Consider the following 70981-nt stretch of genomic DNA (forward strand, 5'->3'; position numbering starts at 1 on the left):
TAGAATCCTTACTATGGAACCTTTACTCAACCATATCTGGTTTGAATCTTATACTCTCCTGAAAGGAATCTATCATAATTCTGTACTTGTTCAGCATATTAATATCAATAATGCAGTCAAATCAGAAATACAAGTACATCATAATCTAACTCGACCTCATTCTCATCTTACTGTAGTATACAATATTTCACAGAAATCTCTGATATCAATCTTTCTTTCCTACAAAATAAGGGAATCAATACTACAGTAAATACAGACCCAACAGGTACAACATACATTAATACAACTCAGTCAAAGATAATCATAGGGAATGCATTAGTATATATCAATACCTATGCAATATAATTATAAAAGAACAATACCTGCCACTTTAATCATCAGGTGTGTCATATGTCTGTTCCTCGGTCTTCTGCTCCCTAAAATCTTCGGGAACTTCTCTGAGGACAAACTCTAGCAAAGTGTCCCGGCTGTCTACAAATATGGCAACTACTAGTCACTCCCTGGCATTGCTCTGTGGAATGTCTCCCTCCGCAAATTCTGCCATACACTCCAGTATAACTTGGGCTGGAACCACTGGAGCTAGTTGAACCGCTCAGTCCGCTCCCTAACTTCTTGAATGGTTTCTTTCGAGCTTTCAGCAAATCTTGCTTTCCACTCGTGCTGCCGCGATCAAATCGGAGAGGGGATTGCTGTACCTGGGGTTGCATCGCACACACCCTTTTTAGTTGTCTAATCAGACTCGCCTCCGCTCTCTTCGCTCTACTCAAGGCATCAACAAAATGGTAAGGTCGCTGCATATTCATCAATGCAACTATCTCCGAGTTCAATCCTCTGATGAACTGATCCGCTACAGCTTCATCATTCCCAATTATATTAGGAGCAAAACGCAGTAGAGTAGAGAATTTAGCAACATATTCTTCAATATTCAGTTGACCTTGTCTCAAATTCTCAAACTCTGCTTTCTTGTCCTCTCGGTATGAAACTGAGAAAAATCTTCGATAAAATTCAGTTCTGAATATTTCCCACGAAATCACTGTACCTCTCTGTTCTAGCATTCTTTTACTTGTAATCCACCAACTTCTGGCCGTCTCTCGTAACTGGTGGAATATCAGTTTAATTCTCTGCTCATCTGAATAATCAAGTAAATCAAACAGTATTTCTATGTCATCAAACCAGTTCTCACAATCTTCAGATGTCTCGGTACCACTCAGGATCGGCGGCTGAAATACCTGAAATTCTTTCAACTGTATTTCCATCTGAGTTTCTGATACATCTATCTGTTCAGTCGAAGTACTACCCCTTTCTGGAATTCTCCGTGGAGGTATATCTGTTTATCAAAACATTAGTACTCAAATACTACAAATCTGTTCCAAATCTTTCTCTGATCATCTTACTGCTGCTCATGAATCAGATCTGATTCATACTCAATAATACATATTACCAACTCAAATCAGATAATCAGGTAACCATGTATTTCAAAGCAGTAAAGCATAATGTCATGCTAGCATACGCAATGTCGTTCAACATTAAAATAATTCTCATGCTAGCAATCGCATGCAAGGAAAGAAAACTCAATCTACCCCGCTCATTCTCTTCTATCTCAGTCTAAAGGATCTATCGCTCTGATACCACCTGTTGTGGGGACCCGGACGCTAATCATCATCTTAATCATCTTTGGGATTTAATTATCAATTAAGATAAACAGGGTCTAAAAATTTTTCTTTTTAAAATATAAGTGCGGAACCTAATGGAATTTAACTAATATACATCTCAGTATAGAAGTACAATAATGTACAACAATTATTCAAACTAGTCTAAGGTTCCCTATTAAATTTCAAGTATTAAACCAAGTCTACAATAAGTCCGGAATCACCACTCTAAACTCGTCTTCTCTCATCATCTTCTTGACCCCGATCTTGCCACACCTGTTGTCATGCACACATACAAACAAGACAACAGCCGGATACTCCGGTGAGAATAAATCCCAGTATAAATAATGTATACATGCAGTTAACTGAATTAACATAAAAGCATGAATTATATCTTATCACATGTAGTATAATCAAACAACATGTATCAATACCAATCTGTAAATAATATCTGAATCGTAATCTACGAAACATAAATCAATACAATTCTGTAAATCAAGTTCTAGTCTCGATATCTAAGACTCGACTCATCTCTCATTCTAATCTAGGGATCCTGATCTAATTTAGATTTTGGTATGTTGTATCGAATGTCTACAATAGACGTCGATCTACATCTAAGCTCATCGATACACCGTAAGTCTAGAGTCTACGCGGTTCTGACAAAGACTCGGCGGTTCTGCCCTAGCTAGGCTGATCTGCCCTAAACTCAAACTCTGGCTCTGCTATAATTCAATAGACTAAACATATCAATCTGATAATCTGCAAATATCAATGCAATAAAGTAAAGTATGTGATTTTGGGAAACTCAAGTCAAACCAAACTCGAGTTGTGCAATCCCGAATCAACATTTATTTATACCTTTCTCTTCCCGATATGATGAAGACGAAGTATTGAAGTCAGCTCTGTCCATATCCAATCTGATAATTACAATCATATAAATACCATATCAGTATATAACTCAGTTCAAGACCCGTTCTGATCAATACTCAAATCGGTATATAGTCTGATCCATATCTGAACAAGGTACAATCTAATTCATATCAATGATATCACGATACAATCGAAATCATTACTGAATCTGATCAATCTCAATCAATACTGAATCTGATCAATATCAATCTACTGATGTTTCGACGGCATAACAATACAGTCACGATAACCCCGTCTATCTCAACATCACAGATATAATACCAGAATTCATAACCAGTATCGGTACAACTCATAATCTGAATAATAACACAATTCTGATATAGAATCTCAACTAAATCAACTCTGAAATTCACAACAATTTCATAAACAGTCTATTCTTTAATCTGACTTTGATTCTATGATGTCTAACATGTCAAGAACATCCTATATGAATTCCATTTAATTCTGACAACATCATAATTTCAAAACATGTCAAAACGTAGTAAAACTTACTTCCAGTTATAGCCTGCGTCGATAGGAACACAGTACCGAAGTCGAATTTAAAATCTAACGGACGGATTTTACACAATCGCGATTCTAAGCTTCCAGGAAAATTTTGATAGCGTTTCTCTCGATTTCCCGTTTCTGAAGGATTATAACGTTTGTATACATATATATATATATATATATATATATATATATATATATAGATATACACGTTCATGCAATAAGCCAAGTGGCAATCTTACGTTTTGCATGCCACGCGCATATGCGCGCCCAAAATCCGCGCATATGCGCCGGAAGCACTGTCCGGCTCCTGGACTACTCGCGCATATGCGCGCACTAATATTATTTTTTTTTTAATTTCAATACACATTTTTTTTTATTTCAACCATTCAAATATCAATTTAGTCCATATATATATATATATATATATATATATCGTGTGGTTAATGTTCTCGAAAATTATATATTTCCCAAAAAAAAATTTGGTTCAAAATTTATAAAGATCGAACTATTAACACTTTGGTTTTTTAAATAAATATTATCATTTTAAAATAAAAATAAACAAATATAACACAAACTAAAATTTTAATCCTGCATTTTCTTACTACGAATACCACCGCTATGCTAACCTGTACACGCTGAACAAGGTTTGAGTATAGTTCACCTCTTGTGGTTTGCAAGGATTCCATAAATTTATCTACATCTGATGTATGCGTATGCTTTGGTGATTATGGTGGTGAAGGGTGTCTTTTTTAAAACCTATAATGCCATCATTGTCTGTAGCATTTATGTTATGAACCATCCATCGATTCTGAATTATGAATTTTGTTTACTTTTAATTGGAGAATTCAGCTTCGTGAATCCAAGGGTATGACAATAACAACTCTTCATTCCTAGACTATCATCGCAATCCGTTTCCCGTGTTTTTATGCGTCGCTCTCAACTGATGATCCACTACGAATCCACTTAACAAAAGAGCCCTTGGTGGAAGAATATAGTATTGCTGCTTCAGTAAGTATATAGAATCTCGTTTTCCCTTGAATTTGTGTTTTATTGTTGAATAAATTTCATGGACTATTTATTTACCATGTAATTACAGGTATGGAAGCTAAGTTCTTGTGATTTATGTGATATAGCCTATAACTCAGTCTATCAGTCTGGTTTTTCGCAAGCCTTAAAAGGTGTTGAGTTTCTCCAGGAATTATTAGGATTGGGTTCAGTGTATATGAATTCTCGGTCTCGCTGGATTGGAAAGGGGTAGGGGTACTTCAAGCGAGAGCCAGATGGTAATAACATTCGTCGGACCAACGTCCCTCATATAAGGCTTCAATTTCGAGACATGGTATGTGCTTGAAATTTTATACTGGTTCTACAGCCTATTTCCTTTCGAAAAAGTCTGAGCTCGTAAAATTTCACAACCAATTATGCAGATATGGAGGAGGAAAAGCAACTGGTATTTCACTATCTTGAACCGATCTACGAATCTGAATATGTTTAAGGAATCTATCTCGAAATGGCTTTCACTATTCAAGCTAAGCACACCTTGCTCGAAAAGTTGAAAAGTGAATATATGCGACAATATCAAACCAAACTGCTGAAGTTCAAATTATTATCTTATTCTTAACTGATAAAAACTTACTCAAGATTGATTGCCATAAAATGGCCTTTAAACCACAACTTGCTGGTAGTCACTGAACTGGAAGCTCCAAGCAGCTGTCCCTTATCAACCATACAGGATATATTGGCTTTAGTGCAAAACAGGCATGCTAGAAACCTGGAGAAAGATGTACTATCTAGCTAGAGATTTTGTTTTCAGTCACGGGTTGCTCTAAGAAGGGTTAACCGAGTTACAATTGAGTTCATGGAAGACATTAACTTCTTATACGGAGTATGCAAAAGGTGTCGATTTTTTTCCTGATATGGCAGAGTTAAATAATCATCATGAACAACTCAACACATTCTAAGAAGGTTTAACCGAGTTAGAATTGAGTTCATGGAAGACATTAACTTCTTCTACAGAGTATGCAAAAGGTGTAGATTTTTTTCCTGATATGGCAGAGTTAAATAATCATCATGAACAACTCAACTCCGACATTCTTTCACAAGTATTTATGCTGTTTTACCTCTTGAAATTCTTCCATGGGCAAGCAATGTAGCATCTAAAATCTTCCCGACAAAAAACATAAAGTGTATAATCAAGTGACATTTAATATTGCTGTATATTTATCAACCGGTTTACATATAGGATATGTTCGGAATTCAAGACTTGGGATGACTTAACTGTGAACAAATACGCGAGACCACCTCTGTGAAACAACGCGGCATATGTAGTGTCATTTGCACATATAGTGTCATTTATTTATATTATCATAAAAATTTGATAAAGGCAGTTCAATCTTCAAGATCGAATTATTTCAAACACCACAACACCTTATAATTGTATGCTACTGCGATACACCCCCTCTTCAAAGCAGGTTTGGTGGGAGCTTCATCAAGATCTATACACATCGAACATATACTCTCCGGCAAAGTACTGCTACTACTGCTACTGCTACTGTGTACCGGTAGGAGAACATCAACAAGCATCACGAGTTCTTAAATGACTGCATAAAGGTAGAGGCATCCCTCCATCAAACATTTAACACATAAATCCTACATAAACATCAGGGGAAAAAACAATCATTGTACTCTGAACAGGATACCTCAAAGTTCTTTGTTACGTCCTTCATGTGCTCAGCTAGTTCTTTCTTCTTTTGAGCGGCTGCCCAAAGCAAAACACAATTTGGTAACAGAGGAATCAGCATTAGAAACCCAAAATATTCAATCAAAAGCAACATAAAATATGAAACAATCAAATATCTAGATACCAATATCGGAAAATTCCTCTATCCGCCTTGACGTCCTCACCGCAAACCTCTGGAAACTAGGACTGAGGAAAAATAGGATAGCAAATTTCAGAACAATTCACTCGAATATCAATATCATCCGATTTATAGAACAGATGCAAGGATCTTTGTCGTTAATTTTGTGTTTTTACGGCGGGGTACATCACTGACCTCAAATGAGAGTATCTGACAAAAACAATCACTTCGATCAAATTCTAAAAAGCGGATGCTTAATTAATCGCATCAAAGCATGGACGAAAATATGTGCCGCTTAGACGAGTTTTTAGAAACACTTGTGTGTGTGTGTGTGTGTGTGTAAACACAAAAATGAGCCTCAGACTAATAAAATTTAACGACATATAGCTGTCATTTGTATCACGGAAATCATTACAAGCCTACGGAAGTCATCATCGGCAAACACTGCTCAGGAAACCTACATAATTCTGAAGAAAATTGCATCTCCCCATTTTCACAATTAAAGATCAAAAGAAAAGAGCTACAAAACCCAACAAGGTAAAATATTTACGCAAAAATCAAATACCTGTTGGCGAGCCCATTGACAATGAGCTCATTCGCCACATAAGATATGACTCTGTGAATGAAATTTCCACCCCCAGCCATTCTTCAAATCTGAAAACAAAAACGAATCATGAAAAATAACAGCTTAACATTTTCAAGACCACACGATTCAAGAAAATAGCGAGACACAGAGCAGGAGTATACAATCATGAAAATACATCGAGATTCCAATACCTGAACCCGATTCGGAAAAAGAAACCCTAAACCCACCCTGATTCAGGAATCGGGTGACTGTCAGTCAATTGCTATGTCCTGTCGACGGCCTTTTTCCTGGCTTAAAAATGGTCGTGCCCTAATTCTTCCATTTCTTGTGTATATATTCCAACTATTTTTCTCTTGAAATATAAAATCATCCTAAATATATTTTACGTGAAAAACTTTTTTAAAAATAATTTTAGGATAGCTTGTAATTTTAAAATATTAAGTAACTGTGCGTGATTTTTATTGTACATATAACATTTCCCCAATTTTTATTTAATAAATTATATTAGAAATCTCGAAAAAAAAACATAAAATCCTCAGTATTAATTGTTATTATTATTTCATCTCATCCATACGATGTACAGAATATTAAAATTAATAAGTATGAACGTCTAAATAATGACTTAAAATTATTGATATATTAAATATATATATTTAATTACTATGTCAAAAAATTTATACCATTTCAAATCATATTCAAATAAAATTAACAATTCTTCTGTCCAATTGAATTATTTACTATTACATTCGATATACTGATTGAATATAAATATTACTATAAAAAATATAAAAAGATATTATTTATCTATCACATATTTTTTTATCTATCAAAATGTTAAAGATTACATATTTTTAAAAAAAAAATCATTTATCAGATAAAACTTTTGATTATAAATTTTAATTATTTTTTAACCATTTTAAAAATTATTTATACTAAATTTCTAATTAAATAATAATAACAGTAATAATAATAATTTCATCGATGCTTGTACAGTTAATTTACCAATATCATCGACGTTTGTACATTTAATAAAGATCTTGTGCAGGGGATGAAGGCCTGTTAAGTGCAGCTTATGCAGAAGAAATGCAAAAGCTTGCTAATGTAAGGTGGGCTGGAAACATGACAATCTTTATTTATTTATTTTTTTTGAAAAAAATATATTTATTTCATTGTCAATTACGAGTATGATATTACACTATTGATATTTCATTCAAATTTGGTAGCTCACAAGTGAATTATATTTGTTGGATTAAGATATGAGCTTTTAGGATTATGAGCTTTCCATGTGAGTGAATGAAAATTTGGAAAGGTGGTTTGTCCCCCATCGAAAAAATAAAGTGGCATAGTTAATTTTATATTGTGTTACACTTTATGGAGGTGTAACAATGATTGGTCAAGAAGCTCTCTCTCGCGCACGCCGACGCAGGGGGTGCAAATCATGGGCCTGATTTGTAGTGGAAAAAGGCTTGACTTGTGTGCAAGCGTACGAGCGCGACCTGGGTTCGTCGAACGTCGGATCGATCAAGGCAAAAATCGCCTAGCAATCTATGCCATCTTTTGTAAATTTTTTTTTCGGTTGAGACCTTTCACATGCCCTTGAGTCCTTTTACATGGCCTGGCTATTGGTGCTTCATCTCCCCAACTCTTGGTGTTTCATCTACCATCGTTAAGGCAACCTTTGGCCTTTCGTATGGATGGTATTGACATGTATAAATAGGGGACGTGCCTAGCCTAGAAATATATACCGAAATCCACTTTCTCCTCGTACTGCTTCTGCTCGTTCTGCTAAACTACTACTTCCGCTCGCTCTGCGTTCTGCTGACCTTCTGCTTTTGCTTCCTCCACTTATAAAGTTTAGGTACTGCTTTTGTTCACTAGCATAGTGTTTTGTGCTGCAACTCTGCTAGTCTACCGTTGTATCCTAAGAAATTTTTAAGGAAACTGTACAAGCTACCGGCTTCGCTTTGGATTTCGTTTCTTTTACACGATACTCCTGCTGTAAACAACACGCTTGTTTCTGTTTCTACTTTATCTTTACGAGTTCAATTTTACGGTATTGTTGTTAGCATATTCATTCCAACAATATTTACAAACTGTTTCTCCAGATATGTTTCATTTGACTTCCACCAAACTTGTGGCAATGGGAGGTTCGATAATATACAACTTCTGTATGACGAAATTTTGGAAGACTTTGAGAACCAAGGGTGAGAACTGGCTTTGTTTAACATGGTACTTTTTCCTTTTTCGGAAATGGTGCTCATTAGTTTTATCATTTTGATTCTTCTTAGTACTCTTTTAATAATATTTGTTCCAGCTGAGCAGATACTTCCTTCTAGATTCTGAAGGGAAGATTCTGGCAGAACAAGGGGGAGTAATTAGGTCTAACTGCATTGATTGCCTTGACAGAACAAATCATCGACAGAATTAGTCAACAATTGACAGACAAAACACGTGGGTGAATTTCAGAGGAGAAAACGCGTTTTTATACGCGTTTTCATACGGACAAGGGGCTCTATAAATAGAGCTCCCCCCTTCATTCTGAAATCATCACTTCTTCGAGTTTTCTCTCATCTTATATGCATTTGAGTGCTTAGTTCTATAATATTTGTGAGGTGTTTTGTTCTCCTGTATTAAGAGAGTGTGTGTTCTCTTTGGAAATACAGTGAGTGAGTTATACACCACAAAATATTATAGTGGAATTCTTTTCATCTTGCCCGTGGTTTTTACACTAATAATTTTTAGAGGTTTTTCCACGTAAATCTCGGTGTCCAGTTTATTCTTTATTTTCGGGTTTTATTATCTCAAATTCCGCATGTGGGACCAACAAGTGATATCAGAGCCTTGGTTTAAAATTTCTTAAAATTCTGAGTATGCTCTGTGGTTGCAGCCTAGACTGATCTTCCACATCAGAAAAGATTTTTTGAGATTTTTTATTTAAGGCAGGATTATTTCGTCCAGTCTACTAAAATTGTAATAGACATAATGGCGGGAAGGTACGAGATAACAAAGTTCAACGGAAGCAATTTTATGCGGTGGAAAATAAAGATACAAGCAGTTTTAAGAAAGGAGAATTGCTTGGCGGCTATTGGAGATAGACCGGTGGAGATTACGGATGATGGAAAGTGGAATGAGATGAATGATAATGTTGTTGCCAATTTACACTTGGCTATAGCTGACGAAGTATTGTCAAGTATCTCTGAGATAAAAACAACAAAAATTATCTGGGATACTCTGACAAAGATGTACGAGGTCAAATCGCTACACAACATGATTTTCCTAAAGAGAAGGCTTTATACTCTTCGGATGGCGGAATCCTCATCGATGACCGACCATATCAACGCTCTAAATACTCTATTTGCCCAACTCACTTCCATGGGGCATAAAATAGGGGAAAATGAACGTGCGGATCTTCTGCTTCAAAGTCTACCTGATTCATATGATCAACTTATCATCAACATTACCAATAATATTCTTATGGGCTTTCTAAGATTCGACGATGTCTTAACTGCGGTTCTCGGAGAAGAAAGCCGGCGTAAGAATAAGGAAGATAGATGGATAACATCGAAGCAAGCAGAGGCTTTGCTGATGATAAGAGGAAGATTTATGGACCGTGATTCCAGTGGGAGTCAAAGACGAGGTAGATCAAAGTCGAGAAGTAAGAAAAAAATATTTACTGCTTTAAATGTGGTGATAAAGGGCACTTCAAGAAAGAGTGTACGAGTATCGATAAAAGCTCTCAAGGAAATGTGGTCAGTACTTCAGGCAGTGGTGAAATATTATTCAACGAAGCAGCAACAGTTGCAGAAGACGGACACAAATTTTGTGACACATGGATAATGGATTCAGGAGCGATGTGGCACATGACGTCTCGGAGAGAATGGTTTGATCATTATGAACCAGTCTCAGGAGGATCTGTATTCATGGGAAATGATCATGCCTTGGAAATTGCTGGGGTCGGTACTGTCAAAATTAAAATGTTTGATGGCACCATTCGCACCATACAGGAGGTACGACATGTGAAAGGACTGACGAAAAATCTTTTGTCCTTGGGGCAATTGGATGAAATCGGGTGCAAAACTCGTATCGAGAATGAGATCATGAAAATTGTGAAAGGTGCGCTTGTGGTTATGAAGGCTGGAAAAATTTGCTGCAAATCTGTATGTACTTTGGGAGAAACACACAAATAGGCAGAACTAGCTGTTGCATCAATTGGTTCAGGAGAAGAATTAACTGTGTTATGGTATAGAAAGCTCGGGCATATGTCAGAACGAGGAATTGAAAATTCTCTCAAAATGGAAGCTACTGCCGGGACTTACAAAAGTGTCACTACCCTTTTGTGAGCACTGTGTTACCAGTAAACAACACAGATTAAAGTTTGGCACTTCTACTGCCAGGAGCAAAAGCATATTGGAGCTGATTCATTCGGATGTTTGACAAGCACCGGTTGTATCCCTAGGAGGAGCGAGATACTTTGTCTCGTTTATTGATGATTTCTCTAGGAGAAGTTGGGTGTATCCAATCAAGAAGAAATCAGATGTTTTCCAGATCTTCAAAGAATTCAAAGCGCGAGTTGAACTTGATTCTGAAAAGAAAATCAAGTGTTTGAGGACTGACAATGGAGGAGAATATACCAGTGACGAGTTTGATGCATATTGTCAACATGAGGGCATCAAGAGACAATTCACAACGGCTTACACACCTCAACAGAATGGAGTGGCGGAGCGGATGAACAGAACCTTGTTGGACAGAACAAGAGCTATGTTGAAGACTGCAGGTCTAGAAAAGTCATTTTGGGCGGAAGCAGTCAAAATCGCTTGTTATATTGTCAATCGTTCTCCTTCAGTGGCGATTGATCTGAAGACTCCGATGGAGATGTGGACTGGGAAGCCGACAAATTATTCTCATTTGCATACATTTGGAAGTCCAGTGTACGTTCTGTACAATGAGCAAGAAAGATCAAAGTTTGATTCGAAATCCAGAAAATGTATCTTCTTGAGTTATGCTGATGGAGTAAAGGGGTTTCGCTTGTGTGATCCTACTGTTCACAAGCTTGTCATCAGCAGGGATGTTATCTTCGAGGAAGATAAAATAAAGGGAGACAAAGGCACATTGAATTCAGAAACTACTATATTTCAGGTGGAAAATAAGACAGACGAATGTCAGGTTTCTTGTGAAGCAGTAACAGAGCACGAAGAACAAGAACATGTTGAGTCTGAGGTTTCCAATGTGAGGCAGTCAACTCGAGACAGAAGACCACCAGGTTGGCTTTCAGATTATGTCACTGAAAGCAACATTGCATATTGTCTATTATCAGAGGATGGTGAGCCATTGAGTTTCCACGAGGCTACTCAAAGCTCGGATGTATCCTTGTGGATGATAGCAATGCAAGAAGAGTTGGAGGCATTAGACAAGAATAAAACTTGGGATCTTGTTACACTACCACGAGGAAGGAAAACCATTGGAAACAGATGGATCTATAAGATTAAGCGTGATGACAATAATCAAGTGGAACGGTATCGTGCTAGATTGGTGGTAAAAGAGTATGCTCAGAAAGAAGGCTGACTTCAATGAAATATTTTCTCCTGTGGTTCGGCTTACAACAGTCAGAGTGGTGCTGACATTATGTGCGGTGTTTGACCTACATCTAGAACAGCTAGATGTAAAAACAGCATTTCTTCATGGAGATCTTGAAGAAAAAATCTATATGCTCCAGCCAGAAGGTTTTGCGAAAATAGGCAAAGAGAACTTGGTTTGCAGGTTGAAGAAATCTCTGTACGGTCTCAAACAGGCGCCGAGGTGTTGGTACAAGAGATTTGATTCCTATATCATGAGCCTTGGATACAACAGACTGAGTGCAGACCCTTGTACATATATCAAGAGGTCCGGTGATGATTATATCATTTTGTTGTTGTATGTGGATGACATGTTGGTAGCAGGCCCCAATAAAGATCAGGTTCAAGGATTGAAGGCACAGTTGGCTAGGAAATTTGATATGAAGGACTTGGGACCAGCAAACAAGATTTTAGGGATGCAAGTTCACCGAGACAGAAGTAACAGAAAGATTTGGCTTTCCCAGAAAAATTATTTGAAGAAAGTCTTGCAACGCTTCAATATGCAAGACAGTAAGCCAATATCGACCCCTCTTCCTGTTAACTTCAAGTTATCCTCCGAGATGTGTCCTAGCAGTGAAGCAGAGAGGATGGAGATGTCTCGAGTATCATATGCATCAGCAGTGGGAAGTTTGATGTTCGCTATGATATGTACAAGACCGGACATTGCTCAAGCAGTGGGAGCAGTTAATCGGTATATGGCGAATCCTAGACGAGAGCATTGGAGCACTGTCAAGAGGATCTTTAGATACATTAAGGGTACCTCGAATGCTGCATTATGTTATGGAGGATCAGATTTTACACTCAGGGGCTATGTTGATTCAGATTATGCAGGTGATCCTGATAAGAGGAAATCTACTACTGGTTTTGTGTTTACACTTGGAGGGGGAGCTGTAAGCTGGATTTCAAAATTGCAGACAGTTGTGGTGTTATCTACAACAGAGGCGGAATATATGGCAGCTACTCAAGCTTGTAAGGAGGCAATATGGATTAAAAGGTTATTGGAGGAGATCGGACACTAACAAGAGAATGTTCCTTTGTTTTGTGACAGTCAGAGTGCCTTGCACATCGCAGGGAATCCAGCCTTTCATTCCAGGACTAAACACATTGGAGTACAATTTCACTTTGTGCGGGAAGTAGTAGAAGAAGGAAGCGTGGATATGCAGAAGATCCATACGAAGGATAACATAGCTGATTTTCTGACCAAACCAGTAAACACTGATAAGTTTGAGTGGTGTAGATCCTCAAGTGGTCTAGCAGAAACGTAAACAGCAGGGAATGACAAGATTGAAAGGATGTGTGGAGATGTGTTTGATTCTCAATCAAATCTCCAAGTGGGAGAAATGTCGGCAGAATTAGTCAACAATTGACAGACAAAACACGTGGGTTGGCAATCCGTAGGAATTTCAGAGGAGAAAATGCGTTTTTATACGCGTTTTCACACGGATAAGGGGCTCTATAAATAGAGCTCCCCCCTTCATTCTGAAATCATTCCTTCTTCGAGTTTTCTCTGATCTTATAAGCATTTGAGTGCTTAGTTCTATAATATTTGTGAGGTGTTTTGTTCTCTTGTATTAAGATAGCGTGTGTTTTCTTTGGAAACACAGTGAGTGAGTTGTACACCACAAAATATTATAGTGGAATTCTTTTCATCTTGCCCGTGGTTTTTACCATAATAATTTTTAGGGGTTTTTCCACGTAAATCTCGGTGTCTAGTTTATTCTTTATTTTCGGGTTTTATTATCACAAGTTCCGCACGTGGGACCAACACAAATGTTAAACAGGTCAACTCGTCAGTTTCTTTTTTTGTCGATTGCGAGTGATCAAGCGTCTTTCCCAGTATTTGCAAATGATATGTTTGATTTTCGCTTGCAGAGCTACATTGCTCGGAAGTCTTTAAATTTTCAACTGCAGTGAGTTGGTTCACTATCCTCAACTGTGTGTGTTTCAATATTTACCGAAGATTTTGAACTCTTCAAAACTTGTATGGACTACGGATAATCAACACTAACATGATTAATTATGAGTAGAATTTGTTTTTTCTTGTGCTTAACCTTGTGTTTTTCGTAACAGTATGGGTGGACCAAGGAGATGAGATAAGCCTAGAGTACTCTGGTACTAATGCAATGAAACGCGACCTTGTGAGGTAACAATTGAAAATTGTTACTTTTGCAGTGCTGTGTCATGTTTATCAAGCGAGCGAATATAGTCGGTCTAGAGCCTTGTTTTATTCTTGAAAGCAGACAATGGCAGGTATCATCAAAGATGGGATGAGTGCCATCTCAAGATATTATTTATACAATTTTCAAGATGGAGTTCGACAGGCAAGCCAACTGAAACGTTTTTCAACCATCAGCTATTCCATTTACTTGCCAAAAGGTTCAAGTATTTAAATCTAGATTAGATTTTAGCAAAAAAACATAATGTACAACACATGATGCGATAGATTTTATCAGTGGCCGCTACACTGTGAACAGAAATGGTCGCTCCCCTTTCCGGCATAAAGGATTTGATTCCCTCTCGGTAAGACAACACATCTTCTGCAAATTACCTTCAACTGAGGTTTCATGGAACGGCATATGAATCGCACGAGTAAAATGTGCATGTTATGTTTCAATGGTGCATGTTACTCACAATTGTCCCCCTTTCTCGTGTCTTGCTTATTGTTCTTTCAACCTTGTTGATGGTGTCCTTTACTTCCCTCCATTGAAAACTCGGAGGATTGACGGCGACATCAATCACATTAAATCAAGGTATTCAACGTATTTTTAATCATATGTGTAATGATAGCTACAACCGTAATGTTGTTTTAGCGGTCTTGCCATGTTTACTTTTTTGCAGCGGGACGAAATGCACAACACATTCTATCTTCAATTATCTGTGCTGGTTTAACTGCTGGATTGATAGCAATAATTAAATCAAATGGAAGACAAATTAGTTCAAAGCTACGCTTGTGCAGTCTCTTGAAATTACTTCACATTGTATAATTTGTGACGCGCAATCCAGGATAAATTTATTTTTTAAAAAATAAAAATACGTGCATATGTAAGCTTCTAAAATATTAATTATTCATCAAACTTGTCAGCAAAAATTTATGGAGAACAAAAGTTAAAAAACAAAGCTAGTTTATAGATTATGGCCCCCAGAATTTCCACACTTGAAATACAATTCGATGAAAAAAAGGACTTCTATAAATAGTGTGACGCATCAACTTAGTTTGTATAAGACAGAAACTTTAACGTAGAATGTTGTAATTGCAGTTGTTTGTTCTGTGAACAAGTTAACCACAACTCACACAGATGAGACTTCAAGAAGAAACAAAATCATAGCTTCTAAAGGAACTGTATTTTCTTTTTGGTTGACTGCGCTTTTAAATCCGAAAGCATGCTACCTCTGACTCCAATCTTCTAGGACTATCGCCCTCGTTAAAGTCCCCCCATTACTCTCAAATTTGCAATCCTTCTGCTGACAAGATCTTTCAGCTCAATTTCACCAGGGAACCTGCTCTCCTTTATCTTTGAGAACACCTGCATTGAGTGAGATGATGAGAAGAAGACATAAGAAAGAATTCATTTATCTACTCAGTACTCGGCATGAAATCAAAATAGAAACTGTACTCCATGTGTTCATCCATCAGAACCGAACAGATCACAGCATTAGAGATATCATGGGAGCCTCGAATAGTAACTAAGTGAATGGGAACTTTTTAAGCCACTTGTACTCACCACATGAGTGTTGCACTTCTTAAATAATTCGTCATTGACATGCTAATGAACAGAGCAAAAAGAAGCCATTAAACTGTAAATTGGATATGTATTGAACTATAAAAGAACATAACCCGGAGTTTCCTCTGTACAGGTGTTCTCTCCACCTTACCCTAGCTAAGCTAGTAAACACTTAAGTAAACAAATTAACCAAATGCCTCTAACGAGCTACGACTCCACATTTTATTCCCCTTCCCTCACACATCTAGATTCTTCCACGGGCTTGAGACTACTGGGCCTATGGTCCATAGTAATAAAGTCAGGTAACAATGAGGCTTAGCATGTTTACATTTGAATGCATTCAAAACATGGAAGCAAAGTATCAATGAGGAATGTACCTACAATAAAAATGATAAGCATTACCATGCCAATTACCAAAAAAAGAGCATTTGAGGCATTAAACGGACAGACTGGCCCAATGCCCCACACTCAAAATTTATAGTCAAAGCATTAGATGTTTGGGCGCCCGGCACAGCAATTTATGATTTATCTAGTCGCAAGGCACAGTAAACGGACTCATACAGACGAGAATGAGTGCTACTATTTATCTACTCAGCTATGAACTGCAAACAATCTGCAACTACTGTGCTCTCAGTGCAAGCAAGAACTACTGCGACTACTGAACTCTAGATACATGCAAGAATAAAGAGCACTTAAATAAAAAAAATCACCTTTTTCTAAGCTAAAAGAATCACTCGAAAGATGATAGTTCAGTGCACGAAGACATTGGAATGCAACGATCTATTTTTTAAGCTTAAAGAAATCACTTGTATTATCTTAGTGCATTGCACGACGAGATTGGAACAGAACATATATCTGCCAGCATTAACACGGGCAACATTTAATAGAACCAACATCTTAAATGTTATTTTTTCCGGTAAGAACACACTTGACCCTTTAGTCATACAAACTGACATCAAGCACAGCTGTAGAGAAGATGATCCATATTCTAATCTTAATTCACCTGTCATAATCAAATATCCTAATCTTAATTCACCTGTCATATTCAAAGCACACGCGGTAAAACACATTTGAACCTTTCAGTCATACAAATGTGTTCTTGAAAAACCTCCATACATTAATTTTAACTCAAGCATCAGATGCAACAACATGCAAAGCTACACAAGCAGCGAGAAAATGAAGTTGAAAGCAAAAGGTTGACACAAGTATATATAAAAAGAGAGAAGAATAGTACCAGTTCACCATTACAATACACTTCAAAAGCCCCTGAACTCTGCAGGAAGGATTGAAGGAAGTTTCCAAGTAGCCAAATGCTTGCCATACTTCCAAATCTATTTGCTCGCATGGAATAGTACCATTGAGGGGGTGCAGCAAATCCAAGACGAGGGAATATATGCTCTCCAGCCACTATAATTCCAATTGCACCAAATTGAACGACTGGTACAACTTTGCTCAACAACTGTTTCGGTAGAGGAGGCGGGTAATTGGCAAGAACAACGTGCATTCCAGGAAACTGACTTTCCAACATGTTCTTCATTGTCACTGCTGTCCCTCTGAGAAAACAGAAGTAGCATACATGTAACTCTATACTACCGTAAAAGCATGTTACATTTGCCTTTTGAACTTATCAAACAAAGCACACTTTCTATTTCTTAAAATACTTAAAAAAGCATTTTCAATTCACATTCCAAATAATAATCCCAGTCACAATATAGAATGCAAAAAGTGAGAAAAAGCATACTTCTAGTCTGCAGGCTTGTTTATACAATTATACGTGAATAGAGAAAGAAGTAAAGAAGAAATTGCTTTAGTCATTAGTGCGCAAGATTGTTCTAAATGTGATACAATCACATTGTGCACACATTGCAGGTAGTAGAATGATACTGGATTCTCTCTCCTTTCTTTTCTCTGTGTTCTTACCCAGTTCCCTTTCAGTTTTCAATTCCCCTTCTTCAATTTGAAGGAGCAAACAGAGTGAATTTTATCAATCAATCCGATTTTGACTGAGAAGGAACATATCATATATAGACTCAATACATTTAAGATGGACAAAAACTTTTTTTTTAATGAAAAAAATACATTAAAAAATCAAAAATTTCCCTGTTGAGGCACTGTCCAGCCCTATTTACTTACATAAGAAGCACTTAATCGTCTTTAACTTTACTGCACAAAACTGAGTGTCACCACAAAAATCCTCAACAAATGCTTGTGGTCAAATACACAAAAGCCTCAATTTTTCAAAGAAAACATGTCTCACAACAACAAAAGAATCAATAAATTTACGAAAAGAGTATAAGCGAAGTCAAAGAACTATTCATTTAATTAACATAACAATCAATCCCCATGATAAGAAAAGGAAACCAAATACCTATAGGAGCAAGAAGAACAAAAGTCGATGCTTACAGTATTCCCATGGCCAATCCCACTATCTTTCTGCCAAAATAAAACATTAATTAAAAATTCATTTCTTATAATCTAGCAAAGATTACAACTTTCTCAACAAACGCTTAAATAATCGAAGAAATTCAGGAAAATATAGGTCTTTCAACCTGGGTAGGGAACTTTAGGGGTGGTGGTTGCTGTCGGATCAGAGGCTGTAAATCGGAGGGGTGGTGGTGGTGGTGGTGGGCGGCGGGTTTAGGGGGCTGCGGAGAGAAGAGTTGGATAATGTCGGAGCAGAAGAGGAAGAGGGGCAGACCCACCAGAAGAAGTTGTGTTCGATCCATGTTTTCGCCGGAGCTCTGATCGATCGACAACAATGAAAACAAGAATATCTAAATAATCCAAAAAAGTAAAAAGTTTTACCAAATTATCGAATATGTTGCAATATTATGGAGAGAATAAAAAATTGAGTAACATTGTTGAGAATCGTGATCATATCAATTCATTTTGATATCATAATGATAAAATTTTGTGATACAGATATCTTATTTGTGTCATTTATGAAAAAATATTACTTTTTATGATAAGAGTATTACTTTTTATTATAAATATCGGTAAGGTTGACCCATCTCACAGATAAAGATTCATGTGACCGTATCATAAGAGACCTACTCTATCATAATTACTTCTTTTTAAGGATTTCTTATACCTATAAATATGTCATTCCTCTAACATTTTTGATATATTGAATTTGCTTGTTTGCTCTATGATTAGTATTTTATATTTATTTATAATACGTTATCAACATGATTGCACAAATATAGATGCTACTCATTTTTAATTCTTAAATTTATTAATTCGTGGCATCTTATATACACGTTAATTATTTTGTTTTCTTTCTTTGACCCATATCGATGCATTACCATCTCATAATACATTTGCAATTCAGGTAATATATTTTAAATTTTGTGTGTTTATTTATTCGATTGTTTTTCTATGGATATCATACAATTTGTTAACTTATAAATTGTTTTATATAGATATAGATTTGATTATGTCAAATATTTTGAAGCTTGAACATGCTGCTCTTGATATATCCAGCAACAATTATCTCTTTTGGATAATAGATGCTAAAATACATCTAGATAGACATTGGAAATATCATCAAAGAGAAAAATAGTGATCACCAAAAAATCACGCGAAGACTATGATATTCTTTGTCACCATCTTCATGATGGTTTGAAGAGTGAATATTTGATGATAAAAGATCTAGTCGATCTTTGGCAAACTTTGAAAGAATGATGTAGCCATCAAAAGATGGCGATTCTCCCAAAAGCACGTTATGATTGGATACACTTACGCTTACAAGACTTTATATTTGCAAGTGAATATAATTCTACATTATTTCGCATAAGTTCATAATTGAAATTGTGTAGAGAAAAAATAACTGATGATGATTTGTTGGATAAAAACATGCTCTACTTTTCATGCATCTAATGTGCTTCTGCAGCAGTAAGATCGAAAGAGAGGTTTCAAAAAATATTCTGAATTGATTTCATGTTTGCTTGTTGCTGAGAAAAATAATGAGTTATTGATGAAACATTATGAAATCCGTCTCACTGGTGCCAAGCCTTTGCCTGAAGTGAATATGACAATGCATGATGAAAAGGGAAAACAAAATAAGATTGAATATGGTGATGATCGTGGACGTGGTCGTGAGCGTCGTGGAGTACATTTTCATCCATATGGTCTTGTGCATGGAAAACTACGTAACCACAATGATCGCTATAATTAAAGCAATCAAAAGAATACGAACTGCCAAAACTGGGATAATGACCAAGAGAAGAAAGTTGAAAGGGTCGAAATAATAATCCATTGAAATCAGGAAATGAGTATTATAAGTGTAAAGCGTTCTGGCGCGACCGTTTACGTAAATTATGGATAAAACAGTCGAAAATAATTTTTTTTAATGAGTTAACCGTCTCCGGAGTAATCTGCGTCAAACCCTTCCACACAGAACCGGCTCACGACAACAAAAATTGCTAAATGTTCCCAGAAAATAGAAAAAAATAAGAAGAAGAAAATAGCGAATGTAAAGTTATTATTATGCTTGGGATACGATAAAATGGAACCGGAATCGAATTTCGAACTTTCTAAGCGGATTTCTCGAGGAAACCGAAGCTTAACTGAAGCGGAAAATCGCAAATTAGAGGGTCTTAGAGAAGGAATTCGGCTAAAATCTCACCAGCTCATTGCGGAGGAATGAGTCTCGTTCGTTTGCCCGTTTACAATCAAATTAGGCTACAATTTTGTCCAAATCCGGCAGTGCTCGAGCTACGTTAATTTCAAATGTCTTATCTGGTCCCGATCGAGATTCGGATGATTTGAGCCGAAAATCGTATGTCAACAAGTAATCAAAAATAGAAAAACACGAAAAGGGGTGCAACACGAGGACTTCCTAGGGGGTCAACCATCCTGGTATTGCTCTCGCCCAAGCACGCTTAACTTCGGAGTTCTGATGGGATCCGGTGCATTAGTGCTGGTATGATCGCACCCGACATTGAGTGGGATGTTTATTCTTATATCCCTCGTGTACGTGTGGAGCAGGCGGCGATGGACAACACGCGGCACTGCTCTATCCCAATCAGAACCATGAAGTTAATCGTTCTGGCGCGATGGCAGAGTTAGGATGGGTGACCTCTCTGGGAAGTCCTGCGTGGCGAGACGGTTTACATAAATTATGGTTAAAACAGTCGAAATAATTGTTTTAAATGAGTTAACCATCTCGGGAGTAATCGGCGTAATGCCCTTCCGCACAGAACCGGCTCACGACAACAAAAATCGCTAAATGTTCCCAGAAAATAGAAAAATAATAATAATAAGAAAATAGCGAATGTAAAGCTATTATTATGCCTAGGATACGATAAAATGGAACCGGAATCGAATTTCAGACTTCCTAAGCGGATTTCTCGAGGAAACCGAAGCTTAACAGAAGCGAAAAATCGCAAATTAGAGGGTCTTAGAGAAGGAATTCGGCTAAAATCTCGCCAGCTCATTGCGGAGTAATGAGTCTCGTTTGTTTGTCCGTTTACAATCAAATTAGGCTACAATTTTTTCCAAATCCGGCAGTGCCCGAGATACGTTGATTTCACATGTCTTATCTGGTCCCGATCAAGATTCAGATGACTTGAGCCAAAAACCGTCTGTCAACAAGTAATCAAAAATAGAAAAACACGAAAAAGGGTGCAACACGAGGAATTCTCAAGGGGGTCACCCATCCTAGTACTGATCTCGCCCAAGCACAGCTTAACTTCGGAGTTCTGATGGATCCGGTGCATTATTGCTGGTATGATCGCCCCCGACATTGAGTGGGATGTTTATTCTTATATCCCTCGAGTACGTGTGGAGCGGGCGGCAATGGACAACACGCGACACTGCTCTCGCCCAATCAGAACCATGAAGTTAAGCGTTCTGGCGCGATGGTAGAGCTAGGATGGGTGACCTCCCTGGGAAGTCCTCGTGTCGCGACCGTTTACGTAATCTATGGCTAAAACATCCAAAATAATTGTTTTTAATGAATTAGCCGTCTCCGGAGTAATCAGCGTCATACCCTTCCGCACAGAACCGGCTCACGACAAAAAAAATCGCTAAATGTTCCCAGAAAATAGAAAAAAAATAAGAATAAGAAAATAGCGAATGTAAAGCTATTATTATGCCTGGAATACGATAAAATGGAACCGGAATTGAATTTCGGACTTCCTAAGCGGATTTCTCGAGGAAACAGAAGCTTAACAGAAGGAAAAATCGCAAATTAAAGGGCCTTAGAGAAGGAATTCGGCTAAAATCTCGCCAGCTCATTGCGGAGTAATGAGTCTCGTTGGTTTGCTCGTTTACAATCAAATTAGGCTACAATTTTGTCCAAATCCGGCAGTGCCCGAGCTACTTTGATTTCACATGTCTTATCTGGTCCCGATCGAGATTCGGATGATTTGAGCCGAAAATTGTCTTTCAACAAGTAATCAAAAATAGAAAAACACGAAAAGGGGTGCAACACGAGGACTTCCCAGGGGTCACTCATCCTAGTACTGCTCTCGCCCAAGCACACATAACTTCGGAGTTCTGATGGGATCCGGTGCATTAGTGCTGGTATGATCGCACCCGACATTGAGTGGGATGTTTATTCTTATATCTCTCGAGTACGTGTGGAGCGGGCGGCGATGGACAACACGCGAAAGTGCTCTCGCCCAATCAAAACGATGAAGTTAAGCGTTCTGGCGCGATGGAAGAGCTAGGGTGGGTGATCTCCCTAGGAAGTCCTCGTGTCGCGATCGTTTATGTAAATTATAGCTAAAACAGTCGAAATAATTGTTTTTAATGAGTTAACCGTCTCCAGATTAATTTGCGTCATATCCATTTCCGCACAGAACCGGCTTACGACAACAAAAATCGCTAAATGTTACCAAAAAATAGAAAAAAAATAAGAAGAAGAAAATAGCGAATGTAAAGCTATTATTATGCCTGAGATACGATAAAATGGACCCAGAATCGAATTTCGGACTTCCTAAGCGGATTTCATCGAGGAAACGGAAGCTTAACAGAAGCGGAAAATCGCAAATTAGAGGGTCTTACAGAAGGAATTCGGCTAAGATCTCGCCAGCTCATTGCATAGCAATGAGTCTCGTTCGTTTGCCCATTTACAATCAAATTAGCCTACAATTTTGTCCAAAATCCGGTTGTGCCCGAGCTACGTTGATTTTACATGTCTTATCTGGTCCCGATCGAGATTCAGATGATTTGAACCGAAAATCGTTTGTCAATAAGTAATCAAAAATAGAAAAACACGAAAAAAGGGGTGGAATACGAGGACTTCCCAGGGGGTCACCTATCCTAAGTACTGTTCTCAGCCCAAGCACGCTTAACTTCGGAGTTCTGATAAGATCCGGTGCATTAGTGCTGGTATGATCGCACCGGACATTGAGTGGGATGTTTATTTTTATATCTCTCGAGTACGTGTGGAGCGGGCGACGATGGACAACACGCGGCACTGCTCTCGCCCAATCAGAACCATGAAGTTAAGCGTTCTGGCGCGATGGCAAAGCTAGGATGGGTGACCTTCCTGGAAAGTCCTCGTGTCGCGACCGTTTACGTAAGTTATGGCTAAAACAGTCGAAATAATTGTTTTTAATGAGTTAACCGTCTCCGGAGTAATCTGCGTCATACCCTTCCGCACAGAACCGGCTCACGGCAATAAAAATCGCTAAATGTTCACAGAAAATAGAAAAAAAAAATAAGAAGAAGAAAATAGCGAATTTAAACTATTATTATGCCTAAGATACGATAAAATGGAACATGAATCGAATTTCGAAGTTCCTAAACGGATTTCTCGATGAAATGGAAGCTTAACAGAAGCGGAAAATCGCAAATTAGAGGGTCTTAGAGAAGGAATTAGGCTAAAATCTCGCCAGCTCATTGTAGAGTAATGAGACTCGTTCGTTTGCCCGTTTACAATCAAACTAGGCTACAATTTTGTCTAAATCCGGCAGTGCCCTAGCTACGTTGATTTCACATGTCTTATCTGGTCCCGATCGAGATTCAGATGATTTGAGCCGAAAATCGTCTGTCAACAAGTAATCAAAAATAGAAAAACACGAAAAGGGGTGGATTACGTGGACTTCCCAGGGGGTCACTTATCCTAGTACCGTTCTCGCCCAAGCACGCTTAACTTCGGAGTTCTGATAAGATCCGGTGCATTGGTGCTGGTATGATCGCACCGGACATTGAGTGGGATGTTTATTTTTATATCTCTCGAGTACGTGTGGAGCGGGCGACGATGGACAACACGCAGCACTGCTTTTGCCCAATCAGAACCATGAAGTTAAGCGTTCTGGCGCGATGGCAGAGCTAGGAGGGGTGACCTTCCTGGCAAGTCCTCGTGTCGCGATCGTTTACGTAAATTATGGCTAAAACAAGCGAAATAATTGTTTTTAATGAGTTAACTGTCTTCGGAGTAATCTGCGTCATACCCTTCCGCACAGAACCGGCTCACGGCAACAAAAATCGCTAATTGTTCCCAGAAAATAGGAAAACAATAAGAAGAAGAAAATAGCGAATGTAAAGCTATTATTATGCCTGAGATACGATAAAATGGAACAGGAATCGAATTTCGAACTTCCTAAGCGGATTTCTCGAGGAAACGGAAGCTTAACAGAAACGAAAAATCGCAAATTAGAGGGTTTTAGAAAAGGAATTCGGCTAAAATCTTGCCAGCTCATTGCAAGGTAATGAGTCTCGTTCGTTTTCCCGTTTACAATCAAATTAGCCTTCAATTTTGTCCAAATCCGGCAGTGCCCGAGCTACGTTGATTTCACATGTATTATCTGATCCCGATCTAGATTCAGATGATTTGAGCCAAAAATCGTCTGTCAACAAGTAATCAAAAATAGAAAATACGAAAAGGGGCGCAACACGAGGACTTACCAGGTGGTCACCCATCCTGGTATTGCTTTTGCCCAAGCACGCTTAACTTCGGAGTTCTGATGGGATCCGGTTCATTAGTGCTGGTATGATCGCACCCGACATTTAGTGGTATGTTTATTCTTATATCCCTCGTGTACGTGTGGAGCAGGCGGCGATGGACAACACGCGGCACTGCTCTATCCCAATCAGAACCATGAAGTTAATCGTTCTGGCGCGATGGCAGAGCTAGGATGGGTGACCTCCCTCGGAATTCCTCGTGTCGAGACGGTTTACATAAATTATGGCTAAAACTGTCGAAATAAATGTTTTAAATGAGTTAACCATCTCCGGAGTAATCGGCGTCATGCCCTTACGCACTGAACCGGCTCACGACAACAAAAATCGCTAAATATTCCCAGAAAATAGAAAAAAAAATAATAATAAGAAAATAGCGAATGTAAAGCTATTATTATGCCTGGGATACGATAAAATGGAACCGGAATCGAATTTCGGACTTCCTAAGCGGATTTCTCGAGGAAACGGAAGCTTAGCAGAAGCGGAAAATCGCAAATTAGAGGGTCTTAGAGAAGGAATTCGGCTAAAATCTCGCTAGCTCATTGCAGAATAATGAGGCTCGTTCGTTTGTCCGTTTACAATCAAATTAAGCTACAATTTTGTCCAAATCCAGCAGTGCCCGAGATCCGTTGATTTCACATGTCTTATCTAGTCCCGATCGAGATTCAGATGATTTGAGCCAAAAACCGTCTGTCAACAAGAAATCAAAAATAGAAAAACACGAAAAGGGGTGTAACACGAGGAATTCCCAGGGGGTCACCCATCCTAATATTGCTCTCGCCCAAGGACGCTTAACTTCGGAGTTCTGATGGGATCCGGTGCATTGGTGCTGGTATGATCGCACCCAAAATTTAGTGGGATGTTTATTCTTATATCCCTCGAGTACGTGTGGAGCGGGCGGCGATGGACTAGAGCTAGGATGGCTGCTCTCGCCCAATCAGAACCATGAAGTTAAGCGTTCTGGCGCGATGGTAGAGCTAGGATGGGTGACCTCCCTGGGAAGTCCTCGTGTCGCGACCGTTTACGTAATCTATGGCTAAAACATCCAAAATAATTGTTTTTAATGAATTAGCCGTCTCCGGAGTAATCGGCGTCATACCCTTCCGCACAGAACCGGCTCACGACAAAAAAAATCGCTAAATGTTCCAGAAAATAGAAAAAAAATAAGAATAAGAAAATAGCGAATGTAAAGCTATTATTATGCCTGGAATACGATAAAATGGAACCGGAATTGAATTTCGGACTTCCTAAGCGGATTTCTCGAGGAAACAGAAGCTTAACAGAAGGAAAAATCGCAAATTAAAGGGCCTTAGAGAAGGAATTCGGCTAAAATCTCGCCAGCTCATTGCGGAGTAATGAGTCTCGTTGGTTTGCCCGTTTACAATCAAATTATGCTATAATTTTGTCCAAATTCCGGCAGTGCCCGAGCTACTTTGATTTCACATGTCTTATCTAGGCCCCGATAGAGATTCGGATGATTTGAGCCGAAAATCGTCTTTCAACAAGTAATCAAAAATAGAAAAAACACGAAAAGGGGTGCAACACGAAGACTTCCCAGGGGTCACTTATCCTAGTACTGCTCTCGCCCAAGCACACATAACTTCGGAGTTCTGATGGATCCGGTGCATTAGTGCTGGAATGATCGCAGCCGATATTGAGTGGGATGTTTATTTTTATATCGCTCGAGTACGTGATGAGCGGGTGAACTTCCTGGCAAGTCCTCGTGTCGCGACCGTTTACGTAAATTATGGCTAAAACAGTCGAAATAATTGTTTTTAATGAGTTAACCGTCTCCGGACTAATTTGCGTGATACCCTTCCGCACATAACCGGCTGACGGCAACAAAAATCGCTAAATGTTCCCAGAAAATAGAAAAAAAATAAGAAGAAGAAAATTGCGAATTAAAGCTATTATTATGCCTTTGATACGATAAAATGGAACCGGAATCGAATTTCGAACTTCCTAAGCGGATTTCTCGAGGAAATGGAATCTTAACAGAAGCGGAAAATCGCAAATTAGAGGGTCTTAGAGAAGGAATTCGGCTAAAATCTCGCCAGCTCATTGCGGAGTAATGAGTCTCGTTCGTTTGCCCGTTTACAATCAAATTAGGCTACAATTTTGTCCAAATCTGGCGGTGCCCGAGCTACGTTGATTTCACATGTCTTATCTGGTCCCGATTGAGATTCAGATGATTTGAGGCAAAAATCGCCTGTCAACAAGTAATCAAAAATAGAAAAATACGAAAAGGGTTGCAACACGAGGACTTTCCAGGGGGTCACCCATCCTAGTACTGTCTCGCCCAAGCACGCTTAACTTCGGAGTTCTGATGGGATCCGGTGCATTAGTGCTGGTATGATCGCACTCGACATTGAGTGGGATTTTTATTCTTATATCTCTCGAGCACGTATGGAGCGGGCGACGATGGACAACACGCGGTAGTGCTCTCGCCCAATCAGAACGATGAAGTTAAGCGTTCTGGCGCGATGGAAGAGCGAGGATGGGTGACCTTTTGGGAAGTCCTCGTGTCGCGAATGTATACGTAAATTATGGCTAAAACAGTCGAAATAATTGTTTTAATGAGTTAACTGTCTCCGTAGTAATATGCGACATATCCTTCCGCACAGAACAAGCTCACGGCAACAAAAATCGCTAAATGTTACCAGAAAATAGAAAAAAAAATAAGAAGAAGAAAATAGCGAATGTAAAGCTATTATTATGCCTGAGATATGATAAAATGTAACAGGAATCAAATTTCGAACTTCCTAAGCGGATTTCTCGATGAAACGGAAGCTTAACAGAAGCGGAAAATCGCAAATTAGAGGGTCTTAGAGAAGGAATTCAGCTAAAATCTCGCAAGCTCATTGCGGATTAATGAGTCTCCTTCGTTTGCCCGTTTACAATCAAATTAGCCTACAATTTTGTCCAAATCCGGCTGTGCCCAAGCTACGTTGATTTCACATGTCTTATCTGGCCCTGATCGAGATTCAGATGATTTGAGCCGAAAATCGTCTGTCAACAAGTAATCAAAAATAGAAAAACAAGAAAAGAGGTGGATTACGTGGACTTCCCAGGGGGTCACCCATCCTAGTATCGTTCTCGCCCAAGCACGCTTAACTTCGGAGTTCTGATAAGATCTGGTGCATTAGTGCTGGTATGATTGCACCGGACATTGAGTGGGATGTTTATTTTTATATCTCTCGAGTACGTGTGGAGCGGGCGACGATGGACAACACGCAGCACTGCTCTCGCCCAATAAAAACCATGAAGTTAAGCGTTCTGGCGCGATGGCAGAGCTAGGAGGGGTGACCTTCCTGGCAAGTCCTCGTGTCGCGACCGTTTACGTAAATTATGGCTAAAACAGTCGAAATAATTGTTTTTAATGAGTTAACCGTCTTCGGAGTAATCTGCATCATATCCTTCCGCACAGAACCGGCTCACGACAACAAAAATCGCTAAATGTTCCCAGAAAATAGAAAAAAAGATAAGAAGAAGAAAATAGCGAATGTAAAGCTATTATTATTCCTGAGATACGGTAAAATGGAACAGGAATCGAATTTCGAACTTCCTAAGCTGATTTTTTGATGAAACGGAAGCTTAACAGAAGCGAAAAATCGCAAATTAGAGGGCCTTACAGAAGGAATTCGGCTAAAATCTCGCCAGCTTATTGCGGAGTAATGACTCTTGTTTGTTTGCCTGTTTACAATAAAATTAGGCTACAATTTTGTCCAAATCCGGCAGTGCCCGAGCTACGTTGATTTCACATGTCTTATCTGGTCCCGATCTAGATTCAGATGATTTGAGCCGAAAATCGTCTTTCAACAAGTAATAAAAAATAGAAAAACAAGAAAAGGGGTGCAACACGAGGACTTCCTCGGGGGTCACCCATCCTAGTACTGCTCTCGCCCAAGCACACTTAACTTCGGAGTTCTGATGGGATCCGGTGCATTAGTGTTGGTATGATCGCACCTGACATTGAGTAGGATGTTTATTCTTATATCCCTCGAGTACGTGTGAAGCACGCGGCGATGGACAACACGCGGCACTGCTCTCGCCCAATCAGAACCATGAAGTTAGCGTTCAGGCGCGATGGGAGAGCTATGATGGGTGACCTCCCTTGGAAGTCCACAAGTCGTGACCGTTCACATAAATTATGGCTAAAACAGTCGAAATAATTGTTTTTAATGAGTTAACCGTCTCCAGAGTAATCTGCGTCATGCCCTTCCGCACAGAACCGGCTCACGACAACAAAAATCGCTAAATTTTCCCAGAAAATAGAAAAAAAGATAAGAAGAAGAAAATAGCGAATGTAAAGATATTATTATGCCTGAGATACGGTAAAATGGAACAGGAATCGAATTTCGAACTTCCTAAAAGGATTTCTCGAGGAAACGGAAGCTTAACAGAAGCGAAAAATCGCAAATTAGAGGGCCTTAGAGAAATAATTCGGCTAAAATCTCGCCAGCTCATTCCGGAGTAATGAGTCTCGTTCGTTTGCCCGTTTACAATCAAATTAGGCTACAATTTTGTCCAAATCCGGCAGTGCCCGAGCTACGTTGATTTCACATGTCTTATCTGGCCCTGATCGAGATTCAGATGATTTGAGCCGAAAATCGTCTGTCAACAAGTAATCAAAAATAGAAAAACACGAAAAGGGGTGGATTACGTGGACTTCCCAGGGGGTCACCCATCCTAGTATCGTTCTCGCCCAAGCACGCTTAACTTCGGAGTTCTGATAAGATCTGGTGCATTAGTGCTGGTATGATCGCACCGAACATTGAGTGGGATGTTTATTTTTATATCTCTCGAGTACGTGTGGAGCGGGCGACGATGGACAACACGCAGCACTGCTCTCGCCCAATAAAAACCATGAAGTTAAGCGTTCTGGCGCGATGGCAGAGCTAGGAGTGGTGACCTTCCTGGCAAGTCCTCGTGTCGCGACCGTTTACGTAAATTATGGCTAAAACAGTCGAAATAATGGTTTTTAATGAGTTAACCGTCTTCGGAGTAATCTGCGTCATACCCTTCCGCACAGAACCGGCTCACGACAACAAAAATCGCTAAATGTTCCCAGAAAATAGAAAAAAAGATAAGAAGAAGAAAATAGCGAATGTAAAGCTATTATTATTCCTGAGATACGGTAAAATGGAACAGGAATCGAATTTCGAACTTCCTAAGCTGATTTTTCGATGAAACGGAAGCTTAACAGAAGCGGAAAATCGCAAATTAGAGGGCCTTACAGAAGGAATTCGGCTAAAATCTCGCCAGCTCATTGCGGAGTAATGACTCTTGTTTGTTTGCCTGTTTACAATAAAATTAGGCTACAATTTTGTCCAAATCCGGCAGTGCCCGAGCTACGTTGATTTCACATGTCTTATCTGGTCCCGATCTAGATTCAGATGATTTGAGCCGAAAATCGTCTTTCAACAAGTAATAAAAAATAGAAAAACAAGAAAAGGGGTGCAACACGAGGACTTCCTCGGGGGTCACCCATCCTAGTACTGCTCTCGCCCAAGCACGCTTAACTTCGGAGTTCTGATGGGATCAGGTGCATTAGTGCTGGTATGATCACACCCGACATTGAGTGAGATTTTTATTCTTATATCTCTCGAGTACGTCTGGAGCGGGCGACGATGGACAACACGCGGCACTGCTCTCGCCCAATCAGAACCATGAAGTTAAGCGTTCTGACGTGATGGCAAAGCTAGGATGGGTGACCTTTCTGGGAAGTCCTCGTGTCGCGAATGTATACGTAAATTATGGCTAAAACAGTCGAAATAATTGTTTTAATGAGTTAACTTCTCCGTAGTAATATGCGACATATCCTTCCGCACAGAACAAGCTCACGGCAACAAAAATCGCTAAATGTTCCCAGAAAATAGAAAAAAAATAATAAGAAGAAAATAGCGAATGTAAAGCTATTATTATGCCTAGGATACGATAAAATGGAACAGGAATCGAATTTCGAACTTCCTAAGCGGATTTCTAGATGAAACGGAAGCTTAACTGAAGCGGAAAATTGCAAATTAGAGGGCTTTAGAGAAATAATTCGGCTAAAATCTCGCCAGCTCATTGCGGAGTAATGACTCTCGTTTGTTTGCCCGTTTACAATCAAATTAGGCTACAATTTCGTCCAAATCCGGCATGCCCGAGCTACGTTGATTTCACATGTCTTATCTAGTCCCGATCGAGATTCAGATGATTTGAGCCGAAAATCGTCTGTCAACAAGTAATCAAAAATAGAAAAACACCAAAAGAGGTCCAACACGAGGACTTCCCAGGGGGTCACCCATCCTAGTACTGCTCTCGCCCAAGCACGCTTAACTTCGGAGTTCTGATGGGATGCGATGCATTAGTGCTGGTATGATTGCACCAAACATTGAGTGGGATTTTTATTCTTATATCCCTTGAGTACGTCTGGAGCGGGCGACGATGGACAACACGCGGCACTGCTCTCGCCCAATCAGAACCATGAAGTTAAGCGTTCTGACGCGATGGCAAAGCTAGGATGGGTGACCTTTCTGGGAAGTCCTCGTGTCACGACCGTATACGTAAATTATGGCTAAAACAGTCGAAATAATTGTTTTAATGAGTTAACCGTCTTCGGAGTAATCTGCGTCATACCCTTCCGCACAGAACCGGCTCACGGCAACAAAAATCGCTAAATGTTCCCAGAAAATAGAAAAAAAAATAAGAAGAAGAAAATAACGAATGTAAAACTATTATTATGCCTGAGATACGATAAAATGGAACAGGAATCGAATTTCGAACTTCTTATGCGGATTTCTCGAGGAAACGAAAGCTTAACAGAAGCGGAAAATCGCAAATTAGAGGGTTTTAGAGAAGGAATTCGGCTTAATTCTCGCCAGCTCATTGCGGAGTAATGAGCCTCGTTCGTTTGCCCATTTACAATCAAATTAGCTTACAATTTTGTCCAAATCCGGTAGTGCCCGAGCTACGTTGATTTCACATGTCTCATCTGGTCCCGATCGAGATTCAGATGATTTGAGCCGAAAATCGTCTGTCAACAAGTAATCAAAAATAGAAAAACACGAAAAGGAATGCAACACGAGGACTTCCCAGGGGGTCATCCATCCTAGTACTGCTCTCACCCAAGCATGTTTAACTTCGGAGTTCTGATGGGATACGGTGCATTAGTGCTGGTATGATCGCACCCGACATTGAGTGGGATGTTTATTCTTATATCCCTCGAGTACGTGTGGAGCAGGCGGCAATGGTCAACACGCGGCACTGCTCTCGCCCAATCAGAACCATGAAGTTAGCGTTCTGGCGCGATGGCAGAGCTAGGATGGGTGACCTCCCTTGAAAGTCCTCGTGTCGCGACCGTTTACGTAAATTATAGCTAAAACAGTCGAAATAATTGTTTTTAATGAGTTAACCGTCTCCGGAGTAATCTGCGTCATACCCTTCCGCACAGAACCGGCTCACGACAACAAAAATCGCTAAATGTTCCCAGAAAATAGAAAAAAAGATAAGAAGAAGAAAATAGCGAATGTAAAGCTATTATTATTCCTGAGATACGGTAAAATGGAATAGGAATCGAATTTCGAACTTCCTAAGAGGATTTCTCGAGGAAACGGAAGCTTAACAGAAGCGAAAAATCGCAAATTAGAGGGCCTTAGAGAAATAATTCGGCTAAATTCTCGCCAGCTCATTGCGGAGTAATGAGCCTCGTTCGTTTGCCCATTTACAATCAAATTAGGCTACAATTTTGTTCAAATCCGGCAGTGCCCGAGCTACGTTGATTTCACATGTCTCATCTGGTCTCGATCGAGATTCAGATGATTTGAGCCGAAAATCAACTGTCAACAAATAATCATAAATAGAAAAACACCAAAAGGGTGCAACACGAGGACTTCCAAGGGGTCACCCATCCTAGTACTGCACTCGCCCAAGCACGCTTAACTTCGGAGTTATGATGGGATCCGGTGCATTAGTGTTGGTATGATCGCACCTGACATTGAGTAGGATGTTTATTCTTATATCCCTCGAGTACGAGTGAAGCACGCGGCGATGGACAACACGCGGCACTGCTCTCGCCCAATCAGAACCATGAAGTTAGCGTTCAGGCGCGATGGGAGAGCTATGATGGGTGACCTCCCTGGGAAGTCCACAAGTCCTGACCGTTCACATAAATTATGGCTAAAACAGTCGAAATAATTGTTTTTAATGAGTTAACCGTCTCCAGAGTAATCTGCGTCATGCCCTTCCGCACAGAACCGGCTCACGACAACAAAAATCGCTAAATTTTCCCAGAAAATAGAAAAAAAGATAAGAAGAAGAAAATAGCGAATGTAAAGATATTATTATGCCTGAGATACGGTAAAATGGAACAGGAATCGAATTTCGAACTTCCTAAAAGGATTTCTCGAGGAAACGGAAGCTTAACAGAAGCGAAAAATCGCAAATTAGAGGGCCTTAGAGAAATAATTCGGCTAAAATCTCGCCAGCTCATTCCGGAGTAATGAGTCTCGTTCGTTTGCCCGTTTACAATCAAATTAGGCTACAATTTTGTCCAAATCCGGCAGTGCCCGAGCTACGTTGATTTCACATGTCTTATCTGGTCTCGATCGAGATTCAGATGATTTGAGCCGAAAATCAACTGTCAACAAATAATCATAAATAGAAAAACACCAAAAGGGTGCAACACGAGGACTTCCAAAGGGTCACCCATCCTAGTACTACACTCGCCCAAGCACGCTTAACTTCGGAGTTCTGATGGGATCCGGTGCATTAGTGCTGGTATGATCGCACCTGACATTGAGTAGGATGTTTATTCTTATATCCCTCGAGTACGTGTGAAGCACGCGGCGATGGACAACACGCGGCACTGCTCTCACCCAATCAGAACCATGAAGTTAGCGTTCAGGCGCGATGGGATAGCTAGGATGGGTGACCTCCCTGGGAAGTCCACAAGTCGTGACCGTTTACGTAAATTATGGATGAAACAGTCGAAATAATTGTTTTTAATGAGTTAACCGTCTCAAGAGTAATCTGCGTCATGCCCTTCCGCACAGAACCGGCTCACGACAACAAAAATCGCAAAATGTTCCCCAGAAAATAGAAAAAAAAATAATAAGAAGAAAATAGCGAATGTAAAGCTATTATTATGCCTGGGATATGCTAAAATGGAACCGAAATCGAATTTCGAACTTCCTAAGCGGATTTCATCGAGGAAACGGAAGCTTAACAGAAGCGGAAAATCGCAAATTAGAGGGCCTTATAGAAGGAGTTCGGCTAAAATCTTGCCAGCTCATTGCGGAGTAATGACTCTCGTTTGTTTGCCCATTTACAATCAAATTAGGCTGCAATTTTGTCCAAATCCGGCTGTGCCCGAGCTACGTTGATTTCACATGTCTTATCTGGTCCCGATCGAGATTCAGATGATTTGAGTCAAAAATCGTCTGTCAACAAGTAATCAAAAATAGAATAACACGAAAAGGGCTGCAATATGAGGACTTCCCAGGGGGTCATCCATCCTAGTACTGCTCTAGCCCAAGCACGCTTGACTTCGGAGTTCTGATGGGATCCGGTGGATTAGTGCTGGTATGATCGCACCCGACATTGAGTGAGATTTTTATTCTTATATCCCTCGAGTACGTGTGGAGCGGGCGGCGTTGGACAACACGCGGCACTGCTCTCTCCAAATCAGAACCATGAAGTTAAGCGTTCTAGCGCGATGGCAGAGCTATAATGGGTGACCTCCCTGGGAAGTCCTCGTGTAACGACCGTTTACATAAATTATAGATAAAACAGACGAAATAATTGTTTTTAATGAGTTAACCGAATCCGGAGTAATCTACGTCATACCCTGCCACACAGAACCTGCTCAAGACAACAAAAATCGCAAAATGTTCCCAGAAAATAGAAAAAAAAATAAGAAGAAGAAAATAGTGAATGTAAAGCTATTATTATGCCTGGGATATGATAAAATGGAACCGAAATCGAATTTCGAACTTCCTAAGCGGATTTCATCGAGGAAACGGAAGCTTAACAGAAGCGGAAAATCGCAAATTAGAGGGTCTTATAGAAGGAGTTCGGCTAAAATCTCGTCAGCTCATTGCGGAGTAATGAGACTCGTTTCTTTGCCCATATACAATCAAATTAGGCTACAATTTTGTCAAACTCTGGCAGTTCCTGAGCTACGTTGATTTCACATGTCTTATCTGGTCCCGATCGAGATTCAGATTATTTGAGCCGAATATCGTCTGTCAACAAGTAATCAAAAATAGAAAAATACGAAAAGGGGTGCAACACGAGGACTTTCCAGGGGGTCACCCATCCTAATACTGCTCTCGCCCAAGCACACTTAACTTCGGAGTTCTGAATGGGATCTGGTGCATTAGTGCTGGTATGATCGCACCCGACATTGAGTGGGATGTTAATTCTTATATCCCTCGAGTACTTGTGGAGCGAGCGGCGATGGACAACACGCAGCACTGCTCTTGCCCAATCAGAACCATGAAGTTAAGCGTTCTAGCGCGATGGCAGAGATAGGATGGGTGACCAGCCTGGGAAGTCCTCGTGTCGCGACCGTTTACGTAAATTATAGCTAAAACAGTCGAAATAATTGTTTTTTAGGAGTTAACCGTCTCCGGAGTAATCTGCGTCATACCCTTCCGCACAGAACCGGCTCACGACAACAAAAATCGATAAATGTTCCCAAAAAATAGAAAAAAATAAGAAGAAGAAAATAGCGAATGTAAAGCTTTTATTATGCCTGGGATACGATAAAATGGAACCGGAATTGAATTTCGAACTACCAAAGCAGATTTCTCGAGGAAACGGAAGCTTAACAGAAGTGGAAAATCGAAAATTAGAGGGTCTTAGAGAAGGAATTCGGCTAAAATCTCGTTAGCTCATTGCGGAGTAATGAGTCTCGTTCGTTTGCCCGTTTACAATCAAATTGGGCTACAATTTTGTCCAAATCCGGCAGTGCCCGAGCTACGTTGATTTCACAAGTCTTATATGGTCCGATCGAGATTCAGATAATTTGAGCCGAAAATCGTCTGTCAACAAGTAATCAAAAATAGAAAAACACGAAAAGGGGTGCAACACAAGGACTTTCCAGGGGGTCACCCATCCTAGTACTGCTCTCGCCCAAGCACGCTTAACTTCGGAGTTTTGATGCGTCCGGTGCATTATTGCTGGTATGATCGCCCCCGACATTGATTGGGATTTTTACTCTTATATCCCACGAGTACGTGTGGAACGGGCGGCGATGGACAAAATGCGGCATTGCTCTCGCCCAATCAGAACCATGAAGTTAAGCTCGAAATAAATTTTTTTAATGAGTTAACCGTCTCCGGAGTAATCTGCGTCATACCTTTCCGCACAAAACTGGCTCACGACAACAAAAATCGCTAAAAGTTCCTAAAAAATAGAAAAAAAAATAAAAAGAAGAAAATAACAAATGTAAAGCTATTAAAGGCACTGATATCATATTTGTTGTATGCCCAAACACCTTGTTGATCTCTATCATGCATCAAAAGAGAAAACAAAGAATGTTGAGACTAATTGTATTCATTAAAGTGAAGATTCAAACCAAGTCCCACCTCTTTCAGCATATTTTGATATTTCTGATTTCTTTGAAAATCCGGAAGGGAAAATCGGTCATTTGATTTGAGATGGAAGCTTGCAAAATTATTGAATATTTATTTATTTGTGACTTATTTAGATTATTTGTTTAGGACGTGATTTTATTCAAATTTTCATTCTATTTTGATTTGGTTTATTATTTATGATGAATAAAAGTTATTATTTAGTTTTGTTATTAATAAATCATTTATTCTTATTAATTTTATTATTTTAAATAGAATCTGGATTTTGGACATGAATTCAATTATGAAGATTTATTTATTGTTGATAACGAGACGACACATTCCATATTTAAAAGGAATCAATATTTATGATATTTGGAAATGAAAAAAAGTAAGTGTGAACACAATTTCTGGTATTATAAAAATTATCGAGGCTTTGGAAGAGCAAATATTAAATTATATGGAATGACAAATTTTATAATCAATAATGCTTTCTTCTCTCCTAAGTCTCCAAGAAATTTATTAAGTTTTCAAGTTATTCGTCGAAATAAATATCATATTGAGACTGTTAGCCAAGAAGATAGAGAATATTTTTTTACTATAATAAAAGTGTCGGGAAATAAATATATTATTGAAAAATTACAGACATTTGCTTCTGGCTTATACTACAAAAAAATAAATATAGTGGAGATGAAATGTTCTCTACTTTTTAACTTTAAAATCCTACCAAATTTTCTTTTTATACATACATACTCTCGAATTTCACCATTTAAAATAACTTACCATTTTCATAAATCAAAATATTTAACATTTAAAATCTCAAGTACATAAAAATCTCTAAATCATCAATTAACAAAATTCAACTCTAACCTTTAACATGATCACCCTAACTCCAAAATAAAGCATAAAAATCTCTAATAAAATCATTAACATAATCTTTAAACTTTTAACTATCAAGTTAATGCGGAAATAAAGTCCCCCGACAGTGTACTGTCGAACTCGATCCACCCAAGCGTCAGCGTCTCCCTCAATATCATCATCACATGTAGCATTCAAACCTAGTGAATCTAATGACTCAGCACGTTCTAAACATGAGTAGAAAATAATACATATACAAGAATATGCATTGAAAATCATACTTTTATTCAAAATAAATTTGTAAGTATAATTTAATCTTAAATCCTCAAATCGTAAAACTTTCAATCATTTGTCATTTTGGGTGAATTTTGATCCTTGAAAGTGACTAGCCTTTATTCTCTGGTCGACTGATCAGTCTTAGCTCACCATTGCGCATGGGGACGGGCACTAGGCACCGACGTAAAATGAAAATACAATCGTTGGGCTCTTTCTAGGCCATATCCCGTAAATAGACTCCTTCTAGGGCCTCCTCCCTCACGATATTCCCAAAAATCTTATATCATTTCCTTTTGTCACAGTCAATTCACATCTTTCAAAATATTTTTCTTTTTTTTTAATCATAAAATATCGTATCATTTCCACATTTGAAAAATAGCATTTTAACAGTAAAAATTACACACTTTTACCATAAACTATAAAATCTCATATTTTCATCATAAACGTTATAAAAATATCATTTATCTTGCTTTATGGTCCCTCGAGACACTGTCAACCCTTTCAGCACTACCTATGTGTGAAATGACCATTTTACCCTTGCACCCTAAATTCTTTATTTTGACTTTTTTTATCACTTTTATTGACTCGAGACTATCCAAAATAATTATATAAGCTTAAATTAAATTTCTAATATTTTTATTTAACGTGAACTCGAGGATTTCGATTTAATTCCTTAATCACTAATTCGTGAAGCGTTTTAATTCCTAATTAATCCCACTTTACTATTGTCTTCCCAAACTTTAAACATAAAAATTTTACACCTAAACTACCCTTGTGAACCATGAATCGACCCCCGACAACCACGGTTCGAACCCTTTCCTCCTAAACCCTAAGTTCTAACCCTAGCCATTTTCCCTTGAGCCACGGCCCTAAGTTCATTGAGCGCCGAGCCACCTTGAACCATACCCTGGCCACACCCCCTAGGAACCCTAAAAAACCCTCTTGGACTAGCACCGAGCCCCCAAGCCCTAAACCAAGCCGCACGCACCCATGCACGCACGCCCTAGGTCGCGGCCTTTCTTCCTTTTTTCCCTTCGAGCCACCGTGAACCAGCAGCCCAGGCACCTAACTAGGACTCTCCTGGACCCTACTAACCAACCCTATCCAGCCCCCAACCGAGCCATGAGTCACCCTAGCCGCAGTTCCCCAACCGTGCGTGAGGAAGAGTCCTAGTTCATGAGGACTCTCACCTAGATGCTGTACTCGAGTCTTGGCCATGCTAGGACTCTTCATAACCCTTGACCACATCTAGCCCAGCCCCTAGCCAAGCCCTGGCCGAGCCACTCGTAGCCATGCACCGAGCCGCACGCTTTAATCACGTGGGCACCATTCGAAAACCCTAGGACAACTCTCCCTATCCAAGCTTGACTCTCGCCATCGTTTCCACCTTAAATCGTTCATGTTCCACTCATTAAACATCCTATGTTGGCAGCCAATCCCTCGGAATTCATAGCGTTTATCGAACATGCGTAAAATCATCAAAACTTTGAAAATAATCGTCAAAACATTAAGCAATTTGAACTCCAATATTTTTCATGCAAGAATACATAAAACATGCATAATATGATTTGAATGTTGCGTCAAAGAAGTTTAGAGACGTGCCTTTGCGTTTAAAATGCTCGAATATTCGATCGTTGGCGTGTGGCGCGAAGAAGAACGAATGAGCGACAAAGACTCCTTGTTTTCACCCCTAGAAATTTTTGAAAATATGTGTGTGTTGTGTGTGTGAATTTCGGCTGCTAAAGGTGTCCAAATAAGCTAAGATGGCTTTTATAAATTTTCGAAATTTGATGCTCAACGGGTTGGGTTTTTTGGGCTTTTTGTTTAGGGATAATTGAGCCTTCTAATATTAGATAATTTAGGCCCAATAATGCCTAATTAATTGTAAAATAAAAGTTTATAAAATTTATTTTTCAAAAATAATACTTTTGATATTTTAAAAGTACCCTTGTTTTTTCAAAATCGGTTTCCCGGATAAAATCAAGATCGTCTCGTAAATTAATTTGAACTCTATCATTTTTAGAAAAATTTAATCGTATTAATAAAACTTGAAAATATTTTTTAAAAAATATTTATTTTATCTTGGTCGTTTCTGGTCTCATTTCCCAGCCTATTATCGAATATTCGAGTAAAATCTACATTTTTCACCAAGTCATGAAATTAGACTTTTAATCATATAACATGCATCATGAAGCATTTAAAAGTAATTAAATAAAATAATTAAGCAATTTAGTTCATTTGCATGCATGTGGTTTACGTAAGTTGGCTTTTGGACTTACAAGAGACCAAATGCAACAATTGACTATAAATTCATTGACATGGATAATTTTAAGACTTGGCATAACCGATTGGGACATCCAGTTCTAAAATGATACGAAAAATTATCGATAATTCGCATGTGCATCAATTAAAGGACAAGAAAATTCTTAATTTTATTGAATTTTCATGTGATGCTTGTTCTCAAGGCAAATTAATTATAAGGCCTTCACCAGTCAAGATTGGTATTGAATTACCTGCATTTTTAGAAAGAATATAAGATGATATTTGTGGACCCATTCACCCATCATGTTGATCATTTAAACGTTTTATAGTTTTGATTGATGCATCTAGAAGATCGTCGTATGTATGTTTACTATCAACTCACAATTTGGATTTTGCAAGACTATTGGCTAAAATAACTAGATTAAGAGCACAATTTCTAGAATATCCTATCAAGAGGATTCGTCTTGATAATGCTGGTGAATTTACATCCCAAAATTTCAATGAATATTGTATGTCAGTTGTGATAATTGTTGAACATTCTGTTGCTCATGTTCATACACAAAATAGTTTAGCAGTCTTTGATTAAACGTCTCCAATTAATAGCTAGACCATTAATTATGAAAGAAAAACTCCCCATATATGTTTGGGGACATGCTATTTTACATGCAACATCACTTACACGTATCAGACCGACCAGTTACAATGAATTCCATCCTTTACAATTAGCTTTTGGCCAAGAGCCTAATATTTCCAATAAAAGAATTTTTGGATGTGTGACGTATGTTCCAATTAGTCCACCACAACGCACTAAAATGGGTCCACAAAAGAGATTAGGAATATATGTTGGATATGATTCTCCTTAAATTATTAAATATTTAGAACCAACTACATGTGATATTTTCATGGTATGATTTTCCGATTGTCATTTTGATGAAACTAGATTTCCAATATTAGGGGAGAAAATTTAAACTCATCAAGGGAATTGACTTGGAATGCATCACTACATCAATTTGATCATCGAACAAATGAATGTGAATTTAAAGTTCAAAGAATAATCCATTTGTAAAATATTGCAAATAAATTACATGATGCATTTAATGATGTAAAAAGAGTAACTAAGTTATACCTATCGGCTGCTAATGCTCCAGCACATATTGATGTTCCCAAAGAACCGTCAAACAACGAGTCAACTGCTCGACTCAAACGTGGCAGACCAATTGGGTCCAAGGACAAAAATCCACGGAGAAGAAATGAGCAAATAATACAGACATTGAGATACATGATTCATTTATTGATGACTCTAAAAAGGTTGACGATAAAAACCCCGGAGAGGTTCAAGTACTTGACAATGAATAGATCTCAATAAATTATGTCAAAAAGCGAAAAGATTAAACCAAACAGAAATTATTGTCGACAATAAGTTTAACTATAATGTGGCATTTGATTTTGTTAATGAAAATGATGATCTAGATCCTAAATCTATTGATGAATGTTGTAATAGACATGATTGGCCAAGTTGGAAAAGCGCAATACAAAAAGAGTTAAACTCATTAGCAAAACGTGAGGTGTTGGGACCCGTGGTCCAAACACCAAGAGGAATAATTCCTATTGGTTACAAATGGTTATTTCTACAAAAAAGAAAATGAAAAATGAAGTGACTCGATATAAAGCTCGATGCTAGCACAATGTTTTTCTCAAAGACCCGGTATAGATTATGAAAAGACATACTCTCTAGTGATGGATGCAATTACGTTTCGGTATATTATCTTCATGGTTGTACAAGAAAAACTTGAAATGCGTCTTATGGATGTTTTTACTGCATATTTATACGAAAAACTTGATAATGATATTTACGTGAAAATCCCTGAAGGGTTTAAGATGCCGGAAGCATTTGGTTCAAATTGTAAAAGTATTTATTCCCTTAAAATGCAAAGATCATTGTATGGATTAAAGCAATCTGGATGCATGTGGTATAAGCGACTTAGCGACTATTTGTTGCAAGAAGGCTACAAAAATGATCCAATATGTCCATGTGTTTTTATTCAAATGAATGGATCAAAATTTGTTATTATTGTTTTATATGTTGATGATGTAAATATCATTGGAAGTCCAGAAGAACTTGAAAAGGTAGTTGATATCTTGAAAAGTTAATTTGTGATGAAATATTTAGGACAAACAAAATTTTGTCTTGGCTTTCAAATTGAGCATTTTGTAAATAGAATTTTTGTCCATCAATCGACTTACACAGAAAAATTATTAAAACGATTTTACATGGATTAAGCTGATCCATTAAGTTCGCTCATGGTTGTTTGATCCCTTGATGTGGTAAAGGTTATTTTTCGACCTTGTGAGGAGCAAGAAGAATTGCTTGGTCCAGAAGTACCATATCTTAGTGTAATTGGTGCATTGATATACCTCGCAAATAACACGAGACCGGAAATAGCATTTGCTTTAAATTTTTTGGCGAGATACAGTTTTTATCCAACACATAGGCATTGGAATGAAGTTAAACATATATTTAGATATCTTCAAGGCACCCATGATTTGGGTTTATTTTACTCTAATGATTGTGATTTGCAGTTGATTGGTTATGCAGATGCTGGCTACCTATCTAATCCACACAAAGGAAGATCACAAACTGGGTATCTATTTACTTATGGTGGAACAACTATATCTTGGAAATATACAAAACAAACTCTTGCCGCCACTTCACCTAATCATGCAGAAATTATTGCAATCCATGAAGCTAGTCGAGAATGTTTATGGTTGAGATCGGTGATTCATCACATAAAAGAGCAATGTGGCTTGTCTTCAAGTAAACAAACAGCGACAACTATCTACGAAGACAACATGGCATGTATCACACAATTAAAAGATGGATACATAAAAGGTGATAGAACGAAGCATAATTCTCCGAAGTTCTGTTTCACTCATTATTTGCAGAAAATAGGTGATATCAAAATTCAACAAATTTTTTCGAGTGATAATCTGGCTGATATTTTCATGAAATCATTGCCCATATTAACTTTTGAGAAATTGGTATAAAATATTTGGATGCGGCGGCTTAAAGATATCAAGTGAAATTTGCAACAGGGGGAGTTAATCCAAATTGTACAATTTTTCATTTGTCCATGTTTTTTCCCACGTGGTTTTTCATGATAAGGTTTTTAATGAGATAGTTAACCACACACGAAGAATGTTGTACTCTTTTCCCTTCACCAGGTTTTTATCCCATTGGGTTTTTCTGGTATGGTTTTAATAAGACACATTCATCGAAGGACATCCAAGGGGGAGTGTTGCAATATTATGGATGTCAAGATAATCAAATATTGGATAATCTTATCTTTTGGAGATTGTAGAGAATCATAATCATATCAATTTATTTTGATATCATAATTACCTTATCTAAGGATTTCTCGTACCTATAAATACTTGATTCATGTAACCCTTTTGATATATTGAATTTGCTTGTTTTGCTTGCTTTTGCTTTGTATCCTCTATGGTTAATATTTGCATTCATTTATAACAACATAATATTTTTTTAATAAAAAAATCTTTTATTAAGGAGCCGGAGTTTTGAATCTTGGCACCTCTTCTTAATTTCTCGAGAAGCCTGGATTTCAAACCCCCATCTAGTAAATCAGCAAAAACTCTCGTGAGATCATATAATAAGTCAAGTTTGAAATACGAGAGAAAATTTGTTTTAAATCCTCAAATCCATTAATTTTGCAATTATTCTCTATAAAAAATGTTTTATCACTTTCTGATCTACAAAAAATATTTCTACATTCTCTGAGCCCACATATTTTTTCTTGGATGAAATAAGTACAAAAAATTGAAAATATGATATAAATATATGATATTTGAGCATACATTATTTCAAATCTTATACTGATATATAATTTTTGAGTACCCAAATATGTATAACAAGTATTGATATCAATAGGATATTTGTCTTTTCTTGGATGAAAATCGGTACAAAACATTAAAAATATGATATTGATATATGATATTTGAATATCGTCTGTTTCAGATCTGATACTAATATTTGATTTTTGAATATCAAAACATGTTTTGTATTTATTGATATTAATAAAGATGTTTCAAAATTTATACTCAAAATTTTAACTTTTATATCAAATATAAACTAGTTGGTACTCAAATATCATATCTTAATACTATATTTTCAATGTTTTGGAATGATTTTCACCCGTGAAAATACATGTAGATCCAGGAAGTTTAAAAATATTTTTGTGGTTAGAAAGTGCAAACACATAATTTTTCTGACAAAGAATGAATGCTTAAGTTTAAATTTGGGGATTTAAAGTGAATTGGTCTTGATCCAACTATAGGTATATATGCTTAATTAAGTGAGAAGTTTTTAAAGTAAAAAATTGTATAGCTAAATTACTTGAGTGAATAATACTTTGTATTTATTGAAATTGTCGCCATTTTTACTTCGATCTTAAAAAACCTTGGTAGTTTGCCCACGATTATTAAACCGTGGGAAAATTAACGATGGATTTAAATAAACAGTTGCTAGATTAATTATTATGTCGCTAAACTAGCGAAAAAATATCAAAATTGTCGCATTAATTACATAGCGGCGGTTTTTGAAATAATTCTGTCGTTAACTACGATAAATTTTTTTAGTTAAATGAATTTTGAATTTTTAAAATTAGATTCAAATTTGCGACGGTTTTGAAAAATCCCACTTTTAGCGACGGTTTTTGAAAAAACTATCACTAATCGGTTATATATTGTTGACGCAGTCTAGAGAAATCTTAGGCTAATTTTTAGAATAATTGCAATAGTTTAGGTCTAGAGAAATCTTAGGCTAGAATAATTGCAATAGTTTAGGTCTAGAGAAATCTTAGGCTAATTGTTAGAGTGATTGCAATATTTTAGGATGTGATTAATTAGTTTTATTCTTTCCTTTTTTATCTCTTGTAACCTACAATATAAATAGATAAGTCTGTATCTTAATTTTTTTTTATGAATGAATCAAAAATTATCATCTACTGTTCTAGTGCTTTTATGGTATCAGAGCAATAAAAGCCTTTTTTGAATATTTTTTCATCTATGGAAAAATCAGAGATGCAACCTGTTCTCAGTGCCTCTGATAACTCCCTTCCATTCCAAATTACCAGCTTTAAACTCAGTGGTCTCGTTCCGTCCAACTCATTATCCGTGGGAAAGGACGATTTGGATACCTTGATGGTTCCATTTCGACACCAAACCAATCTGATCCTTCGTTTGCAGCGTGGGATATTCAGAATTCCATGGTTATGGCCTGGCTTCTTCACTCTATGGACGACTCCATTGCAGAGATCTACCTCCATTACCCAACAGCAAAGGCTATTTGGGACGCTGTTGCCTTAGCCTACTCAGATCTTGAAGACTCGAATCAGATGTTCGACCTCCGGACTCGCTCTCGTAATCTGCGACAAGACGATGGTACTGTAACTCAGTACTTCGTTTCGCTAACAAAACTGTGGCAAGAACTCGATCTCTTCACTCAACCTGAGTGGACCGATGCTGCCAACCGTGAGATCTACCAAAAATTGCTCGCCAAAGAAAGAACCTATGACTTCCTCACCGGCCTACATCCATCCCTGGATGATGCTCGTGGACGGATTCTGAGTATCAAGCCATTACCGAGCCTTGATACCATTTTCTCCGAAGTCCGTCGAGAAGAACAGAGGAAACGAATTATGCTCGGTGAAGCTACCATACCCGTTGCCACCAATCATGATGCCTCTGCCATGGCCGCTCGAGGATCCCGCAAACCGCAGCTGTGGTGTGAACATTGCAACCGACCTCATCATACTAAAGCCACATGTTGGAAGCTCCACGGCAAGCCAGCTGACTGGGTGCCACGCAGCCAGCGTAACGCCGAGTCCACCAAGCCAGCCGTACCGGTGAAAGTCGACAACAACACACCATCATCCGCTGCAACATTCTCTCAAGCACAACTCAATCAACTTGGCCAGTTCCTTTCCACCTCGACTTCACTGATGGCGCACGGTACTTCTTCCTCTGTTACCGACCCTGGTAACTCTGGTGAGTGTTGGATTATTGATTCAGGTGCATCCGAACACATGTCCGGAGTTCGCACCCTTTTCTCATCATATCAACCATGCCAAAGATCTAGATCAGTAACTTTGGCAGATGGTTCAATTTCTCCTGTTCTTGGTATTGGCACTGTTTCGTTGAGTCCCCGTATGATATTACAGAATGTCTTGTTTGTCCCTCAATTGACTTACAACTTGCTGTCGATCAGCAAACTCACCCTTGACTCCGATTGTATTGCCAATTTTTCACCTAAGTTGTGTATTTTTCAGGATCGGGCCTCGGGGAAGACGATTGGGCGTGCTGCTGAGGTGTCGGGTTTATATCACTTTCTACGAGCTGATTCTACTGTTCGGTGCTGCCAAGTGGTCCATGATTCTACACATCAATCTCGTCCCCAACAAATAATGTTACTTCATCAACGCCTTGGTCACCCAAGTTTTTCTTATTTAAAACATTTGTTTCCTTCGTTGTTTCACTCTTGTGATAGGTTTGTATGCGAAGTATGTCAGATAGCTAAACATACTCGCATACCTTTTCCCATTCATCTTTATCATGAATCTAGGCCATTCTCTCTCATACACAGTGATTTGTGGGGTCCGTCTCGAGTCGCTTCAATTTCTAATAAAAAATGGTTTATTACATTTATTGATGATCACTCTCGTGTCTGTTGGATTTTTCTCCTTCCTAACAAATCTGAAGTTTTGAAAATTTTTGAACAGTTCTACAATATGATCCTTACTCAATTTAACTCTAAAATACAAATCCTTCGGTCTGACAATGGCACCGAGTATTTCAATTCATCACTCAATGAATTTTCTTCAAAACATGGTATTATTCATCACAGTTCATGTGTTGATACCCCTCAACAAAATGGGGTTTCCGAAAGGAAAAATCGACACCTTTTAGAGGTCGCTCGCGCCCTTCTTTTCACAAACAATGTTCCAAAAATCTATTGGGGGGATGCTATTTTAACCGCATGTTACCTAATCAACAGACTTCCGTCTCGAGTGTTAAAATTCCAAACACCATTAAATACCCTCAGAAAATCATTCCCAAAGTCCAAAATATTCACTGATCTTCCTCTACGTACGTTTGGATGTTCGGCGTTTGTTCATATTCATGATAATTCTAGGTCTAAGTTGGATCCTCGTAGCCACAAATGTATGTTTGTTGGTTATTCTTCTACACAAAAGGGTTATCGATGTTATTCTCCATCCAAAAGAAAATATTTTATTTCACGGGATGTCACATTTCTTGAATCGCAATCGTTCTATCCCCCTACTCCGAATCCAATTCTCATCTCCCCTCATAATTATGCTCCCGATCCTACTTCCTCGCCTAGAACCAAAATTTTTTTTTGGGAATATTTATGGGAACCGAATCCAATACAAGAGTCACAAATCCCACCTCCATCCCAACTTAACACTCAAATCCCACAAAATCAGGAATCTCCCTCTTCCTTAGAGCCAGAATTATTTTTGGGATTTCCGTCCACCTTGGAGCCACATTTAATTCCAGAAAATCCGCAGCCTTCACCCAGTATACCACAAAATCCGCCTACTACTCCTGCTCCAAATCCAATTCCACCTTCAAGTCCACCCGCTGAAATTTCTGTAACACCAACTCATCCTCCTCGTGGAACCACTGACCGCTTTGCAGCAACTTACAGCAGACGCAAGCACAAGAATATCGAACCTGCACCTTCTGCATCGCCCCCGTCAAACCCAGCGCCCGATCCGGATACCACCGAATTGGCAAATTTGGATATCCCGATCGCCCACCGCAAAGGTACTCGGATATGTACTCAACATCCTATTTCACATTTTTTGGGGCATTCTAAGTTGTCGCAGCCGCTACAAGCCCTGGTCACTAACCTGTCACATTCCACCGTTCCCTCAACCATTGATGACGCCCTTCGCGATGACAAGTGGCGTACAGCAGTATTTGCCGAGATCAAAGCCCTCGAAAAAAATGGGACATGGGAGATTGTTCCGAAACCCGATGGCAAGAAACCGGTTGGTTGTAGATGGCTGTTCACCATCAAGTGCAATAGTGATGGGAGCGTTGACAGATATAAAGCGCGACTTGTGGCTAAGGGATACACGCAGACCTATGGTATCGACTACCTAGAGACATTTGCACCAGTAGCCAAAATCAACACTATCCGAGTGTTGCTTTCTCTCGCAGCAAACTTGGATTGGCCACTTCACCAACTCGATGTCAAGAACGCGTTTCTCAACGGCGATCTCGTTGAGGAGGTGTACATGGATCTACCACCCGGTTTTCACAATCAGGGAAGTAACGACAAGGTTTGCCGGCTAAAGAAAGCTCTCTACGGTTTGAAACAGTCTCCGAAAGCTTGGTTCGACAGATTTTCCACCACTGTTCATCTTCTCGGGTACAAACAGGCTCATTGTGATCATACATTGTTCTATCATCGGGTCAAGGATAAGATTGCTATTCTTATTGTATATGTTGATGATATTATAATCACCGGGAATGACGTGGCTGAAATAGAGCGAATTAAGAAGAAATTGGCCACTTCTTTTGAAATGAAAGACCTCGGTCACTTGAGATACTTTCTCGGAATGGAGGTAGCTAGAAGCAAGGCTGGAATCTGTGTTTCACAGCGACAGTACGTCATTAACTTACTCAATGATACCGGATTGATGGGTTGTAGACCGGCCGATACCCCCATGGATCCTAACATCAAACTCGAGGCCAAACCAGATGATACACCTGTCGACAGGGGGAGATTTCAACGGTTAGTCGGCAGATTGATATACCTCTCGCACACCCGGCCGGATATTTCCTTCCCCGTGAGTTGCATTAGTCAATTTATGCACTCACCATACCAATGTCATCTTGATGCTGCAATCAGGATATTACGGTACTTAAAGGGCACTCCGGGCCGTGGTCTCATGTTCAGAAAGCAAGAAAAAAGGTGTGTTGAAGTCTTTGTTGATGCCGATTGGGCTGGATGCCCAAATGATCGACGCTCCACGTCTGGTTATTGCTCCTTTGTCTTTGGAAATCTGGTTACTTGGCGCAGCAAGAAGCAATCAGTTGTTGCACGAAGTAGCGCGGAGGCAGAACTTCGATCAGCGGCTCTTGGAATTTGTGAAGCTCTTTGGATCAAACTGTTATTGGAAGAACTGAAAATAGAGAAAAAGAGCCCTATGCTTATCCTATGCGACAACAAAGCTGCCATAGCTATTACTCACAACCCGGTTCACCATGATCGTACCAAACACGTTGAAATTGATCGGCATTTCATAAAGGAGAAGATTGATAAGGGGATACTTGAAGTGTCCTATATTCCTACGTCGCAACAAACTGCTGATATCTTAACAAAGGCTTTGTTCAAGCCTATGTTCGAAAGACTGGTTGACAAGCTTGGGATGTACAACATTTACCATCCAGCTTGAGGGGGAGTGTTGACGCAGTCTAGAGAAATCTTAGGCTAATTGTTAGAATAATTGCAATAGTTTAGGTCTAGAGAAATCTTAGGCTAGAATAATTGCAATAGTTTAGGTCTAGAGAAATCTTAGGCTAATTGTTAGAGTGATTGCAATATTTTAGGATGTGATTAATTAGTTTTATTCTTTCCTTTTTTATCTCTTGTAACCTACAATATAAATAGATAAGTCTGTATCTTAATTTTTTTTTTATGAATGAATCAAAAATTATCATCTCCTGTTCTAGTGCTTTTATATATACCCCCTCATCCTTCATTTTATTTAACGATTTTCGTCCTTTCTCTATGATATGGGCGAGCGCTTGCCGAATTAGTTTGTGATTATATTAAAAATTATTTTTAATACATTGAATATTGAAGTTATTATGACAATTATGAAGCGATAGTTAGCCAAATAACTGGTTGATTTAATAGTTGGAAATCAAATGACTTGTTGAATATTTTGGGGATTATAGTCAAATATTGGATCTAATTTGTGAAATGGAGAATGATTTAAAATAATACGTGCTTTGGTGGAATATTAAAAATTTTGAGATTATGTTTGCTAATTAAAATCGTTAAGTTGGATTTTTAGCAAATAAATTCAACTTTAATAAATTTATAAATAAATCGGATTATTTGAACTTTATTAGTGAATTGTGGAATTTTTCGGTTTGTTATATTATTTGTTAGGCCGAGGAGATCAAAGTTGAGCTTGTTCGGTGTTCATAGTCGGTATATGTATATTACGGTTCGGTAACATACGACGATAAATCATAAATTATGTTCTACTAGTATTTAAATTGTCTATGTGATTATATGAATTGTGTGATTTAAATGTCTCGTTGTCCATTTATCTGACATACTAATGTTATGATATACATGTTGAGCTCTAATGTTCTTGTTAACAATTTCTCCTGTTATATTGTATTCTTGGCACACGAGACTATTATTTCGGAATCAGTTGGCGACTTTCGAGTCGAGTTATCTTTGAGACCGAAATTATGATTGTATATTTATTGATGCATTTTCTATGTTCATTATTGTGTCTTCATGTTGTATCGTTGTAAGATGTTGGAGGCGAGTCATGATGTTTGTGTTAGCATCACACCGCGTAGGGTAAGGTCGTGGATGTTTGTTTTAGCATCACGACATTACGACTGAGAGGTTTAGTTGCATAACGATGTAGCTCCCATTGTACGTTGTTGCTTGATTAGTACTCCTCTTGTTATCGTATCATTTATTAGCTCCTACTACCATATCTTTATTGATAATTATTTAATACATTGCATAAGTCATTTTAAATATGTTTATGCATGATTTATATTTATTGTTGTTATTGTTGAACCGTTTAATAGACTACTGTGGCTGCTGTTAAGACACCATTGTAGGTCACCCAACTAGTTTTGTAGCACTAGGCAGAGTGTCTGTCAATGGAGCTTATGATTGAAGTTAGATTGTGTTGGTTGGTCAGTTTAGAATTCTAAACTGACCAACCAACACAATTGGAGTCTTGTTTAATTTATGTCATATTTTATACTATGGGGAGATGTCCCGTGTATCTGTATTATTATATGGAGTTAATCTTATATGTTTGGGATTAATTTATGTCGTGTTGAGCCTTGTCGGCTTTATTTGTACTGTTGTTTGTGAATTGTTGCATTGTGCCTCACTGACACTTGCATGTGAGTACTTATGAATACCACAACGTCGTCCTTGAGTCATAGTTCTTTTATATGTATTTTACATTTTTGGTATATCATATTTGTAGGGATGTCGTGTCGAAATCTTTATAAGCTCTGAGGTCTATTTTAAATTATTTTTAAACTATTTTTTGCTGCAGTATTTAATTAATCAATATTGTTTTATAATTAATTATAATTATAATACCAGAGTCTCACATTAATTGTATGTTAGATTTAACTAGTATATATAGATAGATGTATGTGAAAATATTTTATGTTAGATTATTTAATTTATTTCTTTATGTATGTTAATTTGATAATAATTATAAGGGAAATTTGCATTTACTATGTAGCAAGATATTTATAATTATTTGTACCGTTTCAAAAACATTATTCATTAACTTAAACATATATTTAAATATCATTTATAAATATTGTTATTTTTATTATTAGTTTAGGACTCAGCGCTTGACTTTTTATTAAAAGTTATAGTTGGAGGTAATTGTGCAACTCAAATGTTTTAAACCGCACAGCAGTCCAAGTGGCATGGTTCGATCACTCTACTCGGCAGGGATAATTATTATATCTCAACAGTCTCTCTTCCAATAATTGCACTATTTGCAATCAGTGAGAATCGAACCATGAGATTGACTCTGATACTAATTATAGGATCGATTGCTTTCCATGCCAGATCTCAGAGGGTGTCTTGCTCTGTTTCTTGTTAATCTTTTATGTATTCTGAGTGTATCACGCGGTGTTCACTGCTTCAACCCAAAAATTTTGAGAAACTCCAGAATTAGCAATCATTGTTGTAGCAGCCTCTTTAAGGGCCCTATTCCTTCTCCCAACAACTTCTTTTTGTTGAGTTGTTCTAGTTGATGAGAACTCATGCCTGATTTCATGATTTTATAAAAATACAGAAAAAGTTTGATTAACGAATTCAGTTCCTCTATCAGATTTGATTTTGTCAAATCTTTTTGAATTTTCATTTAGAAGTCATTTGAAAATTTTGATCAGTTGAATAGCAGTTTGGTCTTTTAATTTTAAGAAGATAACCCAAGTGAATCTTGAGAAATCATCAACAATAATTAGAGTGTATTTCATTCTCCCTAAGCTCATAACTGAGATAGGACCAAACAGGTTCAGGTGCAACAGTTTTAGGTTTCAAGTTGATGAGTTACACCATTAAACCAACTGATGCTGCTGATATTGAAAATCTCAAAGACAAAGTGGTCAAAGATATTAAAAATCTATCCAAATATTTACAATCTTTATTCATCCAAATAAATTATATGAAAAGAACCGTGATTCAACATTCCAACTATCAAGCTCTTATGATGCCCTTTCTCATTGGACTTAGTCCACAAAAACTTAACCTCAAAGATCGATTCAGTTCACACTCAATTCTCCTCCAAGATCGACACAATGTCAGTTCAGATGGCTTCGATCGTGCATATTCTACGACGATATGTAGCTGCTCATGGTGTTGAAAAAATGGGGAAGAAAAGTAAAAACTGAAACAGAATCCAAGAACAAGAATGAAGACAAGAGTGAATCTTATTAGTTTGTTTTTGTTTAGTTTCAGAAAATAGCTCTTATCAGTTTTATCCGTTTATGAAATTGCTCTTCAGTTTCAGTAGCTTCCATTGGACGTTTCAATTTATTTTGTCAAACATCAAAAAGGGAGAAATTGTTAAATCAAGAATTTTTTATGTTTTAGTCTTAACAAATAATTAAGGCAAAACTGATTTAACCGAAACCGGTCTAGTCAAGCAAAACCGATACGGTCCTAAACTGAAACAGTTCTCATCAGATTAGTAGTTTTCCTCATTTAGTTTCAAGGATTTCAGTTTACCCACTTCAGTTTACATCAGAAGACTAAATTGATAACGGAATAAAGTTTTTCGTAAAAACTGATCGCAACAGTGTACGACACAAAACTGATTGCAAAAGTGTACAGTTATCAGAAAAATGTTGATATGAACTAAAAACAAGCCAACATACACTTTCTTTTGAATGGATCTTTATTTTAGAAACTATATATAGAGAAGGTATTTAATATAACAAGATTGATCCATCATCTACTGAAAAGATTCAATATTCAAAGGCTTTCATATATGTGAACAAAACTCTATCAGTTAAGTGCTAAGATAGTATTTTGATTCACTATATTTATATAGCAGTTTGCATACCGTCTGTCTATAGTTGAGATATACTAGGAGTTTCAGTTTGTAAGTGTATAAGATCAAACTGAACTGGAATCTCGCAAATTACATAGGAGCTTCAGTGCTCTGAACACTCAACCGATCATACAATTAACATTACTATTTTTACAGTATTTTTAATTATTATCAATAATTTTTAATGTAATTAATATATACTTATTGTTATTATGTATTATTTTCATGTTCTCATTTAAATAAATAATAATATTATTTCATAATTACATGGAATAACCATTAAAAAAATCAACAATACAATTGTCAATCTATTATTTATTATTTCTAACAATTTTTTAAAAATAATTTATTTAATATTTTAAAAAAATTATATATAGTTTGATAAAAGATAAGTAATACATATACTAAATTTGATTGTTGTTTATATCTATTCATAAATATTTATCATGTTCATTTTTAATTTAATAAAAATTTTAATTATAAATTTAAACATTATTTTATTTATTATTTAAATTCTATTATTATATAATATCTCATTTAACTTCTACCTTTAATTATTTAATGCAATATTATGCCTAATTGTTAATATTTTTAACTAATATAAAATGTGTATATATCTTAAAATATTTTATATACTTCAATATTTATTATAAATTAATATCGATCGTACGCAGACAATTTATTTTGTAAGCAATTAAGTATGTTATAAATATATTTTTAAAAATAACCATCAAAATTAAATCAACATCAATTCAATTGTCAATTTATTGTAGGCTAAAATGGACAACAACGATAGAAGTTGAATATATCGTAGGTTAGAGAATGAGTTCTTAACCCCTGGAGTATTGTATTGGTGTTGAGTCATTTGTTTTGTTTGTCTTGAGTCATTCAAAGTGCTTATTAAATTCCGAAGTATGTTGCCCGGGCAACCGCAAAAAATGTCAGAACAAACTTATTTAGATGACAATACAGTTAAAGTACATTTATGAAGGTATGGATTTGCACCTGATTATTGTCGTTGGTATTATCATAGGGAGGAGTACATTCATACGTCGTATCAAAATAGTAATCTTGATGTTATGTCTTCTTTCTACCGTGTTTTGAATGTTTTTAGGGAGCCAAAAATGATTGCACCTGATGATTCAACTGATAATAATTTTCAAGATAATTTTAAATTTCGCAGAAAATTTTGGAAATGAAAATAACAACTTTGATGAAGAACACCCACCATCAAACCATGTTGATGATACTCCAGAAAGTCTTAACATTACATAAAATCGTTTTATGAGAAAATCAAAGCAGCCGAGAAAGATATCTGGGACGGAAATCCACACGTTCACTTTTTATTGTCCATTTTGGTGAGATTATTAAAGATGAAGCATGAGCATAACATGTATGAAAGAAATTTCAATGACATATGTCAATTAATGTCAGAGTTATGTCCTGCTGATAACAACGTTTTTGAGAGTTTTTAGGCTGCGAAGAAACTTATTAGAGAACTCGTACTGCCCGTCAGAAATATTAATTCTTGTAACAATAACTGCATGTTCTATTGGGGTGTAGACAATGCTTTGAATGGGTGTAAGATATGTGAACATCCGCTATATAAACCTAGTAGGCGTAGATCTCAAAATGCGAATAGACAAATTCCATACAAGAAGATGTTTTAATTTCCAATCACCCCTCGTCTACAAAAGTTATATGCTTCAACTGCTACAACATCACATATGTGGTGGCACTACGACCATCATTATGACGGTGAAACAATGGCATGCAAATTTGATTAGCTAGCATGGCATTATTTTGACACAATACACCCATCTTTTGCATAGAGATTCGAAACGTGAGATTAGGACTATCGACTGATGGATTCAAACCTTTTGGTCAAAGTGGTCCAATATTCATTGTGGCCTATGATTCTGATGCCATACAACTTTCAACCTTGGATGCGTATAAAAGAAGGGTACATGTTTGTTGGAAACTTAATTTCGGTGGTTTGACAAACTAAGAGATTAAATCTATTGAACTAACTGATCACGAATTGACAGTTGCCTAACTGAAGATTAATGCGAAGGTTATGGAAGGCAACTGAAACCAGCCGAACTGAACCTACAATTATGACTGATTGATCAGTTGGAAACTGATCAGTTGAGCAGAACTGGACTTTCGAAGACAAATGACTGATCAGTTGGAAATTGATCTGTTGATATATTCAGTTATGAGCTTACCAGCGAATGCTTATCAACTGATCCTTCAGCTGTACACCTCATCAGTTGAAAAAGACATTCAATCGGCAATAGTACAAAGCAGACTGTGACTCGTAGTGGAACGACACATTTCAGAGTCTACAGTGTACGAATGTCAGAAGTATATTGACGTAGCGATCAACGGATATAAAGATTCAAATTATATTTAATGTTACCGTTGGAATGAAGCCTATAAATAGCTAAGAAGAGCAGTCGAAGAAAAACACTTATCCATACGATTCATCTATTCTCTCAAGCTTGCTGTTACTCTGCTGAAATTATTACTCTCATTTGAGATTCAAAAAGCTCACACTTATCAGAATTATTCGTAACATTTGAGGCTACTTTTCGAGCTTACTAGCACAAACCATTGTATTATTTATTTGATCTAAGATAGATCAGTTGTGCTAAGTCCAGTCAAGAACTGTGAGAAATTTAGTAAACTAAGAGTTTCAGTTTTGACAGTGTTAAGTCCTGAAGTGGGTCTGTACAAGTTTTGTATTGATCAAAGTCTTTTAGTGCATATCCTATCTTTGTGATAGAAGGGGTGAAGTAGGAGTTATTCAATCTCAGAACATCCATAAATCTTCGTGTTATTACTTCAGTCATTTATTCAATCTTTCAATCAGTTTATTTCCGCAACTTTATTCAGTTGAATTGATTGTCATCGACTGACAATATTCCTAAGTTTCAGTTTATCACAAAACTGACACTTCATTCGAAAAGGTTATAAAAATTGAAAGTGTTTATTCAACCCCCCTTCTAAACACCTTTCAACCTATCAACCAATCCTAACAAGTGGAATCAGAGTAGTTAAATCTTGTCTCAGAATATTCTTACTGACAACTGATCAACATGTCTTCATTCAACAAAATACCGATGTTTTCCAAAGAAGATTTTGATGACTGAAAAATCAGAATGCAGGCTCATTTAGCTGCACAAGATGACGACATGTGGTATGTCATCACTGACGGTCCCATGAAGATTCTAAAAGCAAACACTGCAGTTGCCATTACTGACGGGGCACCTCATTGCATAGAAAAGCCCAGAGATGAATGGACAACTGAGGACAAAAGGAAAGCCAATCTAGACAATGTGGCCAAGGACATCTTATACAAAACACTGGACAAAGTCACGTTCAGCAAAATCAAAATGTGCAAAACACGTTCAGCAAAATCAAAATGTGCAAAACGGCCAAAGAGATATGGGAAAAACTTATCCAGCTGTGTGAAGGAAATGAACAAACCAAGGAGAACAAGCTATCAGTTGTTGTTCAAAAATTTGATAATATCAAGATGAAAGCTGGAGAGTATATGCACGAAAATGATGAAAGAGTCAGCTGCATCATCAATGAACTGAATGCACTTGGAAAAGTGTACTCAAACAAAGAAGTGGCACTGAAGGTAGTAAGAGTTCTTCCCAAAGAGTGGGATGTCAAGACCATGGCTATGCGTGAATCAAAAGATCTTAACAAAGTTGAACTACATGATCTATTTACTGATCTAAAGGCATATGAATTTGAACTACAGACCAGAGAAGGAGAACCTTCTACACCAGCTGCCACAACTGCTTTAATTGCTGTCAGGCATAAACCAACTGGTTCAACTGACAGATCTGCTGATCAACTTAGCAATGATGTCATGTCATTGTTTATCAAAAAATTTGGAAGATTTATGATGAAGAATCAAGGAAACCTCCAGAAGCAATATCAGAAGAACCAATCCAAAGAAGAATCCTATGTTTGCTAAAACTGTGGCAAATCTGGTAATTTTATAGCAGACTGTCCTAAGCCAAAGAATGACAGTCGAGGATCAACTGAAAAAGTAAAGAAGCCTTATGAGCACAGGAGAAGGACTAAGGATGACAAGAGATCATCCAAAAAGAAGCATGAAGTTCTCTTGGCTGAAGAGAGCAAATCAAAGTGGGCTGAAACTGACAGTGATGAGTCAAACCAGAAAGCCCAAGCAGCTCAAGTGAAGATGAAGAGGAAGTCAAGTACTTGATGGCAATGATGCTGAACGGGATTCAGCAAGTGAACATGTATTTGACTTTAACTCCACTGATTTCACTCGTGAGGAACTAATTACCACATTGCATGACATGGTAAATGAGTATCACAAACTTGCTCGATCATTTGAGAAGGTCAAAGCTGAGCAAAATGATCCCAATGATAATAGAACTGAAACTGATAAGTCAGTTGAAATGTTGAATTTAAAATGGGAGACTGGGAAGCAAAATGCCAAACTGATCGAGAACCAAGCTTTGATATGTCAGTTAAAAAATGAGATTTCAAAAAATACCAAACTGATTCAAGCTTGGAACAAGTCCTCAGTTACATTAACTGAAATGCAGAACGCTCAAAAATCCGTTGCTGATAAAACTGGTCTAGGTTTTAACAGTCATGTAGAAAACTCTGCAAGTGATAATCAGCCAAGGTTGAATAATAACAAAGGAAAGTACATTATCTTTGTAAAATCAACTATGGTAAATGAACATTCAGAACCAAGTAAACCAACTGTTCAATCGACTGAAAGTAAGAACAAAGGCAAACAATATGGTATTGTATATAGCTCAGAGAGCTCAACTGATACAAGAAACTGGTCTCCTAAACAATTCAGTTACAGAAATCAGTACTCAAGGAATGACTATTACAATTATTACAACTGTAAGCCAGTTCAAAAATGGTATCAAAAGAACAGTCAGTTTAAAAAGAAAATAATTCATACTGCTTCATCCTCGCATCACACACATATTGCCAAAATTCGAGAAAAACCATTTGGAACACAGTAACTGGGAAATCGGTTAGACTGATTCAAGTCTGGGTTCCTAAAGGACTAATCAGTTTAGGACCCAAGTGAAAATGGGTACCAAAATTATATACTGTGTGTGATTGGAGGTAACAGGTACAACAAAAGAATCAACTTGCTATATAGACAGTGGATGTTCGTGACATATGACAGGAGATGCAAATTTGCTATCTCAACTGATCAAATATACTGGACCAAACATCAGTTTTGGAGAAAACTCCAAAGGTAAAACTGTGGGTAAGGGTAAGCTTATCCATGGTAACTTTACCATTAAAGATGTTTTGCTAGTGGAGAATTTGAAGGATAACTTGATAAACATCAGTCAGTTATGCGACAATAATTTCTCAGTTCAGTTTGACAGACACACGTGTTCAGTTAGAGACTCAACTGATGAGGTCATCCTAACTGAAAATCGTTGTGGTAATATACTTACAAAGTCAGTTGGACTGAACAACCTTATGCACCAGTTTGTTTTATTGCTTCCAAATCTTCTAAAAACTGGTTGTGCCATAAGAGATTAAACCACTTAAACTTTAAATCTATTGCCTATCTGATTAACCATGATCTTGTAACTGGTTTGCCCAAAATAGATTTTTCAAAAGATAAAATTTGTTCAGCATGTCAGTTTGGAAAACAAATAAGATCTTCATTCAAAAACCGAGGTTGTAAATCATCTTCCCGATGCTTAGAACTGTTGCACATGGATCTTTTTGGTCCAATACCAGTCATGAGTTTAGGAGGAATGAAATACACCCTAGTAGTTGTGGATGAATTTTCAAGATTTACTTGGGTAATTTTCTCAAATCAAAAGACCAAACTGCTGCACAACTGATTAAGCTCTTCAAAAGACTTTTAAATGAAAAATCAGTTGGCATTGATCGAATAAGGTCTGACAGAGGGACCGAATTCATCAATCAAAATCTTTCAACTTTTTTAGAAAATACTGGAATCAAGCATGAGCTTTTAGCAGCTAGAACACCTCAGCAAAATGGTATAGCCGAGAGAAGAAATCGGACCATCAAAGAAGCTGCTAGAACAATTCTTGCTGATTCTGGTATTTTTCGAAGGTTTTGGGCTGAAGCAGTAAACACTGCGCGTTATACTCAGAACAGATCAATGATTAATAAGAATCATGTGAAAACACCATATGAGATCTGGTATGGAAGAAAAAGTGTGGTTTTTTATTTCAAGATATTTTGCTGCAGATGTTTTATTCTTGATAACAGTAAAAATAATTTAAAGCCTTTGATGGTAAATCTGCAGAGAAATATTTCTTGGATATTCTTCAGTTAGCAAAGCATATAGAGTTTTTAATAAAAATTCTTTAAATGTTGAAGAATCTATCCATGTTGTTTTTGATAAAACTGTACTAACTGATAAGCCAACTGATCCAGTTGAGCTAGTTGATCGATTTGCAGAGATCAGTTTGGAGGATGAAAATGAAGAAGAAAACATATCAATAGAAATATTCTTCAGACAGCTGAACCAGAAATTTTAGATCAATCAGTTGAACAGGAACCTGCTCCTGATAATCAGTTGGCGGAGCAAACAGATGATATTCAGTTACCAACTGAAACAGCTCCAACTGAAACTGAAAACATTAAGTTGCCAACAGAAGCAGTTGCTGATATGGAAGCAATACATAATGAGCTCAGATGGAAGAAATCACATCCACCAGAATTGATGATAGGTAATCCATCTGACCCGATAAGAACAAGAAATCAAATGCTTAATTTGTTTATTCATTTTGATTTTGTCTCCCAACTGGAACCAAATAAAACTGATGAGGCTCTTGCTGATCCTAACTGGATAAATTCAATGCAAGAGGAGTTAAATCAGTTTACCCATAACAATGTCTGGGACTTAGTTCAAAGACCAGTTTGTAAAAAAATTATAGGTACAAAATGGGTATTCAGAAATAAACTGAACGAAGATGGTTCAGTTGCACGCAACAAAGCAAGGTTGATAGCACAAGGATATAGGCAGGAAGGAGGAATTGACTATGATGAAATGTATGCAACAGTTGCAAGACTGGAAGTAATCAGAATGTTCCTTGCCTATGCATCATTCAAGAACTTCAAGGTCTATTAAATGGATGTAAAAAGTGCATTTCTGAATGGCCAGTTGCAAGAAGAAGTGTGTTTAACAACCTCCAAGTTTTATCAATCACTCTTTTCCTGATCATGTCTATCATTTGAACAAAGCTTTATATGGTCTTAAACAAGCTCCAAGAGCTTGGTATGAAACACTTTCAAAATTATTAACTGATCATGATTTTACTGTTGGATCAGTTGACAAGACCTTGTTCAAATTTTCAAAAAATGATCATATTTTACTTGTGCAAATTTATGTTGATGATATCATATTTGGGTCAACTAACCCCAAATTATGTGAGAAATTTTTTAAGTTAATGCAGGACAAATTTGAGATTAGCATGATGGGTGAACTGACATTTTTCCTCGGTCTGCAAGTGAAACAACTGGAAACTGGTATCTTTATCAGTCAGACCAAATACACGAAGGAATTGCTCAAGAAATTTGGCATGGATACATGTTCAGCTGCAAGCACTCCCATGAGTTCATCAGTTAAACTGGACAATGATCAAGGGGGAATATCACTTGAGACGTCACTCTACAGAGGTTTAATAGGTTCATTATTGTATCTAACTGCTAGTCGTCCTGATATTGTGTTTGCTGTTTGCATGTGCTAGATTTCAAGCAAATCCTAAGCAATTGCATTTTACTGTTGCCAAAAGAATTTTAAATATTTAAAAGGCACTCAAAATGTGGGATTATGGTATGCTAAAGACTCTTCTTTCAATTTAGTTAGATATTCAGATGCATATTATGCAGGATGTAAGCTAGATCGTAAAAGTACCAGTGGATCATGTCAGTTTCTAGGAGACAAAATGATCTCTTGGTTCAGCAAGAAGCAAACATCCATAGCCACTTCCACAACTGAAGCAGAATACCTTGCTGCTGGAAGCTGCCGTGCCCAACTACTCTGGATTCAACAACAACTGAAAGATTATGGAGTTGATGCTAAAGAATCTCCCATATTTCGTGACAATACGAGCAAAATTGCAATAACTTATAATCCAGTTCTTCACTCAAAGACCAAGCACATTGATGTCAGACATCACTTCATCAGAGATCATGCTCTGAAGAAAGCTATCAGACTGGAATATGTGTCAACTGAACAACAAGATGCTGACATCTTCACCAAACCATTGGCAGAGACTAAGTTTTCTCACTTTCGCAATATACTTGATTTAATTGATTTATCTTAATCAGTTTTATTGCTGTCTTGTCAGTTGTTGTTCATTCAGTTTGTCATTTAATATTTAAATGCTTATAAACTGATTTCAGTTAAATCACTCATCGGTTCATATATTCAGTTCATTAACTGTTTTTCAACTGACGTCAGTTAGTCATTTATCAGTTATGATATTCAGTTCGTTCACTGTCTGTCAACTGATGTCAGTTTTAATTAATCAGTTATTGTATTCAATTAGTTAATTATTTATCAACTGATGTTAGTGCAGTTTTTGCATAAAGTAAAGAGACAAAAATAATGCAAATCAGGATTTTATTAAGCATGAAATCGAATCCATACAACATTATTCAGTCGCCTCCCTAAAGCTTCTTGCCAATCATTTAACCAATTTACAAGTTCTTGGATATGCAGTTCTCTGACAAATTCAAAATTAGATACCTTCTCAAGCTGATTCCATTATTTCCACAGCATCACATGCCACAGAATTATATCAGTGACAAGCTGTGAAACGTGTCGAACGTTAAATTGCAGTGAAATATTTTCTGGCTACAGCTATTTGTTGAGTAGAGGGAACTGGACCGTGTCTCCGAAAATACTGAAGTTCGTGGACTTTAATCCAAGAAGACATCACCTTCAACCAGACGAACTCTTCGATGTCTTTTCTTCATATCTTCCAGTTCTCATGCCCTTTGTGTCAAAATGTGATGATTGCTGCTGTAAGCATCTGAAATGATTGAACCAGACTCACTGGACAAACCAGACACACTCGACATATTGAATTGTTATTATCTAACATTGTTTTCATCTTACTTATAGACAAGTCTCATTTAATATTGAAGAAGATGAAGAGACTCAAGTCAATTGCACCGTCTTTCGACTCACACAGAATGAGTTTCTCTTTCCCTTACTTTTAATTATACGTATTTATTAGGGGGAATGGCGAATTGAAAAGTTAACTGAGAAGACAATATTCAGTTGGTCCTTAACTGAACTGACTAAGTTCTCAACTGGTCATTCAGCTGCTGACCTAACTGATCTTCTCCTTTATGTTAACTGATAAATCAAATAATATTCTATATTAAATGATGTGACTGTTTGTTGAAGCATTAAATGGTGTCTTTCAATGAATAGTATTTTGAAACGTCGACTCACTTAATCCATTCATATTCTATACACGTTTTTATCACACGTACACACGTTTTTAATTCAAAATTTCCTGGACTGACACGTGTCCAATAATTTGAACAGTCACTTACATATGTACTATACCCCGCTTCATTTCAGTTTTTCTTTTACGCGCACATTCAAGCAATCAAAGCAAATTCTCTACTCAAGCATACCTTCTCGCAGATTTCAAGCTACTCAAATGGCCAAACAAATTCATGCTCATGTGATGAACGCTATGGCGATTGATTTTGACTCTATCTTCACTGTGAAAGACGAAGAAGTCAAAAATGTCTTTTTGAAACTGGAAGCAGCTGGATTAAAACCATTATTGGGATTATCTTCTCAAGAAATTTACACCAAAGAGATTCAGGAGATCTACTCCAGCGACTATGTTACTCAATAAGGCAGTATAGCATCTACTGTAAATGGTCAGTTGCTGAACATTGATGAGGAGTTCTTCTGAAACCTTTTCCAACTGCCTACTGAGGGGATAGTCAATTTATCTGAAGTGAAGACATCCGATATTGAGGAGATACAAACTACCCTTTCTGCTGATGGTCGGAAAATCAAGGTTTCCGATCCAAAGAAGGAACTGAAGCCAGAAGTACAATTACTGGCTGATATTGTAGCAAAGGGGCTCTTGGCAAAGGCATGATCATTTGCAGCCCTCACTCTTGAGAAGTTTCAGGCCATGACTGCTACCATAGGCTGGCCGGGAGATGAACTGGAGAAACATCATATTCAACATCCCGAGAAACATGTTCCAATCTTCCAAGCAGTCAAAAGGTTTTGCTGGCTGAGCTGCAAGTTAAAGGGGTGGTAACTGATGATTCTGAGAAATCATCAAAACTAAAGATTTTCAATGCCAAGAATGTCCAGCCTCCCAAGCAAAAACTGAACATAACTCTTGAGAAGTTCATTCAAGTGAAAAAGGAAATTGGGATGGAAGGAGCTCCCAAGTCAGTCAATAAGGCTCGGAAGGAGACTCAGAAGAAGACAATCAAGCGCAAACTGATTGTCAGTGAAACTTATTCTGAGAGGACTCCATCTCCCAAAGTCGTGAAGAAGCCACGAACTTTGAAGACCAAGCCTGCTGCTGCAGTTGAGACCATTCCAACTGAAAGACTATTGCAGTTAGGAGCCCAACAACCTATCAATGCTATACCACTGAAATCAGTCCCAACTGTACCCTCAACCGAGAATCAGTTGCCTCTATCTGCAATTCTACTGAAAAAGAAGGTCACCAAATCTGGTGACAAAAAGAAGCTTGCCGGAGTTAAGGCTCCATTGATCACTATTTCTGGCTACTCTTCCCTACCCCCTCCCAGACCTAAGGAAATAGTGATCATAGAGAAGATTGAGGCAACAACAACAGGGTTGAGCATTCCCCATGTTCTAACTTACTCTAAGGGCAAAGGGAAGATGCAAGAAGAACCCAGACCATTTAATGCGATTCAAACGCTCATTGATCTCATCTGGCAAGAGATCAATGAATTTACAGCAAACAAACTCAAGACCTACAATGAGTGGGTGAGATTCAGAACTAAAGTCTTTGCTAAACAGCTTCAGTCGAAATCTAAACTAAAGAAGTATATTGATTTGGAGGCTGTTGTTTTGAGACTAGTCAAAGCTTCTACAATTGTTCAGGATCTGGAACGCAAGAGTTATTTCTTCGATCAGTTGAGAGCCAAGAAGCTTCGAAAGACAGTTGCTGAGTTGCGACAGAATTTTGATCCTACAAGTCCAACATCATTCAACGATACAGCTGTTCATAATCAACTGGACTCGGATCTTCTCTATTTGCAGATGCAAATAAAAAACTGGGAAATGGATCAAACACTGATCATTCCAGCGGCTTCACAAGATTTATCAAGTGCAGAAGAGCCAGCTGAACAGTCAGTTCAAGAGCCATCCATAGACTCAGCTGCTGAAGCTACTCTTGTTAGAGTAGGTGCCCATCGAGCCAAGTGTTGGCCGAGTGTTCATAATGAAACTCTATGTATAAACAATCTTTATTTTAATAATATTTGAAATTATTATTTTGGCTCATCTTTATCTGTATACCCATGCTAGTTGCATAGATAAAGCCCTTGAATATACAAATAGTAGAAAGAATATGAGATGCTCATATGATGAGTATCATGAAACTCATATTTGGAATACTGTATATTCTAAATAGTTCCTAGTCGATTCAGCCGCCGCTAAGAAGGATATAGGCCGCTCGAGTTCGAGACTAGTATCTGCGATGTGAGTACCATGTTTCATTGGTAGGGGACATTGTGATGTCCGATCATGCAGATAGGTGCTCCTGGTAGAGTGCACTGAACAACCTTCCATAAAGGACTTTCCAAGTGATTCTCACTTATCGAGTGGAAAAGTCCTAGTTTATGGTTGTACACCATTAGTCCTTATGACCCGGGACAACATTGAGACTCTATGTGCTAGAATTACACTTTGACTTGTTTACCGACTCTCATGGGGTCATCAGGTGGCAAGGTTGGGTGTTCTGTCGAAACATATAGGAGTCGATGCATTGTAGTCGGGGATTCACCGCTTACCTTCGGGTATGGATATCCTATGTGTTCTCATGTGTATGTAGGTTGAAATCTCTGATCAGAGTATGTTGGTAATTATGAAAGGGGTTTCATAGATTACACCATCGATGCAACTACGACATGACACATAGTATCTATTCATTGAAAACTCTCGATAAACCAATGGTTGTCGAATCGGTCGGGATATATGAGTTGAAGGAACCGTACTGTACGCTAACCATAATTGAATGGTTCTTGCAGGCACTATCATTTGATACCTAGGGAATCATGTAAGCGATACTGCTAGGCATTTAACATGATTGGTTGGGTACTATCAGACTTGAGTTCTGACGTTCTTGTTATCAAGGAGTTGATAAGTAAGAATGGAGCAATTAGGGTATGCTCGTATAAGGACATGTTTAGTCCGAATCACATGGAGATGTGAACCCATGGCTAGTTGTATCAATGAACCATTGAGGGCCACACAAGTACTAGCTTTCTAGATCCCGTTGAGAAGTAAAAATAGTTCAATGTGTTGAAGGGCTTATAAAGGAGTTTATAAGCTTGAGAAAAAATAGAAGTATGACTTCTATGAGAGAAATGTAACTTTTAATTTATGAATGTGTTCTAAATTAAAAGTTGGCCAAATGAATAATGTATTTGAAAATTGTGATTTTCATAAACATTATTATGAACTAAATTAAATTAATTCAAGTGTTGAATTAATTAAACACTAGTGGGCCTAGTAGAGTCAAAATAATTAAATTAATTCAAGTGTTGAATTAATTACATAACATTGGGCCTTGTAGAGCCCAATTGGAAATAATTATTGAACTAGTGGGCTTGAGTAAAATCAAGTAAACTTTAAATGGACTCAAATATGTTTGGGACATTTAAATAAAAGTCCATGGGCTTTGTAAATGTTACAAGCCCACCTACATTGCATGCATGGGAGGTGAAGGGTTGGAGATCACTTTTTCAATCTCCAAGGCTTGGCATGCTAAAGGGGTTTAGCTTTTCCCACAACCAAGACAAGTGATTCACTCTCCCATTCAAGCATCACTATGGCCGAAATTTTGAGATCAATTCTCTCAAAAATTTTTCTCTCATTGTGTTCCTCATTTGTTGGAGAAAACACTCTCTTCACTTTGAAAAATCCTTTTATTTTTCTAGTGCAAAATAAAAGGGGTTCTAGCTAGTTGGTGGTGGGCCTAATTTTGAAGGAAGGAAGCTTGTAGATTGTCTTGCCTTTGAAGAGCCAAGTTGTTTACAACTTGGTTGGAGCCATCATCAACCTCAAGAAATTATACCTATCAACCTCAAGAGGTTGATAGGTATAATTTCTTAACACCCTATGTATGACAAATGTGTTTTTGTATTTGCTACACCCTAGTACAAGGTGGCCGAAATTTTTTCTCTTGAAAATCAATATTTTGAACTTCCGTTGCGCTTTCGGTCCCCTAAAATCGATCCCTTTCAAGTGGTATCAGAGCTAAGGGTACTAGTTTTTGTAGCATATACATAATATTATATTGAGGTCGATTTTTAACTGCGTGAGATGAAATATTTGCAACAAAAATCAAGATTTTTGAGAGGGGATTTCGGGCAGCTCGGGCTGCCCATTTCGGGCAGCAAGGACAGCCCGAGTGGCTGCCCGAACCCCCCATTGAAAATAATAAAAAAAAATTTTGTTGTTGGCCGGAATCCGGCGACGGAGCTCCGGCAACGGCGATGACGACTAGGGTTTTCAAAAGGTGTTTTGAAATATCAAAGTATCATGTGCCTTGAGTTGTTGGGCCATTGGATGGCTAACATATTTGTGAATTTTAAATGGGCCAAAATGTTTTTGGTGAAAAATGAGTTTTTTTGGCCCTCAAGTTTAAAATTACAAAAGTTGCAAATATTTTCTCATAAAATAAATAATTGAAGTTGGACTTTAATTATTTATAGTAAATTGTGATTTACAAGAAATTCGGTTATAAATAAATTAATTGGAAAGTAGACAAAGGTGTTTGTATACTTTGTTAATTTAGTTTATAATCGTGGCGGTTAGTGATTGGATCAAGATATATAATATTTGATCAATTAATTATTGTGATAATTAATTGATGGTGTATGATACTGTGATATTATGCATGAAGGATGATCAAAAGCCCAAGCCCAATTTGCTATGTGTATGCTAGGATATTTTGTGTTGAATGATTGTAATAATTATCAAATTTAAAGTGGGCTTGGTTTATGGCCCGTTCCCACCCCATGAGATGTATCCCTATTTGCCATGGATATTTATTTGTAAATATTAGTATAGTGGAAGATCAAGATTGGAAGATGGTGGCCTTGATGATTATGAAGATCGAAGACATGTAAATATTGGAAGCTTATGTAATAGTTGCATTTGCATCCCATGCATTTCCCTAGGATTGGACCTAGGCCCGTGCTTAGCTCACACGGGCCATTAGTTTTGGGGTGATTGATCATCCTTGTTTTGTTTACTGTTTATAATATATGCATGATATGTTATAAATAATGAGTATGTGCGTTATTATTATGATAATAACAAAGTTGCATGAATCCGGCAAACATACGATCAAACATGGCGAGCTTTTAAATAAAATTAATGATGAGACCTTTCAAGATTAAAAACCCTCATTTTGAATAAGATTCAAAATTAATATCAAGCCCGAAAAGGGGAATTATAAATTTGTTTATAATTTCCATGTCTTCCATCAACAATGGATGCATGATGAACGCAACCCATGCTCGGGGCTCGGCTCATATTATTGGGGGGGCCCTGGGTGCTGGAAAGCTTTGACATCCATTAATATGGTGATGTGAACTACGTGGAACTCCCATGATTCTGGCTCATATTATTGGGAAAACTCATGGCGACCGTCCATTAAGGTTCAACATCAATGGGTAAGGCTTGACACGTAAAGATGAACGACGTCATATTATTGGGTCCTAATCAAATGTGAGACAAAAGTTTACGTAGAGGGTTGCATTGAGATGCAATTGGAAACTACCTTTTAGGAATTGTGATTGGCTGATATTATTCAGGATCATGATTCGCAAATTGGACCTTGCGTACCTACTGAGGAAAAGAGTTTCCCGTTTTCACTAGAGGGTAGTGAAAGATGTCAAAACAGTGAGAGTAAACATTTATAAAGTAAAAGTCCATACTTTATATCTTACTAAATATTTTAAAATAGTCATTAACATTTATCTGTTATACTTTTCAGTACAATTTTTGACAATGTCTTCGATTCGCAATCCGCTATCTGCAATACTCGACAAACACGTATTAACCGGACCTAACTACCTCAATTGGCTAAGAAACCTAAAAATTGTCTTGAATTCGGAAAGGATAGCGTATACACTTACTAAGTCGCCCCCTGTTGAGGCTCCGACTGACTGCACTCCTGATGAATTGCAGACTTACAAGGAATGGTGTGACCATGACTTGAAAAGCCAAGTGTTATATGCAGGCTTCTATGAAAGATGAGAAGTCGATTCTTTATGTGGGTTCTTCATCTGGTACGAAGACCGATCCACGTGGGAAGGGAAAGAAACGTTCTTTCCAACGACCCAAGAAGAACGTGCCCTTGAAGAGGCAAGCTCCGAATCCCGTTGTGGCAGCCACACTAGTAAAGGCTGACAAGACTGTTGATGTTTGTCATCAATGCAAGAAGCCTGGACATTGGAGGCGTAATTGCAGGGAATATCTTGCCCAGAAGAGTTCTGGAAAAGGTATGTTCTATATTGAAGTAAACATTTCAATTAACTCTACTTCTTGGGTATTGGATACCGGTTGTGACTCACATCCCAGTAATGAGTTACAAGTGATGGGAAGAAGTAGAAGGCTTAGGGAAGGTGAGACATTCATGAGGGTGGGCGATGGAGCAAGAGTTGCTGCCAAGGCCATAGGAGATGTTTACTTGCTTTTGGACAATGATTTTAAGTTAATTTTAAGAGATGTTTTGTTTGTACCTGGATTTGGTGAAAAACATTGCTTCCATTTCTATGCTAGATAAAGATGGATATTCTTGTTTATTTAGCAAAGGTGTTTGCAACATTTACAAGAATGAATGTTTAATTGGTACCAGAGAACTTGAAAACGATCTCTATAACTTAAAATTGAAAGATATTCCACTAAACAATGTCCAAGCTATAACAACAACAAACAAGCGAAAACAAGATACTCTAATTTCGGCACAATTGTGGCATGCTCGATTAGGACATATTTTCCTAAGAAGGATGAACAAGCTAGTAGGAGTGGGCGTGTTTGATATGTCTGATATTAATGCTCTCACGACTTGTGAATCCTGTCTAAAAGGAAAGATGACCAAAATTCCCTTTAAGGGCCATGTGGAGCGAGCCAAAGGGTTATTGGATTTGATCCATACCGATGTGTGCGGTCCGCTTAGCATCACCACTAAGCATGGACATGCCTACTTCATCACCTTTAACGATGACTTTTCGAGGTATGGGTATGTGTATTTGATGAAATACAAATCTGAAGCCTTTGAAAGGTTCAAAGAATTCAGAAGTGAAGTAGAGAAACAGTTGGGACGAAGCATCAAGACACTTCGATCGGATCGAGGTGGTGAGTACTTGAGTGCCGAGTTCCAAGAGTATCTTAGGGAGAATGAGATTCTCTCGCAGTGGACTCCGCCCGCTACACCACAGGTTGAATGATGTTTCGGAGCGTCGTAACCGGACTTTGATGGACATGGTTCGGTCTATGATGGGGTTCACGGAGTTGCCGCCATCCTTTTGGGGATATGCGCTTGAGACAGCGGCACTGTTGTTGAACAATGTCCATTCAAAGGCAGTTGATAAGACACCATATGAGATATGGATGGGTAAGCCTCCCAAGTATTCTTATCTTAGAATATGGGGGTGCCCTGCTTATGTGAAGCAGGTAGTGGGAGATAAATTGGATAGTCGATCCATTTTATGTTACTTTGTGGGATATCCAAAGAATTATGTTGGATACTATTTCTATCATCCCCAAGAAACAAAGCTGTTTGTTTCTAGGAATGCAACCTTTTCAGAAAAAAAATTTCTATTAGATAGAAAAGGCGAGATGATAGAACTCGAAGAGGTTCGAGAGACACTCACAATTATAGAACCCACACCCGAAGAGCCAAGAGAGGAGATAGTAGCTCCTAGAAAATCCGAGAGAGTCTCGAGACCACCTATGAGGTATGGTCTGCTTCTTGAAGAGGGCCATGATGAGCCTAACCATGGATGTGATCCAAGGACCTTCAAGGAAGCGTTATCTGATGCCGATTCATCCAAGTGGCTTGAAGCGATGGAATCTGAGATGAATTCCTTGCATTCGAACCAAGTGTGGAATCTCGTGGATCCACCTGAGGGAATTGTTCCTATAGGGTGTAAATGGATTTACAAGAGGAAACTTGGGGCGGATGGGAAGGTATTGACCTTCAAGGCGTGATTGGTGGCAAAAGGATATACTCAAAGACAAGGAGTTGACTTTGAAGAAACCTTTTCTCCAGTTGAAATGTTCAAGTCCATAAGGATATTGCTAGCCATAGCTGCATGGTATGACTATGAGATATGGCAGATGGATGTCAAGACAGTCTTTCTTAATGGGGATATTAAGGAAGAGATTATAATGTCTCAACCTGAAGGGTTCACATCGGTCGGAAGTGAGCATATGGTATGCAAACTTCATAGATCTATTTATGGTCTAAAGCAGGCATCTAGGAGTTGGAACCTTAGATTCGATAGTACAATCAAAGAGTTTGGTTTTACTAAGAATCCTGAGAAACCCTGTGTGTATCAGAAGGTCAGTGGGAGTGCTGTGACATTCCTTGT

The 70981-nt window shown here is 37.8% G+C and overlaps 2 protein-coding genes, 2 long non-coding RNA genes, 13 other non-coding genes and 7 pseudogenes across 18 annotated transcripts; 2 read left to right on the top strand and 22 right to left on the bottom strand.

Annotated features, from left to right (window-relative positions):
- Window positions 1–5253: 5253 nt before the first annotated feature.
- LOC142506119 (uncharacterized) lies at window positions 5254–6868 on the bottom strand. 2 transcript variants are annotated; one of them, XM_075619266.1, is made up of 5 exons: window positions 6704–6868; window positions 6477–6580; window positions 5933–5994; window positions 5768–5826; window positions 5254–5668 (listed from the first exon to the last, which is right to left on the bottom strand). In XM_075619266.1, exons 2-5 carry the CDS (start codon window positions 6569–6571, stop codon window positions 5651–5653), a joined length of 234 nt encoding a protein of 77 aa, XP_075475381.1. In that variant the 5' UTR covers window positions 6572–6580; window positions 6704–6868; the 3' UTR covers window positions 5254–5650. The 2 variants fall into 2 exon arrangements, with proteins under 2 accessions (XP_075475381.1, XP_075475382.1); XM_075619267.1 differs by having other exon boundaries at window positions 6492–6580; window positions 6704–6867.
- A 687-nt stretch (window positions 6869–7555) lies between these two features.
- On the top strand, window positions 7556–8937 carry LOC142505552 (uncharacterized). The gene is made up of 3 exons (XR_012804446.1): window positions 7556–7618; window positions 8618–8716; window positions 8835–8937. It is a non-coding gene; the product is annotated as an uncharacterized LOC142505552 (long non-coding RNA).
- Window positions 8938–13974: 5037 nt separating this feature from the next.
- On the top strand, window positions 13975–15154 carry LOC142505551 (uncharacterized). The gene is made up of 4 exons (XR_012804445.1): window positions 13975–14105; window positions 14195–14267; window positions 14365–14874; window positions 14963–15154. It is a non-coding gene; the product is annotated as an uncharacterized LOC142505551 (long non-coding RNA).
- A 75-nt stretch (window positions 15155–15229) lies between these two features.
- On the bottom strand, window positions 15230–18628 carry LOC142505550 (selT-like protein). The gene is made up of 4 exons (XM_075618583.1): window positions 18396–18628; window positions 18215–18279; window positions 17081–17399; window positions 15230–15648 (listed from the first exon to the last, which is right to left on the bottom strand). The coding sequence occupies exons 1-4, from the start codon at window positions 18570–18572 to the stop codon at window positions 15547–15549; spliced, it is 663 nt and encodes a 220-aa protein (XP_075474698.1). The 5' UTR covers window positions 18573–18628; the 3' UTR covers window positions 15230–15546.
- A 2037-nt stretch (window positions 18629–20665) lies between these two features.
- On the bottom strand, window positions 20666–20784 carry LOC142514200 (5S ribosomal RNA). Its single transcript, XR_012810106.1, has one exon. It is a non-coding gene; the product is annotated as a 5S ribosomal RNA (ribosomal RNA).
- A 684-nt stretch (window positions 20785–21468) lies between these two features.
- Window positions 21469–21588, bottom strand: LOC142511289 (5S ribosomal RNA; annotated as a pseudogene).
- A 682-nt stretch (window positions 21589–22270) lies between these two features.
- LOC142516419 (5S ribosomal RNA) lies at window positions 22271–22388 on the bottom strand. Its single transcript, XR_012812214.1, has one exon. It is a non-coding gene; the product is annotated as a 5S ribosomal RNA (ribosomal RNA).
- A 689-nt stretch (window positions 22389–23077) lies between these two features.
- Window positions 23078–23198, bottom strand: LOC142512270 (5S ribosomal RNA; annotated as a pseudogene).
- Window positions 23199–23882: 684 nt separating this feature from the next.
- LOC142511927 (5S ribosomal RNA) lies at window positions 23883–24001 on the bottom strand (annotated as a pseudogene).
- A 682-nt stretch (window positions 24002–24683) lies between these two features.
- LOC142509098 (5S ribosomal RNA) lies at window positions 24684–24802 on the bottom strand. Its single transcript, XR_012807286.1, has one exon. It is a non-coding gene; the product is annotated as a 5S ribosomal RNA (ribosomal RNA).
- A 684-nt stretch (window positions 24803–25486) lies between these two features.
- Window positions 25487–25605, bottom strand: LOC142506500 (5S ribosomal RNA). The gene has a single exon (XR_012804789.1). It is a non-coding gene; the product is annotated as a 5S ribosomal RNA (ribosomal RNA).
- A 687-nt stretch (window positions 25606–26292) lies between these two features.
- On the bottom strand, window positions 26293–26409 carry LOC142512250 (5S ribosomal RNA; annotated as a pseudogene).
- A 596-nt stretch (window positions 26410–27005) lies between these two features.
- On the bottom strand, window positions 27006–27123 carry LOC142515975 (5S ribosomal RNA). The gene has a single exon (XR_012811795.1). It is a non-coding gene; the product is annotated as a 5S ribosomal RNA (ribosomal RNA).
- A 682-nt stretch (window positions 27124–27805) lies between these two features.
- LOC142511375 (5S ribosomal RNA) lies at window positions 27806–27924 on the bottom strand (annotated as a pseudogene).
- A 684-nt stretch (window positions 27925–28608) lies between these two features.
- On the bottom strand, window positions 28609–28727 carry LOC142516152 (5S ribosomal RNA). The gene has a single exon (XR_012811963.1). It is a non-coding gene; the product is annotated as a 5S ribosomal RNA (ribosomal RNA).
- A 683-nt stretch (window positions 28728–29410) lies between these two features.
- Window positions 29411–29529, bottom strand: LOC142511187 (5S ribosomal RNA; annotated as a pseudogene).
- Window positions 29530–30213: 684 nt separating this feature from the next.
- On the bottom strand, window positions 30214–30332 carry LOC142514942 (5S ribosomal RNA). The gene has a single exon (XR_012810813.1). It is a non-coding gene; the product is annotated as a 5S ribosomal RNA (ribosomal RNA).
- Window positions 30333–31012: 680 nt separating this feature from the next.
- LOC142507798 (5S ribosomal RNA) lies at window positions 31013–31131 on the bottom strand. Its single transcript, XR_012806043.1, has one exon. It is a non-coding gene; the product is annotated as a 5S ribosomal RNA (ribosomal RNA).
- A 683-nt stretch (window positions 31132–31814) lies between these two features.
- On the bottom strand, window positions 31815–31933 carry LOC142507713 (5S ribosomal RNA). The gene has a single exon (XR_012805962.1). It is a non-coding gene; the product is annotated as a 5S ribosomal RNA (ribosomal RNA).
- Window positions 31934–32615: 682 nt separating this feature from the next.
- On the bottom strand, window positions 32616–32733 carry LOC142509120 (5S ribosomal RNA). Its single transcript, XR_012807308.1, has one exon. It is a non-coding gene; the product is annotated as a 5S ribosomal RNA (ribosomal RNA).
- Window positions 32734–33415: 682 nt separating this feature from the next.
- On the bottom strand, window positions 33416–33533 carry LOC142514498 (5S ribosomal RNA). The gene has a single exon (XR_012810388.1). It is a non-coding gene; the product is annotated as a 5S ribosomal RNA (ribosomal RNA).
- A 685-nt stretch (window positions 33534–34218) lies between these two features.
- On the bottom strand, window positions 34219–34337 carry LOC142507577 (5S ribosomal RNA). The gene has a single exon (XR_012805831.1). It is a non-coding gene; the product is annotated as a 5S ribosomal RNA (ribosomal RNA).
- A 685-nt stretch (window positions 34338–35022) lies between these two features.
- On the bottom strand, window positions 35023–35142 carry LOC142513612 (5S ribosomal RNA). The gene has a single exon (XR_012809550.1). It is a non-coding gene; the product is annotated as a 5S ribosomal RNA (ribosomal RNA).
- Window positions 35143–35823: 681 nt separating this feature from the next.
- On the bottom strand, window positions 35824–35941 carry LOC142511463 (5S ribosomal RNA; annotated as a pseudogene).
- Window positions 35942–70981: the final 35040 nt, after the last annotated feature.

Source organism: Primulina tabacum, chromosome 10 (genome assembly GCF_025594145.1).
Source record: "Primulina tabacum isolate GXHZ01 chromosome 10, ASM2559414v2, whole genome shotgun sequence".
NCBI lineage: Eukaryota > Viridiplantae > Streptophyta > Magnoliopsida > Lamiales > Gesneriaceae > Primulina > Primulina tabacum.

Bases quoted from the DNA above. Each gene is read 5' to 3' on its own strand.
- LOC142505550 (XM_075618583.1), bottom strand. From the start codon at position 18,572: ATGGATCGAACACAACTTCTTCTGGTGGGTCTGCCCCTCTTCCTCTTC. The intron at 18,280-18,395 runs GTTGAAAGACCT...TTATTTTGGCAG, and splicing joins CCCTAAAGTTCCCTACCCAG to AAAGATAGTGGGATTGGCCA. The intron at 15,649-17,080 runs GTACTATTCTTC...CACTCAATGCAG, and splicing joins TGTATTGTAATGGTGAACTG to GTGTTCTCAAAGATAAAGGA.
- LOC142506119 (XM_075619266.1), bottom strand. From the start codon at position 6,571: ATGGCTGGGGGTGGAAATTTCATTCACAGAGTCATATCTTATGTGGCG. The intron at 5,995-6,476 runs GTAAATATTTTA...ATTTTTCCTCAG, and splicing joins AACAGGTATTTGATTTTTGC to TCCTAGTTTCCAGAGGTTTG. The intron at 5,827-5,932 runs GTATCTAGATAT...TGCTTTGGGCAG, and splicing joins AGAGGAATTTTCCGATATTG to CCGCTCAAAAGAAGAAAGAA.